We start from the raw sequence: 72,089 nt of genomic DNA, 5'->3' as shown, positions 1-72,089 counted from the left end.
CTACCTTTTTGCAAATAGTATGAACTGATAGAAGCAGTAAAAACAATGTGTACTGGAGAGCACTGAGACACGCAAATGAAATGTAGCTTTCTAATTTCTGATTGCGTTTCATTTTTGAAAATAATCTGTTTAGCAGAGGATGGTTTCGATCCATCGACCTCTGGGTTATGGGCCCAGCACGCTCCCTCTGCTCCACTCTGCTTCCATCCACTTCAGAAAAGACTAGAACTCACAATCCATGGCTTAGGAGTCCAGTGTCCTAGGCCACTGGGATACTGTGTAAACAGTATGACCTATACGAACTGTTGGAAGAGGTAAAAAAATATATATAATGGCACTGAGACATGTCCATGAAACGACACATTTTTTAAAAATGTTGTTCGCACTTAAAATAAACTGTTTAGCAGAGGATGGTTTCGATCCATCGACCTCTGGGTTATGGGCCCAGCACGCTCCCGCTGCGCCACTCTGCTTCCATCCACTTCAGAAAAGGCTAGAACTCACAATCCATGGCTTAGGAGTCCAGTGTCTTAGGCCACTGGGATACTGTGTAAACAGTATGACCTATACGATCTGTTGGAAGAGGTAAAAAAATATATATAATGGCACTGAGACATGCCCATGAAACGACACATTTTTTAAAAATGTTGTTCGCACTTAAAATAAACTGTTTAGCAGAGGATGGTTTCGATCCATCGACCTCTGGGTTATGGGCCCATCCACTCTGCTTCCAGCCACCCCAGATGGGACTTGAACCCACAATCCCTGGCTTAGGAGGCCAGTGCCTTATCCATTAGGGCACTGGGGCACTGTCTACCTTTTGCAAATAGTATGAACTGATAGAAGCAGTAAAAACAATGTGTACTGGAGAGCACTGAGACACGCAGACACGCAAATGAAATGTAGCTTTCTTATTTCTGATTGCGTTTCATTTTTGAAAATAATCTGTTTAGCAGAGGATGGTTTCGATCCATCGACCTCTGGGTTATGGGCCCAGCACGCTCCCGCTGCGCCACTCTGCTCTCAGCCACTTCAGAAAAGACTAGAACTCACAATCCATGGCTTAGGAGTCCAGTGTCTTAGGCCACTGGGATACTGTGTAAACAGTATGACCTATACGATCTGTTGGAAGAGGTAAAAAAATATATATAATGGCACTGAGACATGCCCATGAAACGACACATTTTTAAAAAATGTTGTTCGCACTTAAAATAAAGTGTTTAGCAGAGGATGGTTTCGATCCATCGACCTCTGGGTTATGGGCCCAGCACGCTCCCGCTGCTCCACTCTGCTTCCATCCACTTCAGAAAAGACTAGAACTCACAATCCATGGCTTAGGAGTCCAGTGTCTTAGGCCACTGGGATACTGTGTAAACAGTATGACCTATACGAACTGTTGGAAGAGGTAAAAAAATATATATATAATGGCACTGAGACATGCCCATGAAACGACACATTTTTTAAAAATGTTGTTCGCACTTAAAATAAACTGTTTAGCAGAGGATGGTTTCGATCCATCGACCTCTGGGTTATGGGCCCAGCACGCTCCCGCTGCTCCACTCTGCTTCCATCCACTTCAGAAAAGACTAGAACTCACAATCCATGGCTTAGGAGTCCAGTGTCTTAGGCCACTGGGATACTGTGTAAACAGTATGACCTATACGAACTGTTGGAAGAGGTAAAAAAATATATATAATGGCACTGAGACATGCCCATGAAACGACACATTTTTTAAAAATGTTGTTCGCACTTAAAATAAACTGATTAGCAGAGGATGGTTTCGATCCATCGACCGCTGGGTTATGGGCCCAGCACGCTCCCGCTGCGCCACTCTGCTTCCATCCACTTCAAAAAAGATTAGAACTCACAATCCATGGCTTAGGAGTCCAGTGTCTTAGGCCACTGGGATACTGTGTAAACAGTATGACCTATACAATCTGTTGGAAGAGGTAAAAAAATATATATAATGGCACTGAGACATGCCCATGAAACGACACATTTAAAAAAAATGTTGTTCGCACTTAAAATAAACTGTTTAGCAGAAGATGGTTTCGATCCATCGACCTCTGGGTTAAGGGTCCAGCACGCTCCCGCTGCGCCACTCTGCTTCCATCCACTGCAGAAAAGACTAGAACTCACAATCCATGGCTTAGGAGTCCAGTGTCTTAGGCCACTGGGATACTGTGTAAACAGTATGACCTATACGAACTGTTGGAAGAGGTAAAAAAATATATATAATGGCACTGAGACATGTCCATGAAACGACACATTTTTTAAAAATGTTGTTCGCACTTAAAATAAACTGTTTAGCAGAGGATGGTTTCGATCCATCGACCTCTGGGTTATGGGCCCAGCCACTCTGCTTCCATCCACTTCAGAAAAGGCTAGAACTCACAATCCATGGCTTAGGAGTCCAGTGTCTTAGGCCACTGGGATACTGTGTAAACAGTATGACCTATACGATCTGTTGGAAGAGGTAAAAAAATATATATAATGGCACTGAGACATGCCCATGAAATGACACATTTTTTAAAAATGTTGTTCGCACTTAAAATAAACTGTTTAGCAGAGGATGGTTTCGATCCATCGACCTCTGGGTTATGGGCCCAGCACGCTCCCGCTGCGCCACTCTGCTTCCATCCACTTCAGAAAAGACTAGAACTCACAATCCATGGCTTAGGAGTCCAGTGTCTTAGGCCACTGGGATACTGTGTAAACAGTATGACCTATACGAACTGTTGGAAGAGGTAAAAAAATATATATAATGGCACTGAGACATGCCCATGAAACGACACATTTAAAAAAAATGTTGTTCGCACTTAAAATAAACTGTTTAGCAGAAGATGGTTTCGATCCATCGACCTCTGGGTTATGGGCCCAGCACGCTCCCGCTGCTCCACTCTGCTTCCATCCACTTCAGAAAAGACTAGAACTCACAATCCATGACTTAGGAGTCCAGTGTCTTAGGCCACTGGGATACTGTGTAAACAGTATGACCTATACGAACTGTTGGAAGAGGTAAAAAAATATATATAATGGCACTGAGACATGCCCATGAAACGACACATTTAAAAAAAATGTTGTTCGCACTTAAAATAAACTGTTTAGCAGAGGATGGTTTCGATCCATCGACCGCTGGGTTATGGGCCCAGCACGCTCCCGCTGCGCCACTCTGCTTCCATCCACTTCAGAAAAGATTAGAACTCACAATCCATGGCTTAGGAGTCCAGTGTCTTAGGCCACTGGGATACTGTGTAAACAGTATGACCTATACGATCTGTTGGAAGAGGTAAAAAAATATATATAATGGCACTGAGACATGCCCATGAAACGACACATTTAAAAAAAATGTTGTTCGCACTTAAAATAAACTGTTTAGCAGAAGATGGTTTCGATCCATCGACCTCTGGGTTAAGGGTCCAGCACGCTCCCGCTGCGCCACTCTGCTTCCATCCACTGCAGAAAAGACTAGAACTCACAATCCATGGCTTAGGAGTCCAGTGTCTTAGGCCACTGGGATACTGTGTAAACAGTATGACCTATACGAACTGTTGGAAGAGGTAAAAAAATATATATAATGGCACTGAGACATGTCCATGAAACGACACATTTTTTTAAAATGTTGTTCGCACTTAAAATAAACTGTTTAGCAGAGGATGGCTTCGATCCATCGACCTCTGGGTTATGGGCCCAGCACGCTCCCGCTGCGCCACTCTGCTTCCATCCACTTCAGAAAAGGCTAGAACTCACAATCCATGGCTTAGGAGTCCAGTGTCTTAGGCCACTGGGATACTGTGTAAACAGTATGACCTATACGATCTGTTGGAAGAGGTAAAAAAATATATATAATGGCACTGAGACATGCCCATGAAATGACACATTTTTTAAAAATGTTGTTCGCACTTAAAATAAACTGTTTAGCAGAGGATGGTTTCGATCCATCGACCTCTGGGTTATGGGCCCAGCCACTCTGCTTCCATCCACTTCAGAAAAGGCTAGAACTCACAATCCATGGCTTAGGAGTCCAGTGTCTTAGGCCACTGGGATACTGTGTAAACAGTATGACCTATACGATCTGTTGGAAGAGGTAAAAAAATATATATAATGGCACTGAGACATGCCCATGAAATGACACATTTTTTAAAAATGTTGTTCGCACTTAAAATAAACTGTTTAGCAGAGGATGGTTTCGATCCATCGACCTCTGGGTTATGGGCCCAGCACGCTCCCGCTGCGCCACTCTGCTTCCATCCACTTCAGAAAAGACTAGAACTCACAATCCATGGCTTAGGAGTCCAGTGTCTTAGGCCACTGGGATACTGTGTAAACAGTATGACCTATACGATCTGTTGGAAGAGGTAAAAAAATATATATAATGGCACTGAGACATGCCCATGAAACGACACATTTAAAAAAAATGTTGTTCGCACTTAAAATAAACTGTTTAGCAGAAGATGGTTTCGATCCATCGACCTCTGGGTTATGGGCCCAGCACGCTCCCGCTGCTCCACTCTGCTTCCATCCACTTCAGAAAAGACTAGAACTCACAATCCATGACTTAGGAGTCCAGTGTCTTAGGCCACTGGGATACTGTGTAAACAGTATGACCTATACGAACTGTTGGAAGAGGTAAAAAAATATATATAATGGCACTGAGACATGCCCATGAAACGACACATTTAAAAAAAATGTTGTTCGCACTTAAAATAAACTGTTTAGCAGAAGATGGTTTCGATCCATCGACCTCTGGGTTATGGGCCCAGCACGCTCCCGCTGCTCCACTCTGCTTCCATCCACTTCAGAAAAGATTAGAACTCACAATCCATGGCTTAGGAGTCCAGTGTCTTAGGCCACTGGGATACTGTGTAAACAGTATGACCTATACGAACCGTTGGAAGAGGTAAAAAAATATATATAATGGCACTGAGACATGTCCATGAAACGACACATTTTTTAAAAATGTTGTTCGCACTTAAAATAAACTGTTTAGCAGAGGATGGTTTCGATCCATCGATCTCTGGGTTATGGGCCCAGCCACTCTGCTTCCAGCCACCCCAGATGGGACTTCAACCCACAATCCCTGGCTTAGGAGGCCAGTGTCTTAGGCCACTGGGATACTGTGTAAACAGTATGACCTATTCGAACTGTTGGAAGAGGTAAAAAAATAAACTGTTTAGCAGATGATGGTTTCGATCCATCGACCTCTGGGTTATGGGCCCAGCACGCTCCCGCTGCGCCACTCTGCTTCCATCCACTTCAGAAAAGACTAGAACTCACAATCCATGGCTTAGGAGTCCAGCGTCTTATGCCACTGGGATACTGTGTAAACAGTATGACCTATACGATCTGTTGGAAGAGGTAAAAAAATATATATAATGGCACTGAGACATGCCCATGAAACGACACATTTAAAAAAAATGTTGTTCGCACTTAAAATAAACTGTTTAGCAGAAGATGGTTTCGATCCATCGACCTCTGGGTTATGGGCCCAGCACGCTCCCGCTGCTCCACTCTGCTTCCATCCACTTCAGAAAAGACTAGAACTCACAATCCATGGCTTAGGAGTCCAGTGTCTTAGGCCACTGGGATACTGTGTAAACAGTATGACCTATACGATCTGTTGGAAGAGGTAAAAAAATATATATAATTGCACTGAGACATGCCCATGAAATGACACATTTTTTTAAAATGTTGTTCGCACTTAAAATAAACTGTTTAGCAGAGGATGGTTTCGATCCATCGACCTCTGGGTTATGGGCCCAGCACGCTCCCGCTGCGCCACTCTGCTTCCATCCACTTCAGAAAAGGCTAGAACTCACAATCCATGGCTTAGGAGTCCAGTGTCTTAGGCCACTGGGATACTGTGTAAACAGTATGACCTATACGAACTGTTGGAAGAGGTAAAAAAATATATATAATGGCACTGAGACATGCCCATGAAACGACACATTTTTTAAAAATGTTGTTCGCACTTAAAATAAACTGTTTAGCAGAGGATGGTTTCGATCCATCGACCTCTGGGTTATGGGCCCAGCACCCTCCCGCTGCGCCACTCTGCTTCCATCCACTTCAGAAAAGACTAGAACTCACAATCCATGGCTTAGGAGTCCAGTGTCTTAGGCCACTGGGATACTGTGTAAACAGTATGACCTATACGATCTGTTGGAAGAGGTAAAAAAAAATATATAATGGCACTGAGACATGCCCATAAAACGACACATTTAAAAAAAATGTTGTTCGCACTTAAAATAAACTGTTTAGCAGAAGATGGTTTCTATCCATCGACCTCTGGGTTATGGGCCCAGCACGCTCCCGCTGCTCCACTCTGCTTCCATCCACTTCAGAAAAGACTAGAACTCACAATCCATGGCTTAGGAGTCCAGTGTCTTAGGCCACTGGGATACTGTGTAAACAGTATGACCTATACGAACCGTTGGAAGAGGTAAAAAAATATATACAATGGCACTGAGACATGTCCATGAAACGACACATTTTTTTAAAATGTTGTTCGCACTTAAAATAAACTGTTTAGCAGAGGATGGTTTCGATCCATCGACCTCTGGGTTATGGGCCCAGCACGCTCCCGCTGCTCCACTCTGCTTCCATCCACTTCAGAAAAGACTAGAACTCACAATCCATGGCTTAGGAGTCCAGTGTCTTAGGCCACTGGGATACTGTGTAAACAGTATGACCTATACGATCTGTTGGAAGAGGTAAAAAAATATATATAATTGCACTGAGACATGCCCATGAAATGACACATTTTTTTAAAATGTTGTTCGCACTTAAAATAAACTGTTTAGCAGAGGATGGTTTCGATCCATCGACCTCTGGGTTATGGGCCCAGCACGCTCCCGCTGCGCCACTCTGCTTCCATCCACTTCAGAAAAGGCTAGAACTCACAATCCATGGCTTAGGAGTCCAGTGTCTTAGGCCACTGGGATACTGTGTAAACAGTATGACCTATACGAACTGTTGGAAGAGGTAAAAAAATATATATAATGGCACTGAGACATGCCCATGAAACGACACATTTTTTAAAAATGTTGTTCGCACTTAAAATAAACTGTTTAGCAGAGGATGGTTTCGATCCATCGACCTCTGGGTTATGGGCCCAGCACCCTCCCGCTGCGCCACTCTGCTTCCATCCACTTCAGAAAAGACTAGAACTCACAATCCATGGCTTAGGAGTCCAGTGTCTTAGGCCACTGGGATACTGTGTAAACAGTATGACCTATACGATCTGTTGGAAGAGGTAAAAAAAAATATATAATGGCACTGAGACATGCCCATAAAACGACACATTTAAAAAAAATGTTGTTCGCACTTAAAATAAACTGTTTAGCAGAAGATGGTTTCTATCCATCGACCTCTGGGTTATGGGCCCAGCACGCTCCCGCTGCTCCACTCTGCTTCCATCCACTTCAGAAAAGACTAGAACTCACAATCCATGGCTTAGGAGTCCAGTGTCTTAGGCCACTGGGATACTGTGTAAACAGTATGACCTATACGAACCGTTGGAAGAGGTAAAAAAATATATATAATGGCACTGAGACATGTCCATGAAACGACACATTTTTTAAAAATGTTGTTCGCACTTAAAATAAACTGTTTAGCAGAGGATGGTTTCGATCCATCGACCTCTGGGTTATGGGCCCAGCCACTCTGCTTCCAGCCACCCCAGATGGGACTTCAACCCACAATCCCTGGCTTAGGAGGCCAGTGTCTTAGGCCACTGGGATACTGTGTAAACAGTATGACCTATTCGAACTGTTGGAAGAGGTAAAAAAATAAACTGTTTAGCAGATGATGGTTTCGATCCATCGACCTCTGGGTTATGGGCCCAGCACGCTCCCGCTGCGCCACTCTGCTTCCATCCACTTCAGAAAAGACTAGAACTCACAATCCATGGCTTAGGAGTCCAGCGTCTTAGGCCACTGGGATACTGTGTAAACAGTATGACCTATACGATCTGTTGGAAGAGGTAAAAAAATATATATAATGGCACTGAGACATGCCCATGAAACGACACATTTAAAAAAAATGTTGTTCGCACTTAAAATAAACTGTTTAGCAGAAGATGGTTTCGATCCATCGACCTCTGGGTTATGGGCCCAGCACGCTCCCGCTGCTCCACTCTGCTTCCATCCACTTCAGAAAAGACTAGAACTCACAATCCATGGCTTAGGAGTCCAGTGTCTTAGGCCACTGGGATACTGTGTAAACAGTATGACCTATACGATCTGTTGGAAGAGGTAAAAAAATATATATAATTGCACTGAGACATGCCCATGAAATGACACATTTTTTTAAAATGTTGTTCGCACTTAAAATAAACTGTTTAGCAGAGGATGGTTTCGATCCATCGACCTCTGGGTTATGGGCCCAGCACGCTCCCGCTGCGCCACTCTGCTTCCATCCACTTCAGAAAAGGCTAGAACTCACAATCCATGGCTTAGGAGTCCAGTGTCTTAGGCCACTGGGATACTGTGTAAACAGTATGACCTATACGAACTGTTGGAAGAGGTAAAAAAATATATATAATGGCACTGAGACATGCCCATGAAACGACACATTTTTTAAAAATGTTGTTCGCACTTAAAATAAACTGTTTAGCAGAGGATGGTTTCGATCCATCGACCTCTGGGTTATGGGCCCAGCACCCTCCCGCTGCGCCACTCTGCTTCCATCCACTTCAGAAAAGACTAGAACTCACAATCCATGGCTTAGGAGTCCAGTGTCTTAGGCCACTGGGATACTGTGTAAACAGTATGACCTATACGATCTGTTGGAAGAGGTAAAAAAAAATATATAATGGCACTGAGACATGCCCATAAAACGACACATTTAAAAAAAATGTTGTTCGCACTTAAAATAAACTGTTTAGCAGAAGATGGTTTCTATCCATCGACCTCTGGGTTATGGGCCCAGCACGCTCCCGCTGCTCCACTCTGCTTCCATCCACTTCAGAAAAGACTAGAACTCACAATCCATGGCTTAGGAGTCCAGTGTCTTAGGCCACTGGGATACTGTGTAAACAGTATGACCTATACGAACCGTTGGAAGAGGTAAAAAAATATATATAATGGCACTGAGACATGTCCATGAAACGACACATTTTTTTAAAATGTTGTTCGCACTTAAAATAAACTGTTTAGCAGAGGATGGTTTCGATCCATCGACCTCTGGGTTATGGGCCCAGCACGCTCCCGCTGCGCCACTCTGCTTCCATCCACTTCAGAAAAGGCTAGAACTCACAATCCATGGCTTAGGAGTCCAGTGTCTTAGGCCACTGGGATACTGTGTAAACAGTATGACCTATACGATCTGTTGGAAGAGGTAAAAAAATATATATAATGGCACTGAGACATGCCCATGAAATGACACATTTTTTTAAAATGTTGTTCGCACTTAAAATAAACTGTTTAGCAGAGGATGGTTTCGATCCATCGACCTCTGGGTTATGGGCCCAGCCACTCTGCTTCCAGCCACCCCAGATGGGACTTGAACCCACAATCCCTGGCTTAGGAGGCCAGTGTCTTAGGCCACTGGGATACTGTGTAAACGGTATGACCTATTCGAACTGTTGGAAGAGGTAAAAAAAATAAACTGTTTAGCAGAGGATGGTTTCGATCCATCGACCTCTGGGTTATGGGCCCAGCACGCTCCCGCTGCGCCACTCTGCTTCCATCCACTTCAGAAAAGACTAGAACTCACAATCCATGGCTTAGGAGTCCAGTGTCTTAGGCCACTGGGATACTGTGTTAACAGTATGACCTATACGATCTGTTGGAAGAGGTAAAAAAATATATATAATGGCACTGAGACATGCCCATGAAACGACACATTTAAAAAAAATGTTGTTCGCACTTAAAATAAACTGTTTAGCAGAAGATGGTTTCGATCCATCGACCTCTGGGTTATGGGCCCAGCACACTCCCGCTGCTCCACTCTGCTTCCATCCACTTCAGAAAAGACTAGAACTCACAATCCATGGCTTAGGAGTCCAGTGTCTTAGGCCACTGGGATACTGTGTAAACAGTATGACCTATACGATCTGTTGGAAGAGGTAAAAAAATATATATAATTGCACTGAGACATGCCCATGAAATGACACATTTTTTTAAAATGTTGTTCGCACTTAAAATAAACTGTTTAGCAGAGGATGGTTTCGATCCATCGACCTCTGGGTTATGGGCCCAGCACGCTCCCGCTGCGCCACTCTGCTTCCATCCACTTCAGAAAAGGCTAGAACTCACAATCCATGGCTTAGGAGTCCAGTGTCTTAGGCCACTGGGATACTGTGTAAACAGTATGACCTATACGAACTGTTGGAAGAGGTAAAAAAATATATATAATGGCACTGAGACATGCCCATGAAACGACAAATTTTTTAAAAATGTTGTTCGCACTTAAAATAAACTGTTTAGCAGAGGATGGTTTCGATCCATCGACCTCTGGGTTATGGGCCCAGCACGCTCCCGCTGCGCCACTCTTCTTCCATCCACTTCAGAAAAGACTAGAACTCACAATCCATGGCTTAGGAGTCCAGTGTCTTAGGCCACTGGGATACTGTGTAAACAGTATGACCTATACGATCTGTTGGAAGAGGTAAAAAAAAATATATAATGGCACTGAGACATGCCCATGAAACGACACATTTAAAAAAAATGTTGTTCGCACTTAAAATAAACTGTTTAGCAGAAGATGGTTTCGATCCATCGACCTCTGGGTTATGGGCCCAGCACGCTCCCGCTGCTCCACTCTGCTTCCATCCACTTCAGAAAAGACTAGAACTCACAATCCATGGCTTAGGAGTCCAGTGTGTTAGGCCACTGGGATACTGTGTAAACAGTATGACCTATACGAACCGTTGGAAGAGGTAAAAAAATATATATAATGGCACTGAGACATGTCCATGAAACGACACATTTTTTAAAAATGTTGTTCGCACTTAAAATAAACTGTTTAGCAGAGGATGGTTTCGATCCATCGACCTCTGGGTTATGGGCCCAGCCACTCTGCTTCCAGCCACCCCAGATGGGACTTCAAACCACAATCCCTGGCTTAGGAGGCCAGTGTCTTAGGCCACTGGGATACTGTGTAAACAGTATGACCTATTCGAACTGTTGGAAGAGGTAAAAAAATAAACTGTTTAGCAGATGATGGTTTCGATCCATCGACCTCTGGGATATGGGCCCAGCACGCTCCCGCTGCGCCACTCTGCTTCCATCCACTTCAGAAAAGACTAGAACTCACAATCCATGGCTTAGGAGTCCAGTGTCTTAGGCCACTGGGATACTGTGTAAACAGTATGACCTATACGATCTGTTGGAAGAGGTAAAAAAATATATATAATGGCACTGAGACATGCCCATGAAACGACACATTTAAAAAAAATGTTGTTCGCACTTAAAATAAACTGTTTAGCAGAAGATGGTTTCGATCCATCGACCTCTGGGTTATGGGCCCAGCACGCTCCCGCTGCTCCACTCTGCTTCCATCCACTTCAGAAAAGACTAGAACTCACAATCCATGGCTTAGGAGTCCAGTGTCTTAGGCCACTGGGATACTGTGTAAACAGTATGACCTATACGATCTGTTGGAAGAGGTAAAAAAATATATATAATTGCACTGAGACATGCCCATGAAATGACACATTTTTTTTAAATGTTGTTCGCACTTAAAATAAACTGTTTAGCAGAGGATGGTTTCGATCCATCGACCTCTGGGTTATGGGCCCAGCACGCTCCCGCTGCACCACTCTGCTTCCATCCACTTCAGAAAAGGCTAGAACTCACAATCCATGGCTTAGGAGTCCAGTGTCTTAGGCCACTGGGATACTGTGTAAACAGTATGACCTATACGAACTGTTGGAAGAGGTAAAAAAATATATATAATGGCACTGAGACATGCCCATGAAACGACACATTTTTCAAAAATGTTGTTCGCACTTAAAATAAACTGTTTAGCAGAGGATGGTTTCGATCCATCGACCTCTGGGTTATGGGCCCAGCACCCTCCCGCTGCGCCACTCTGCTTCCATCCACTTCAGAAAAGACTAGAACTCACAATCCATGGCTTAGGAGTCCAGTGTCTTAGGCCACTGGGATACTGTGTAAACAGTATGACCTATACGATCTGTTGGAAGAGGTAAAAAAATATATATAATGGCACTGAGACATGCCCATAAAACGACACATTTAAAAAAAATGTTGTTCGCACTTAAAATAAACTGTTTAGCAGAAGATGGTTTTGATCCATCGACCTCTGGGTTATGGGCCCAGCACGCTCCCGCTGCTCCACTCTGCTTCCATCCACTTCAGAAAAGACTAGAACTCACAATCCATGGCTTAGGAGTCCAGTGTCTTAGGCCACTGGGATACTGTGTAAACAGTATGACCTATACGAACCGTTGGAAGAGGTAAAAAAATATATATAATGGCACTGAGACATGTCCATGAAACGACACATTTTTTTAAAATGTTGTTCGCACTTAAAATAAACTGTTTAGCAGAGGATGGTTTCGATCCATCGACCTCTGGGTTATGGGCCCAGCACGCTCCCGCTGCGCCACTCTGCTTCCATCCACTTCAGAAAAGGCTAGAACTCACAATCCATGGCTTAGGAGTCCAGTGTCTTAGGCCACTGGGATACTGTGTAAACAGTATGACCTATACGATCTGTTGGAAGAGGTAAAAAAATATATATAATGGCACTGAGACATGCCCATGAAATGACACATTTTTTTAAAATGTTGTTCGCACTTAAAATAAACTGTTTAGCAGAGGATGGTTTCGATCCATCGACCTCTGGGTTATGGGCCCAGCCACTCTGCTTCCAGCCACCCCAGATGGGACTTGAACCCACAATCCCTGGCTTAGGAGGCCAGTGTCTTAGGCCACTGGGATACTGTGTAAACAGTATGACCTATTCGAACTGTTGGAAGAGGTAAAAAAATAAACTGTTTAGCAGAGGATGGTTTCGATCCATCGACCTCTGGGTTATGGGCCCAGCACGCTCCCGCTGCGCCACTCTGCTTCCATCCACTTCAGAAAAGACTAGAACTCACAATCCATGGCTTAGGAGTCCAGTGTCTTAGGCCACTGGGATACTGTGTAAACAGTATGACCTATACGAACCGTTGGAAGAGGTAAAAAAATATATATAATGGCACTGAGACATGTCCATGAAACGACACATTTTTTAAAAATGTTGTTCGCACTTAAAATAAACTGTTTAGCAGAGGATGGTTTCGATCCATCGACCTCTGGGTTATGGGCCCAGCCACTCTGCTTCCAGCCACCCCAGATGGGACTTCAACCCACAATCCCTGGCTTAGGAGGCCAGTGTCTTAGGCCACTGGGATACTGTGTAAACAGTATGACCTATTCGAACTGTTGGAAGAGGTAAAAAAATAAACTGTTTAGCAGATGATGGTTTCGATCCATCGACCTCTGGGATATGGGCCCAGCACGCTCCCGCTGCGCCACTCTGCTTCCATCCACTTCAGAAAAGACTAGAACTCACAATCCATGGCTTAGGAGTCCAGTGTCTTAGGCCACTGGGATACTGTGTAAACAGTATGACCTATACGATCTGTTGGAAGAGGTAAAAAAATATATATAATGGCACTGAGACATGCCCATGAAACGACACATTTAAAAAAAATGTTGTTCGCACTTAAAATAAACTGTTTAGCAGAAGATGGTTTCGATCCATCGACCTCTGGGTTATGGGCCCAGCACGCTCCCGCTGCTCCACTCTGCTTCCATCCACTTCAGAAAAGACTAGAACTCACAATCCATGGCTTAGGAGTCCAGTGTCTTAGGCCACTGGGATACTGTGTAAACAGTATGACCTATACGATCTGTTGGAAGAGGTAAAAAAATATATATAATTGCACTGAGACATGCCCATGAAATGACACATTTTTTTTAAATGTTGTTCGCACTTAAAATAAACTGTTTAGCAGAGGATGGTTTCGATCCATCGACCTCTGGGTTATGGGCCCAGCACGCTCCCGCTGCACCACTCTGCTTCCATCCACTTCAGAAAAGGCTAGAACTCACAATCCATGGCTTAGGAGTCCAGTGTCTTAGGCCACTGGGATACTGTGTAAACAGTATGACCTATACGAACTGTTGGAAGAGGTAAAAAAATATATATAATGGCACTGAGACATGCCCATGAAACGACACATTTTTTAAAAATGTTGTTCGCACTTAAAATAAACTGTTTAGCAGAGGATGGTTTCGATCCATCGACCTCTGAGTTATGGGCCCAGCACCCTCCCGCTGCGCCACTCTGCTTCCATCCACTTCAGAAAAGACTAGAACTCACAATCCATGGCTTAGGAGTCCAGTGTCTTAGGCCACTGGGATACTGTGTAAACAGTATGACCTATACGATCTGTTGGAAGAGGTAAAAAAATATATATAATGGCACTGAGACATGCCCATAAAACGACACATTTAAAAAAAATGTTGTTCGCACTTAAAATAAACTGTTTAGCAGAAGATGGTTTTGATCCATCGACCTCTGGGTTATGGGCCCAGCACGCTCCCGCTGCTCCACTCTGGTTCCATCCACTTCAGAAAAGACTAGAACTCACAATCCATGGCTTAGGAGTCCAGTGTCTTAGGCCACTGGGATACTGTGTAAACAGTATGACCTATACGAACCGTTGGAAGAGGTAAAAAAATATATATAATGGCACTGAGACATGTCCATGAAACGACACATTTTTTTAAAATGTTGTTCGCACTTAAAATAAACTGTTTAGCAGAGGATGGTTTCGATCCATCGACCTCTGGGTTATGGGCCCAGCACGCTCCCGCTGCGCCACTCTGCTTCCATCCACTTCAGAAAAGGCTAGAACTCACAATCCATGGCTTAGGAGTCCAGTTTCTTAGGCCACTGGGATACTGTGTAAACAGTATGACCTATACGATCTGTTGGAAGAGGTAAAAAAATATATATAATGGCACTGAGACATGCCCATGAAATGACACATTTTTTTAAAATGTTGTTCGCACTTAAAATAAACTGTTTAGCAGAGGATGGTTTCGATCCATCGACCTCTGGGTTATGGGCCCAGCCACTCTGCTTCCAGCCACCCCAGATGGGACTTGAACCCACAATCCCTGGCTTAGGAGGCCAGTGTCTTAGGCCACTGGGATACTGTGTAAACAGTATGACCTATTCGAACTGTTGGAAGAGGTAAAAAAATAAACTGTTTAGCAGAGGATGGTTTCGATCCATCGACCTCTGGGTTATGGGCCCAGCACGCTCCCGCTGCGCCACTCTGCTTCCATCCACTTCAGAAAAGACTAGAACTCACAATCCATGGCTTAGTAGTCCAGTGTCTTAGGCCACTGGGATACTGTGTAAACAGTATGACCTATACGATCTGTTGGAAGAGGTAAAAAAATATATATAATGGCACTGAGACATGCCCATGAAACGACACATTTAAAAAAAATGTTGTTCGCACTTAAAATAAACTGTTTAGCAGAAGATGGTTTCGATCCATCGACCTCTGGGTTATGGGCCCAGCACGCTCCCGCTGCTCCACTCTGCTTCCATCCACTTCAGAAAAGACTAGAATTCACAATCCATGGCTTAGGAGTCCAGTGTCTTAGGCCACTGGGATACTGTGTAAACAGTATGACCTATACGAACCGTTGGAAGAGGTAAAAAAATATATATAATGGCACTGAGACATGTCCATGAAACGACACATTTTTTTAAAATGTTGTTCGCACTTAAAATAAACTGTTTAGCAGAGGATGGTTTCGATCCATCGACCTCTGGGTTATGGGCCCAGCACGCTCCCGCTGCGCCACTCTGCTTCCATCCACTTCAGAAAAGGCTAGAACTCACAATCCATGGCTTAGGAGTCCAGTGTCTTAGGCCACTGGGATACTGTGTAAACAGTATGACCTATACGATCTGTTGGAAGAGGTAAAAAAATATATATAATGGCACTGAGACATGCCCATGAAATGACACATTTTTTTAAAATGTTGTTCGCACTTAAAATAAACTGTTTAGCAGAGGATGGTTTCGATCCATCGACCTCTGGGTTATGGGCCCAGCCACTCTGCTTTCAGCCACCCCAGATGGGACTTGAACCCACAATCCCTGGCTTAGGAGGCCAGTGCCTTATCCATTAGGCCACTGGGGCACTGTCTACCTTTTGCAAATAATATGAACTGATAGAAGCAGTAAAAACAATGTGTACTGGAGAGCACTGAGACACGCAGACGAAATTTAGCTTTCTAATTTCTGATTGCGTTTCATTATTGAAAATAATCTGTTCAGCAGAGGATGGTTTCGATCCATCGACCTCTGGGTTATGGGCCCAGCACGCTCCCGCTGCGCCACTCTGCTCTCAGCCACTTCAGAAAAGACTAGAACTCACAATCCATGGCTTAGGAGTCCAGTGTCTTAGGCCACTGGGATACTGTGTAAACAGTATGACCTATACGAACTGTTGGAAGAGGTAAAAAAATATATATAATGGCACTGAGACATGCCCATGAAACGACACATTTTTTTAAAATGTTGTTCGCACTTAAAATAAGCTGTTTAGCAGAGGATGGTTTCGATCCATCGACCTCTGGGTTATGGGCCCAGCACGCTCCCGCTGCGCCACTCTGCTTCCCTCCACTTCAGAAAAGACTAGAACTCACAATCCATGGCTTAGGAGTCCAGTGTCTTAGGCCACTGGGATACTGTGTAAACAGTATGACCTATACGAACTGTTGGAAGAGGTAAAAAAATATATATAATGGCACTGAGACATGTCCATGAAACGACACATTTTTTAAAAATGTTGTTCGCACTTAAAATAAACTGTTTAGCAGAGGATGGTTTCGATCCATCGACCTCTGGGTTATGGGCCCAGCACGCTCCCGCTGCTCCACTCTGCTTCCATCCACTTCAGAAAAGACTAGAACTCACAATCCATGGCTTAGGAGTCCAGTGTCTTAGGCCACTGGGATACTGTGTAAACAGTATGACCTATACGATCTGTTGGAAGAGGTAAAAAAATATATATAATGGCACTGAGACATGCCCATGAAACGACACATTTAAAAAAAATGTTGTTCGCACTTAAAATAAACTGTTTAGCAGAAGATGGTTTCGATCCATCGACCTCTGGGTTATGGGCCCAGCACGCTCCCGCTGCTCCACTCTGCTTCCATCCACTTCAGAAAAGACTAGAACTCACAATCCATGGCTTAGGAGTCCAGTGTCTTAGGCCACTGGGATACTGTGTAAACAGTATGACCTATACGAACTGTTGGAAGAGGTAAAAAAATATATATAATGGCACTGAGACATGTCCATGAAACGACACATTTTTAAAAAATGTTGTTCGCACTTAAAATAAACTGTTTAGCAGAGGATGGTTTCGATCCATCGACCTCTGGGTTATGGGCCCAGCACGCTCCCGCTGCGCCACTCTGCTTCCATCCACTTCAGAAAAGGCTAGAACTCACAATCCATGGCTTAGGAGTCCAGTGTCTTAGGCCACTGGGATACTGTGTAAACAGTATGACCTATACGAACTGTTGGAAGAGGTAAAAAAATATATATAATGGCACTGAGACATGTCCATGAAACGACACATTTTTTAAAAATGTTGTTCGCACTTAAAATAAACTGTTTAGCAGAGGATGGTTTCGATCCATCGACCTCTGGGTTATGGGCCCAGCACGCTCCCGCTGCGCCACTCTGCTTCCATCCACTTCAGAAAAGGCTAGAACTCACAATCTATGGCTTAGGAGTCCAGTGTCTTAGGCCACTGGGATACTGTGTAAACAGTATGACCTATACGATCTGTTGGAATAGGTAAAAAAATATATATAATGGCACTGAGACATGCCCATGAAATGACACATTTTTTTTAAATGTTGTTCGCACTTAAAATAAACTGTTTAGCAGAGGATGGTTTCGATCCATCGACCTCTGGGTTATGGGCCCAGCACGCTCCCGCTGCTCCACTCTGCTTCCATCCACTTCAGAAAAGACTAGAACTCACAATCCATGGCTTAGGAGTCCAGTGTCTTAGGCCACTGGGATACTGTGTAAACAGTATGACCTATACGAACTGTTGGAAGAGGTAAAAAAATATATATAATGGCACTGAGACATGCCCATGAAACGACACATTTTTTAAAAATGTTGTTCGCACTTAAAATAAACTGTTTAGCAGAGGATGGTTTCGATCCATCGACCTCTGGGTTATTGGCCCAGCACGCTCCCGCTGCGCCACTCTGCTTCCATCCACTTCAGAAAAGACTAGAACTCACAATCCATGGCTTAGGAGTCCAGTGTCTTAGGCCACTGGGATACTGTGTAAACAGTATGACCTATACGATCTGTTGGAAGAGGTAAAAAAATATATATAATGGCACTGAGACATGCCCATGAAACGACACATTTAAAAAAAATGTTGTTCGCACTTAATATAAACTGTTTAGCAGAAGATGGTTTCGATCCATCGACCTCTGGGTTATGGGCCCAGCACGCTCCCGCTGCTCCACTCTGCTTCCATCCACTTCAAAAAAGACTAGAACTCACAATCCATGGCTTAGGAGTCCAGTGTCTTAGGCCACTGGGATACTGTGTAAACAGTATGACCTATACGAACTGTTGGAAGAGGTAAAAAAATATATATAATGGCACTGAGACATGTCCATGAAACGACACATTTTAAAAAAATGTTGTTTGCACTTAAAATAAACTGTTTAGCAGAGGATGGTTTCGATCCATCGACCTCTGGGTTATGGGCCCAGCACGCTCCCGCTGCGCCACTCTGCTTCCATCCACTTCAGAAAAGGCTAGAACTCACAATCCATGGCTTAGGAGTCCAGTGTCTTAGGCCACTGGGATACTGTGTAAACAGTATGACCTATACGATCTGTTGGAAGAGGTAAAAAAATATATATAATGGCACTGAGACATGCCCATGAAACGACACATTTAAAAAAAATGTTGTTCGCACTTAAAATAAACTGTTTAGCAGAAGATGGTTTCGATCCATCGACCTCTGGGTTATGGGCCCAGCACGCTCCCGCTGCTCCACTCTGCTTCCATCCACTTCAGAAAAGACTAGAACTCACAATCCATGGCTTAGGAGTCCAGTGTCTTAGGCCACTGGGATACTGTGTAAACAGTATGACCTATACGAACTGTTGGAAGAGGTAAAAAAATATATATAATGGCACTGAGACATGTCCATGAAACGACACATTTTTTAAAAATTTTGTTCGCACTTAAAATAAACTGTTTAGCAGAGGATGGTTTCGATCCATCGACCTCTGGGTTATGGGCCCAGCACGCTCCCGCTGCGCCACACTGCTTCCATCCACTTCAGAAAAGACTAGAACTCACAATCCATGGCTTAGGAGTCCAGTGTCTTAGGCCACTGGGATACTGTGTAAACAGTATGACCTATACGAACTGTTGGAAGAGGTAAAAAAATATATATAATGGCACTGAGACATGCCCATGAAACGACACATTTAAAAAAAATGTTGTTCGCACTTAAAATAAACTGTTTAGCAGAAGATGGTTTCGATCCATCGACCTCTGGGTTATGGGCCCAGCACGCTCCCGCTGCTCCACTCTGCTTCCATCCTCTTCAGAAAAGACTAGAACTCACAATCCATGGCTTAGGAGTCCAGTGTCTTAGGCCACTGGGATACTGTGTAAACAGTATGACCTATACGAACTGTTGGAAGAGGTAAAAAAATATATATAATGGCACTGAGACATGCCCATGAAACGACACATTTAAAAAAAATGTTGTTCGCACTTAAAATAAAGTGTTTAGCAGAGGATGGTTTCGATCCATCGACCTCTGGGTTATGGGCCCAGCACGCTCCCGCTGCTCCACTCTGCTTCCATCCACTTCAGAAAAGACTAGAACTCACAATCCATGGCTTAGGAGTCCAGTGTCTTAGGCCACTGGGATACTGTGTAAACAGTATGACCTATACGAACTGTTGGAAGAGGTAAAAAAAATATATATAATGGCACTGAGACATGCCCATGAAACGACAAATTTTTAAAAAATGTTGTTCGCACTTAAAATAAACTGTTTAGCAGAGGATGGTTTCGATCCATCGACCTCTGGGTTATGGGCCCAGCATGCTCCCGCTGCTCCACTCTGCTTCCATCCACTTCAGAAAAGACTAGAACTCACAATCCATGGCTTAGGAGTCCAGTGTCTTAGGCCACTGGGATACTGTGTAAACAGTATGACCTATACGAACTGTTGGAAGAGGTAAAAAAAATATATATAATGGCACTGAGACATGCCCATGAAACGACAAATTTTTTAAAAATGTTGTTCGCACTTAAAATAAACTGTTTAGCAGAGGATGGTTTCGATCCATCGACCTCTGGGTTATGGGCCCAGCACGCTCCCGCTGCTCCACTCTGCTTCCATCCACTTCAGAAAAGACTAGAACTCACAATCCATGGCTTAGGAGTCCAGTGTCTTAGGCCACTGGGATACTGTGTAAACAGTATGACCTATACGAACTGTTGGAAGAGGTAAAAAAATATATATAATGGCACTGAGACATGCCCATGAAACGACACATTTTTTAAAAATGTTGTTCGCACTTAAAATAAACTGTTTAGCAGAGGATGGTTTCGATCCATCGACCTCTGGGTTATGGGCCTAGCACGCTCCCGCTGCGCCACTCTGCTTCCATCCACTTCAGAAAAGACTAGAACTCACAATCCATGGCTTAGGAGTCCAGTGTCTTAGGCCACTGGGATACTGTGTAAACAGTATGACCTATACGATCTGTTGGAAGAGGTAAAAAAATATATATAATGGCACTGAGACATGCCCATGAAACGACACATTTTTTAAAAATGTTGTTCGCACTTAAAATAAACTGTTTAGCAGAGGATGGTTTCGATTCATCGACCTCTGGGTTATGGGCCCAGCACGCTCCCGCTGCGCCACTCTGCTTCCATCCACTTCAGAAAAGACTAGAACTCACAATCCATGGCTTAGGAGTCCAGTGTCTTAGGCCACTGGGATACTGTGTAAACAGTATGACCTATACGAACTGTTGGAAGAGGTAAAAAAATATATATAATGGCACTGAGACATGCCCATGAAACGACACATTTTTTAAAAATGTTGTTCGCACTTAAAATAAACTGTTTAGCAGAGGATGGTTTCGATCCATCGACCTCTGGGTTATGGGCCCAGCACGCTCCCGCTGCTCCACTCTGCTTCCATCCACTTCAGAAAAGACTAGAACTCACAATCCATGGCTTAGGAGTCCAGTGTCTTAGGCCACTGGGATACTGTGTAAACAGTATGACCTATACGAACTGTTGGAAGAGGTAAAAAAAATATATATAATGGCACTGAGACATGCCCATGAAACGACACATTTTTAAAAAATGTTGTTCGCACTTAAAATAAACTGTTTAGCAGAGGATGGTTTCGATCCATCGACCTCTGGGTTATGGGCCCAGCACGCTCCCGCTGCTCCACTCTGCTTCCATCCACTTCAGAAAAGACTAGAACTCACAATCCATGGCTTAGGAGTCCAGTGTCTTAGGCCACTGGGATACTGTGTAAACAGTATGACCTATACGAACTGTTGGAAGAGGTAAAAAAATATATATAATGGCACTGAGACATGCCCATGAAACGACACATTTAAAAAAAATGTTGTTCGCACTTAAAATAAACTGTTTAGCAGAAGATGGTTTCGATCCATCGACCTCTGGGTTATGGGCCCAGCACGCTCCCGCTGCTCCACTCTGCTTCCATCCTCTTCAGAAAAGACTAGAACTCACAATCCATGGCTTAGGAGTCCAGTGTCTTAGGCCACTGGGATACTGTGTAAACAGTATGACCTATACGAACTGTTGGAAGAGGTAAAAAAATATATATAATGGCACTGAGACATGCCCATGAAACGACACATTTTAAAAAAATGTTGTTCGCACTTAAAATAAAGTGTTTAGCAGAGGATGGTTTCGATCCATCGACCTCTGGGTTATGGGCCCAGCACGCTCCCGCTGCTCCACTCTGCTTCCATCCACTTCAGAAAAGACTAGAACTCACAATCCATGGCTTAGGAGTCCAGTGTCTTAGGCCACTGGGATACTGTGTAAACAGTATGACCTATACGAACTGTTGGAAGAGGTAAAAAAAATATATATAATGGCACTGAGACATGCCCATGAAACGACACATTTTTTAAAAATGTTGTTCGCACTTAAAATAAACTGTTTAGCAGAGGATGGTTTCGATCCATCGACCTCTGGGTTATGGGCCCAGCATGCTCCCGCTGCTCCACTCTGCTTCCATCCACTTCAGAAAAGACTAGAACTCACAATCCATGGCTTAGGAGTCCAGTGTCTTAGGCCACTGGGATACTGTGTAAACAGTATGACCTATACGAACTGTTGGAAGAGGTAAAAAAAATATATATAATGGCACTGAGACATGCCCATGAAACGACAAATTTTTTAAAAATGTTGTTCGCACTTAAAATAAACTGTTTAGCAGAGGATGGTTTCGATCCATCGACCTCTGGGTTATGGGCCCAGCACGCTCCCGCTGCTCCACTCTGCTTCCATCCACTTCAGAAAAGACTAGAACTCACAATCCATGGCTTAGGAGTCCAGTGTCTTAGGCCACTGGGATACTGTGTAAACAGTATGACCTATACGAACTGTTGGAAGAGGTAAAAAAATATATATAATGGCACTGAGACATGCCCATGAAACGACACATTTTTTTAAAATGTTGTTCGCACTTAAAATAAACTGTTTAGCAGAGGATGGTTTCGATCCATCGACCTCTGGGTTATGGGCCTAGCACGCTCCCGCTGCGCCACTCTGCTTCCATCCACTTCAGAAAAGACTAGAACTCACAATCCATGGCTTAGGAGTCCAGTGTCTTAGGTCACTGGGATACTGTGTAAACAGTATGACCTATACGATCTGTTGGAAGAGGTAAAAAAATATATATAATGGCACTGAGACATGCCCATGAAACGACACATTTTTTAAAAATGTTGTTCGCACTTAAAATAAACTGTTTAGCAGAGGATGGTTTCGATTCATCGACCTCTGGGTTATGGGCCCAGCACGCTCCCGCTGCGCCACTCTGCTTCCATCCACTTCAGAAAAGACTAGAACTCACAATCCATGGCTTAGGAGTCCAGTGTCTTAGGCCACTGGGATACTGTGTAAACAGTATGACCTATACGAACTGTTGGAAGAGGTAAAAAAATATATATAATGGCACTGAGACATGCCCATGAAACGACACATTTTTTAAAAATGTTGTTCGCACTTAAAATAAACTGTTTAGCAGAGGATGGTTTCGATCCATCGACCTCTGGGTTATGGGCCCAGCACGCTCCCGCTGCTCCACTCTGCTTCCATCCACTTCAGGAAAGACTAGAACTCACAATCCATGGCTTAGGAGTCCAGTGTCTTAGGCCACTGGGATACTGTGTAAACAGTATGACCTATACGAACTGTTGGAAGAGGTAAAAAAAATATATATAATGGCACTGAGACATGCCCATGAAACGACACATTTTTTAAAAATGTTGTTCGCACTTAAAATAAACTGTTTAGCAGAGGATGGTTTCGATCCATCGACCTCTGGGTTATGGGCCCAGCACGCTCCCGCTGCTCCACTCTGCTTCCATCCACTTCAGAAAAGACTAGAACTCACAATCCATGGCTTAGGAGTCCAGTGTCTTAGGCCACTGGGATACTGTGTAAACAGTATGACCTATACGAACTGTTGGAAGAGGTAAAAAAATATATATAATGGCACTGAGACATGCCCATGAAACGACACATTTTTTAAAAATGTTGTTCGCACTTAAAATAAACTGTTTAGCAGAGGATGGTTTCGATCCATCGACCTCTGGGTTATGGGCCCAGCACGCTCCCGCTGCTCCACTCTGCTTCCATCCACTTCAGAAAAGACTAGAACTCACAATCCATGGCTTAGGAGTCCAGTGTCTTAGGCCACTGGGATACTGTGTAAACAGTATGACCTATACGAACTGTTGGAAGAGGTAAAAAAAAAATATATAATGGCACTGAGACATGCCCATGAAACGACACATTTTTTAAAAATGTTGTTCGCACTTAAAATAAACTGTTTAGCAGAGGATGGTTTCGATCCATCGACCTCTGGGTTATGGGCCCAGCACGCTCCCGCTGCTCCACTCTGCTTCCATCCACTTCAGAAAAGACTAGAACTCACAATCCATGGCTTAGGAGTCCAGTGTCTTAGGCCACTGGGATACTGTGTAAACAGTATGACCTATACGAACTGTTGGAAGAGGTAAAAAAATATATATAATGGCACTGAGACATGCCCATGAAACGACACATTTTTTAAAAATGTTGTTCGCACTTAAAATAAACTGTTTAGCAGAGGATGGTTTCGATCCATCGACCTCTGGGTTATGGGCCCAGCACGCTCCCGCTGCGCCACTCTGCTTCCATCCACTTGAGAAAAGACTAGAACTCACAATCCATGGCTTAGGAGTCCAGTGTCTTAGGCCACTGGGATACTGTGTAAACAGTATGACCTATACGATCTGTTGGAAGAGGTAAAAAAATATATATAATGGCACTGAGACATGCCCATGAAACGACACATTTAAAAAAAATGTTGTTCGCACTTAATATAAACTGTTTAGCAGAGGATGGTTTCGATCCATCGACCTCTGGGTTATGGGCCCAGCCACTCTGCTTCCAGCCACCCCAGATGGGACTTGAACCCACAATCCATGGCTTAGGAGGCCAGTGCCTTATCCATTAGGCCACTGGCGCACTGTCTACCTTTTGCAAATAGTATGAACTCATAGAAGCAGTAAAAACAATGTGTACTGGAGAGCACTGAGACACGCAGACACGCAAATGAAATTTAGCTTTCTAATTTCTGATTGCGTTTCATTTTTGAAAATAATCTGTTTAGCAGAGGATGGTTTCGATCCATCGACCTCTGGGTTATGGGCCCAGCACACTCCCGCTGCGCCAATCTGCTCTCAGCCACTTCAGAAAAGACTAGAACTCACAATCCATGGCTTAGGAGTCCAGTGTCTTAGGCCACTGGGATACTGTGTAAACAGTATGACCTATACGAACTGTTGGAAGAGGTAAAAAAATATATATAATGGCACTGAGACATGCCCATGAAACGACACATTTTTAAAAAATGTTGTTCGCACTTAAAATAAAGTGTTTAGCAGAGGATGGTTTCGATCCATCGACCTCTGGGTTATGGGCCCAGCACGCTCCCGCTGCTCCACTCTGCTTCCATCCACTTCAGAAAAGACTAGAACTCACAATCCATGGCTTAGGAGTCCAGTGTCTTAGGCCACTGGGATACTGTGTAAACAGTATGACCTATACGAACTGTTGGAAGAGGTAAAAAAATATATATAATGGCACTGAGACATGCCCATGAAACGACACATTTTTAAAAAATGTTGTTCGCACTTAAAATAAACTGTTTAGCAGAGGATGGTTTCGATCCATCGACCTCTGGGTTATGGGCCCAGCACGCTCCCGCTGAGCCACTCTTCTTCCATCCACTTCAGAAAAGATTAGAACTCACAATCCATGGCTTAGGAGTCCAGTGTCTTAGGCCACTGGGATACTGTGTAAACAGTATGACCTATACGATCTGTTGGAAGAGGTAAAAAAATATATATAATGGCACTGAGACATGCCCATGAAACGACACATTTAAAAAAAATGTTGTTCGCACTTAAAATAAACTGTTTAACAGAAGATGGTTTCGATCCATCGACCTCTGGGTTATGGGCCCAGCACGCTCCCGCTGCTCCACTCTGCTTCCATCCACTTCAGAAAAGACTAGAACTCACAATCCATGGCTTAGGAGTCCAGTGTCTTAGGCCACTGGGATACTGTGTAAACAGTATGACCTATACGAACTGTTGGAAGAGGTAAAAAAATATATATAATGGCACTGAGACACGTCCATGAAACGACACATTTTTTAAAAATGTTGTTCGCACTTAAAATAAACTGTTTAGCAGAGGATGGTTTCGATCCATCGACCTCTGGGTTATGGGCCCAGCACGCTCCCGCTGCGCCACTCTGCTAACAATCCACTTCAGAAAAGGCTAGAACTCACAATCCATGGCTTAGGAGTCCAGTGTCTTAGGCCACTGGGATACTGTGTAAACAGTATGACCTATACGAACTGTTGGAAGAGGTAAAAAAATATATATAATGGCACTGAGACATGCCCATGAAACGACACATTTAAAAAAAATGTTGTTCGCACTTAAAATAAACTGTTTAGCAGAAGATGGTTTCGATCCATCGACCTCTGGGTTATGGGCCCAGCACGCTCCCGCTGCTCCACTCTGCTTCCATCCTCTTCAGAAAAGACTAGAACTCACAATCCATGGCTTAGGAGTCCAGTGTCTTAGGCCACTGGGATACTGTGTAAACAGTATGACCTATACGAACTGTTGGAAGAGGTAAAAAAATATATATAATGGCACTGAGACATGCCCATGAAACGACACATTTTTAAAAAATGTTGTTCGCACTTAAAATAAAGTGTTTAGCAGAGGATGGTTTCGATCCATCGACCTCTGGGTTATGGGCCCAGCACGCTCCCGCTGCTCCACTCTGCTTCCATCCACTTCAGAAAAGACTAGAACTCACAATCCATGGCTTAGGAGTCCAGTGTCTTAGGCCACTGGGATACTGTGTAAACAGTATGACCTATACGAACTGTTGGAAGAGGTAAAAAAAATATATATAATGGCACTGAGACATGCCCATGAAACGACACATTTTTTAAAAATGTTGTTCGCACTTAAAATAAACTGTTTAGCAGAGGATGGTTTCGATCCATCGACCTCTGGGTTATGGGCCCAGCACGCTCCCGCTGCTCCACTCTGCTTCCATCCACTTCAGAAAAGACTAGAACTCACAATCCATGGCTTAGGAGTCCAGTGTCTTAGGCCACTGGGATACTGTGTAAACAGTATGACCTATACGAACTGTTGGAAGAGGTAAAAAAAATATATATAATGGCACTGAGACATGCCCATGAAACGACAAATTTTTTAAAAATGTTGTTCGCACTTAAAATAAACTGTTTAGCAGAGGATGGTTTCGATCCATCGACCTCTGGGTTATGGGCCCAGCACGCTCCCGCTGCTCCACTCTGCTTCCATCCACTTCAGAAAAGACTAGAACTCACAATCCATGGCTTAGGAGTCCAGTGTCTTAGGCCACTGGGATACTGTGTAAACAGTATGACCTATACGAACTGTTGGAAGAGGTAAAAAAATATATATAATGGCACTGAGACATGCCCATGAAACGACACATTTTTTAAAAATGTTGTTCGCACTTAAAATAAACTGTTTAGCAGAGGATGGTTTCGATACATCGACCTCTGGGTTATGGGCCCAGCACGCTCCCGCTGCGCCACTCTGCTTCCATCCACTTCAGAAAAGACTAGAACTCACAATCCATGGCTTAGGAGTCCAGTGTCTTAGGCCACTGGGATACTGTGTAAACAGTATGACCTATACGATCTGTTGGAAGAGGTAAAAAAATATATATAATGGCACTGAGACATGCCCATGAAATGACACATTTTTTAAAAATGTTGTTCGCACTTAAAATAAACTGTTTAGCAGAGGATGGTTTCGATCCATCGACCTCTGGGTTATGGGCCCAGCACGCTCCCGCTGCGCCACTCTGCTTCCATCCACTTCAGAAAAGACTAGAACTCACAATCCATGGCTTAGGAGTCCAGTGTCTTAGGCCACTGGGATACTGTGTAAACAGTATGACCTATACGATCTGTTGGAAGAGGTAAAAAAATATATATAATGGCACTGAGACATGCCCATGAAACGACACATTTAAAAAAAATGTTGTTCGCACTTAAAATAAACTGTTTAGCAGAAGATGGTTTCGATCCATCGACCTCTGGGTTATGGGCCCAGCACGCTCCCACTGCTCCACTCTGCTTCCATCCACTTCAGAAAAGACTAGAACTTACAATCCATGGCTTAGGAGTCCAGTGTCTTAGGCCACTGGGATACTGTGTAAACAGTATGACCTATACGAACTGTTGGAAGAGGTAAAAAAATATATATAATGGCACTGAGACATGTCCATGAAACGACACATTTTTTAAAAATGTTGTTCGCACTTAAAATAAACTGTTTAGCAGAGGATGGTTTCGATCCATCGACCTCTGGGTTATGGGCCCAGCACGCTCCCGCTGCGCCACTCTGCTTCCATCCACTTCAGAAAAGGCTAGAACTCACAATCCATGGCTTAGGAGTCCAGTGTCTTAGGCCACTGGGATACTGTGTAAACAGTATGACCTATACGATCTGTTGGAAGAGGTAAAAAAATATATATAATGGCACTGAGACATGCCCATGAAATGACACATTTTTTTTAAATGTTGTTCGCACTTAAAATAAACTGTTTAGCAGAGGATGGTTTCGATCCATCGACCTCTGGGTTATGGGACCAGCCACTCTGCTTCCAGCCACCCCAGATGGGACTTGAACCCACAATCCCTGGCTTAGGAGGCCAGTGCCTTCTCCATTAGGCCACTGGGGCACTGTCTACCTTTTGCAAATAGTATGAACTGATAGAAGCAGTAAAAACAATGTGTACTGGATAGCACTGAGACACGCAAATGAAATTTAGCTTTCTAATTTCTGTTTGCGTTTCTTTTTTGAAAATAATCTGTTTAGCAGAGGATGGTTTCGATCCATCGACCTCTGGGTTATGGGCCCAGCACGCTCCCGCTGCGCCACTCTGCTTCCATCCACTTCAGAAAAGACTAGAACTCACAATCCATGGCTTAGGAGTCCAGTGTCTTAGGCCACTGGGATACTGTGTAAACAGTTTGACCTATACGAACTGTTGGATGAGGTAAAAAAATATATATAATGGCACTGAGACATGCCCATGAAACGACACATTTTTTAAAAATGTTGTTTGCACTTAAAATAAAATGTTTAGCAGAGGATGGTTTCGATCCATCGACCTCTGGGTTATGGGCCCAGCACGCTCCCGCTGCGCCACTCTGATTCCATCCACCACAGAAAAGACTAGAACTCACAATCCATGGCTTAGGAGTCCAGTGTCTTAGGCCACTGGGATACTGTGTAAACAGTATGACCTATACGAACTGTTGGAAGAGGTAAAAAAATATATATAATGGCACTGAGACATGCCCATGAAACGACACATTTTTTAAAAATGTTGTTCGCACTTAAAATAAACTGTTTAGCAGAGGATGGTTTCGATCCATCGACCTCTGGGTTATGGGCCCAGCACGCTCCCGCTGCTCCACTCTGCTTCCATCCACTTCAGAAAAGACTAGAACTCACAATCCATGGCTTAGGAGTCCAGTGTCTTAGGCCACTGGGATACTGTGTAAACAGTATGACCTATACGAACTGTTGGAAGAGGTAAAAATATATATATCATGGCACTGAGACATGCCCATGAAACGACACATTTTTTAAAAATGTTGTTCGCACTTAAAATAAACTGTTTAGCAGAGGATGGTTTCAATCCATCGACCTCTGGGTTATGGGCCCAGCACGCTCCCGCTGCGCCACTCTGCTTCCATCCACCCCAGATTGGACTTGAACCCACAATCCCTGGTTTAGGAGTCCAGTGTTTTAGTCCACTGGGATACTGTGTAAACAGTATGACCTATACGAACTGTTGGAAGAGGAAACAAAAAATTATAATGGCACTGAGACATGCCCATGAAACGACACATTTTTTTAATATGTTGTTCGCACTTAAAATAAACTATTTGGCAAAGAATGGTTTCGATCCATCGACCTCTGGGTTATGGGCCCAACACGCTCCCGCTGCGCCACTCTTCTTCCATCCACCCCAGATGGGACTTGAACCCACAATCCCTGGCTTAGGAGGCCAGTGCCTTCCATTAGGCCACTGGGGCACTGTCTACCTTTTGCAAATAGTATGAACTAATAGAAGCAGTATAAACAATGTGTACTGGATAGCACTGAGACACGCAAATGAAATGTGTCTTTCTAATTTCTGTTTGCGTTTCATTTTTGAAAAGAATCTGTTTAGCAGAGGATGGTTTCGATCCATCGACCTCTGGGTTATGGGCCCAGCACGCTTCCGCTGCGTCACTCTGGTCTCAGCCACTTCAGAAAAGACTAGAACTCACAATCCATGGCTTAGGAGTCCAGTGTCTTAGGCCACTGGGATACTGTGTAAACAGTATGACCTATACGAACTGTTGGAAGAGGTAAAAAAATATATATAATGGCACTGAGACATGCCCATGAAACGACACATTTAAAAAAAATGTTGTTCGCACTTAAAATAAACTGTTTAGCAGGATGGTTTAGGTCCATCGACCTCTGGGCCCAGCACGCTCCTGCTGCGCCACTCTGCTTCCATCCACCCCAGATGGGACTTGAACCCACAATCCCTGGTTTAGGAGTCCAGTGTCTTAGTCCACTGGGATACTGTGTAAACAGTATGACCTATACGAACTGTTGGAAGAGGTAAAAAAATATATATAATGGCACTGAGACATGCCCATGAAACGACACATTTAAAAAAAATGTTGTTCGCACTTAAAATAAACTGTTTAGCAGAGGATGGTTTCGATCCATCGACCTCTGGGTTATGGGCCCAGCACGCTCCCGCTGCGCCACTCTGCTTCCATCCACCCCAGATGGGACTTGAACCCACAATCCCTGGCCTTATCCATTAGGCCACTGGGGCACTGTCTACCTTTTGCAAATAGTATGAACTGATAGAAGCAGTAAAAACAATGTGTACTGGATAGCACTGAGACACGCAAATGAAATTTAGCTTTCTAATTTCTGTTTGCGTTTCTTTTTTGAAAATAATCTGTTTAGCAGAGGATGGTTTCGATCCATCGACCTCTGGGTTATGGGCCCAGCACGCTTCCGCTGCGCCACTCTGGTCTCAGCCTCTTCAGAAAAGACTAGAACTCACAATCCATGGCTTAGGAGTCCAGTGTCTTAGGCCACTGGGATACTGTGTAAACAGTATGACCTATACGAACTGTTGGATGAGGTAAAAAAATATATATAATGGCACTGAGACATGCCCATGAAACGACACATTTTTTTAAAATGTTGTTTGCACTTAAAATAAAATGTTTAGCAGAGGATGGTTTCGATCCATCGACCTCTGGGTTATGGGCCCAGCACGCTCCCGCTGCGCCACTCTGATTCCATCCAACTCAGAAAAGACTAGAACTCACAATCCATGGCTTAGGAGTCCAGTGTCTTAGGCCACTGGGATACTGTGTAAACAGTATGACCTATACGAACTGTAGGAAGAGGTAAAAAAATATATATAATGGCATTGAGACATGCCCATGAAACGACACATTTTTTAAAAATGTTGTTCGCACTTAAAATAAACTGTTTAGCAGAGGATGGTTTCGATCCATCGACCTCTGGGTTATGGGCCCAGCACGCTCCCGCTGCTCCACTCTGCTTCCATCCACTTCAGAAAAGACTAGAACTCACAATCCATGGCTTAGGAGTCCAGTGTCTTAGGCCACTGGGATACTGTGTAAACAGTATGACCTATACGAACTGTTGGAAGAGGTAAAAAAATATATATAATGGCACTGAGACATGCCCATGAAACGACACATTTTTTAAAAATGTTGTTCGCACTTAAAATAAACTGTTTAGCAGAGGATGGTTTCGATCCATCGACCTCTGGGTTATGGGCGCAGCACGCTTCCGCTGCGCCACTCTGCTCTCAGCCACTTCAGAAAAGACTAGAACTCACAATCCATGGCTTAGGAGTCCAGTGTCTTAGGCCACTGGGATACTGTGTAAACAGTATGACCTATACGAACTGTTGGAAGAGGTAAAAATATATATATAATGGCACTGAGATGCCCATGAAACGACACATTTAAAAAAAATGTTGTTCGCACTTAAAATAAACTGTTTAGCAGGATGGTTTAGATCCATCGACCTCTGGGCCCAGCACGCTCCCGCTGCGCCACTCTGCTCTCAGCCACTTCAGAAAAGACTAGAACTCACAATCTATGGCTTAGGAGTCCAGTGTCTTAGGCCACTGGGATACTGTGTAAACAGTATGACCTATACGAACTGTTGGAAGAGGTAAAAAAATATATATAATGGCACTGAGATATGCCCATGAAACGACACATTTAAAAAAAATGTTGTTCGCACTTAAAATAAACTGTTTAGCAGAGGATGGTTTCGATCCATCGACCTCTGGGTTATGGGCCCAGCACGCACCCGCTGCGCCACTCTGCTTCCATCCACTTCAGAAAAGACTAGAACTCACAATCCATGGCTTAGGAGTCCAGTGTCTTAGGCTACTGGGATACTGTGTAAACAGTATGACCTATACGAACTGTTGGAAGAGGTAAAAAAATATATATAATGGCACTGAGACATGCCCATGAAACGACACATTTTTTTAATATGTTGTTCGCACTTAAAATAAACTGTTTGGCAGAGGATGGTTTCGATCCATCGACCTCTGGGTTATGGGCCCAACACGCTCCCGCTGCGCCACTCTTCTTCCATCCACCCCAGATGGGACTTGAACCCACAATCCCTGGCTTAGGAGGCCAGTGCCTTCCATTAGGCCACTGGGGCACTGTCTACCTTTTGCAAATAGTATGAACTAATAGAAGCAGTATAAACAATGTGTACTGGATAGCACTGAGACACGCAAATGAAATGTGTCTTTCTAATTTCTGTTTGCGTTTCATTTTTGAAAAGAATCTGTTTAGCAGAGGATGGTTTCGATCCATCGACCTCTGGGTTATGGGCCCAGCACGCTTCCGCTGCGCCACTCTGGTCTCAGCCACTTCAGAAAAGACTAGAACTCACAATCCATGGCTTAGGAGTCCAGTGTCTTAGGCCACTGGGATACTGTGTAAACAGTATGACCTATACGAACTGTTGGAAGAGGTAAAAAAATATATATAATGGCACTGAGACATGCCCATGAAACGACACATTTTAAAAAAATGTTGTTCGCACTTAAAATAAACTGTTTAGCAGGATGGTTTCGATCCATCAACCTCTGGGTTATGGGCCCAGCACGCTCCCGCTGCGCCACTCTGCTTCCATCCACCCCAGATGGGACTTGAACCCACAATCCCTGGCTTAGGAGTCCAGTGTCTTAGGCCACTGGGATACTGTGTAAACAGTATGACCTATACGAACTGTTGGAAGAGGTAAAAAAATATAAATAATGGCACTGAGACATGCCCATGAAACGACACGTTTAAAAAAAATGTTGTTCGCACTTAAAATAAACTGTTTAGCAGAGGATGGTTTCGATCCATCGACCTCTGGGTTATGGGCCCAGCACGCTCCCGCTGCGCCACTCTGCTTCCATCTACCCCAGATGGGACTTGAACCCACAATCCCTGGCCTTATCCATTAGGCCACTGGGGCACTGTCTACCTTTTGCAAATAGTATGAACTGATAGAAGCAGTAAAAACAATGTGTACTGGATAGCACTGAGACACGCAAATGAAATTTAGCTTTCTAATTTCTGTTTGCGTTTCTTTTTTGAAAATAATCTGTTTAGCAGAGGATGGTTTCGATCCATCGACCTCTGGGTTATGGGCCCAGCACGCTTCCGCTGCGCCACTCTGGTCTCAGCCACTTCAGAAGAGACTAGAACTCACAATCCATGGCTTAGGAGTCCAGTGTCTTAGGCCACTGGGATACTGTGTAAACAGTTTGACCTATACGAACTGTTGGATGAGGTAAAAAAATATATATAATGGCACTGAGACATGCCCATGAAACGACACATTTTTTAAAAATGTTGTTTGCACTTAAAATAAAATGTTTAGCAGAGGATGGTTTCGATCCATCGACCTCTGGGTTATGGGCCCAGCACGCTCCCGCTGCGCCACTCTGATTCCATCCAACTCAGAAAAGACTAGAACTCACAATCCATGGCTTAGGAGTCCAGTGTCTTAGGCCACTGGGATACTGTGTAAACAGTATGACCTATACGAACTGTTGGAAGAGGTAAAAAAATATATATAATGGCACTGAGACATGCCCATGAAACGACACATTTTTTAAAAATGTTGTTCGCACTTAAAATAAACTGTTTAGCAGAGGATGGTTTCTATCCATCGACCTCTGGGTTATGGGCCCAGCACGCTCCCGCTGCTCCACTCTGCTTCCATCCACTTCAGAAAAGACTAGAACTCACAATCCATGGCTTAGGAGTCCAGTGTCTTAGGCCACTGGGATACTGTGTAAACAGTATGACCTATACGAACTGTTGGAAGAGGTAAAAAAATATATATAATGGCACTGAGACATGCCCATGAAACGACACATTTTTTAAAAATGTTGTTCGCACTTAAAATAAACTGTTTAGCAGAGGATGGTTTCAATCCATCGACCTCTGGGTTATGGGCCCAGCACGCTCCCGCTGCGCCACTCTGCTTCCATCCACCCCAGATTGGACTTGAACCCACAATCCCTGGTTTAGGAGTCCAGTGTTTTAGTCCACTGGGATACTTTGTAAACAGTATGACCTATACGAACTGTTGGAAGAGATAAACAAAAAATTATAATGGCACTGAGACATGCCCATGAAATTACACATTTAAAAAAAATGTTGTTCGCACTTAAAATAAACTGTTTAGCAGAGGATGGTTTCGATCCATCGACCTCTGGGTTATGGGCGCAGCACGCTTCCGCTGCGCCACTCTGCTCTCAGCCACTTCAGAAAAGACTAGAACTCACAATCCATGGCTTAGGAGTCCAGTGTCTTAGGCCACTGGGATACTGTGTAAACAGTATGACCTATACGAACTGTTGGAAGAGGTAAAAAAATATATATAATGGCACTGAGACATGCCCATGAAACGACACATTTTTTAAAAATGTTGTTCGCACTTAAAATAAACTGTTTAGCAGAGGATGGTTTCGATCCATCGACCTCTGGGTTATGGGCCCAGCACGCTCCCGCTGCGCCACTCTGCTTCCATCCACCCCAGATGGGACTTGAACCCACAATCCCTGGCTTAGGAGGCCAGTGCCTTGTCCATTAGGCCACTGGGGCACTGTCTACCTTTTGCAAATAGTATGAACTGATAGAAGCAGTAAAAACAACATGCACTGGATAGCACTGAGACACGCAAATGAAATTTTGCTTTCTAATTTCTGTTTGCGTTTCATTTTTGAAAATAATCTGTTTAGCAGAGGATGGTTTCGATCCATCGACCTCTGGGTTATGGGCCCAGCACGCTTCCGCTGCGCCACTCTGCTCTCAGCCACTTCAGAAAAGACTAGAACTCACAATCCATGGCTTAGGAGTCCAGTATCTTAGGCCACTGGGATACTGTGTAAACAGTATGACCTATACGAACTGTTGGAAGAGGTAAAAAAATATATACAATGGCACTGAGACATGCCCATGAAACTACAAATGTTTTAAAAATGTTGTTCGCACTTAAAATAAGCTGTTTAGCAGAGGATAGTTTCGATCCATCGACCTCTGGGTTATGGGCCCAGCACACTTCCGCTGCGCCACTCTGCTCTCAGCCACTTCAGAAAAGACTAGAACTCACAATCCATGGCTTAGGAGTCCAGTGTCTTAGGCCACTGGGATACTGTGTAAACAGTATGACCTATACGAACTGTTGGAAGAGGTAAAAAAATATATATAATGGCACTGAGACATGCCCATGAAACGACACATTTAAAAAAAATGTTGTTCGCACTTAAAATAAACTGTTTAGCAGAGAATGGTTTCGATCCATCGACCTCTGGGTTATGGGCCCAGCACGCTTCCGCTGCTCCACTCTGCTCTCAGCCACTTCAGAAAAGACTAGAACTGTATAATGGCACTGAGACATGCCCATGAAACGACACATTTTTAAAAAATGTTGTTCGCACTTAAAATAAACTGTTTAGCAGAGGATGGTTTCTTGTAGACTGCTGACTACAAGAACCGAGCACAACCCTCCACACTCAATTCATGAGACACGGTACTCTGCATTCAGCAAGTCAAAGGAAAACTCATGACTCCCTAAAATCCTAATGCCTTACAAAGTTGTGAGAATCAAAGGTTCGGTGATGACAGTGACACGTTCTGGACGTAACCAGAAACTCATCCGTCTTCAAAAAGCTCCCACCATCAATACCTGTCAACTTCGACACCGAGCTGTTGACGACCTGAACACTGGTCCACGGGACGCTGAACAACCAGATCAAAACCCTGATACACTATGAGAACTAATAGAAGACCTCCAAGTTATTCTCATTTAAGAGATGTAATTAAAAACATTAGTGTTGTATCTCAAGTGAAATTTATACTGACCAGTAGTGATAACCAAAGTATCTTCATTGTGAAATTAAGGAGGAATGTAAATTTAATTTTACTAGGCAAGTCAGTTAAGAACAAATTCTTATTTTCAATGACAGCGAGTTAACTGCCTGTTCAGGGGCAGAACAACAGATTTATACCTTGTCAGCTCGGGGATGCGAACTTGCAACCTTTCGTTTACTAGTCCAATACTCAAACCACTATGCTACCCTGCCGCCCCGTAATGTAGTGAACATTACGTCACAATCCAGTCCATGTATTCATACTGTGGGATTCCAGTTCCATGTTTTACAGTAGCCAGACTGCAGGAGTGATATGCCATGTGAACTATGGAATGCCAGCAAACTTCTGAGTAAAGTTCAACTAAACTATACGAATGCCCCGACCTCAGTTCTTATAAACATAAGCCATCTAAATAACTGGATGTTACACCAGTGACATCAATAAGGGATCATAGCTTTCACCTGGATTCACTAGGTCTGTCTATGTCATGGAAAGAACCGGTGTCCTTAAAGTTTTGTATACTCAGTGTAGAGTATATATTTATGGCTCTGGTATGGTATATGTGAGGTATCAACTGTATTCATTTCAGTAACTCTATGCCAGTGGAAGGTTAAAGAAACAGTCCATTCTCAAATCAAATTCATTTGGCTTCAAAATTGCTTAATATAAAGGCATAGTATGTGATTTGGTAAGCTGACGGTTGGTATTGGGGAAATATTATGTCACCCTTAGGTACATGTGTTGTGTGTACGTTTGAGTGTTATGGCTTCTTCTTTGCATCTCCGCATTTGAATTATAGAGTAGGCAGTAATGCAGATATCCCTACAGCACACTCTCTCTCACACACACACACAGGATATGTAGCCAGGAATCGCTGATGAAATATTTCAACTAGGGTAATCATTTGTTCTCTTCCTCTATCCTACCCCTTCTCTCCCCCTTTCTCTCCCAGTTCTCTGTCTCATTCTCTTTCTCTCTCTCTTTCTCTTTCTGTGTGAAGGTATGTTGTCGTTGCACTAGGGGAAACAGGGTGTGACATGCTGAGGTGATTTCATGGAAGACACTGGATGAAGAAAACAACAATTATATCACAGGAAAACACACATGCACACACGCCTGCATGCAGACCGCAACACCACATCCACACACACACAAACACACACTCTCTCACACACACACACACACACACACTTGATTCTCATGAATAACCACTAAGCCATTTGCTAAGATTTCCCACATTTTGACATGTGGACCTGTTGTCACTCATACCCTGACAGATAGGACCAAAAAAGTGTCTGGAGCTATCTGAGGCATTTTATAATGAATGTCAGAATGGCCATATTCTGAATACACTCTAGCACTAAATCAATGATGATTTACTACGCTTTCCCATTGAAGGTCATATTGAGGTGAACTCAATGACTGGAGTTTTTCCTTGTATTCATATTTTTTGTGTGTATTGTACCTCCTTGACTAATCAATCACATCATTCCATGTATTAGAAAAACAGTTTTGTGTTTGGTTCAATAAGTTATTTTGTACATTTGTCTCTTTTTAATGTAGAATATTACATCAAATCAAAACAAATCCAATCAAATCAAACAAAAAAAAATATCCCTGTCAGATCCATTAGCCTTTATCTTCTGTGGCTTTTAACCTTCTTTATCTTCAGATAACGTGGTGAGGTCCACATCTTGCTGAAGATCTAATCACATCTTATCGGTCCCTGCGGTCTGGTGTGCTGAGAGTCATCTGTGTGGTGGTCTCGGGAGCCCATTACTGTGAGTAAAATATGACGAAAATATTTTTGGTTGAAAAGATGTTTCAAATCGCTTAAGAATCAGCTCTTTAAAAAAAAAAATCACCTAAAATTACATACCAAAATTAAACTGCATATTCCTGATACCATTTGAAAGGAAACACTTTTAAGTTTGTGGAAATGTGAAATTAACGTAGGAGAATATAACACATTAGATCTGGTAAAAGATAATACAAAGAAAGAAAAAAACTATATTTGTTGTATTTTTTTTGTACTGTCATCTTTGAAATGCAAGAGAAAGGCCATAATGTATTATTCTTTCCCAGGCGCAATTTAGATTTTGGCCACTAGATGGCAGCAGTGTTTGTGCAAAGTTTTCGACTGATCCAATGAAACATTGCATTTCTGATATCATTTTTTTTTTTTTTATCAAGACTGCCCAAATGTGCCAAATTGGATTATTAATAACTTTTCAAGCTCATAACTGTGCACTCTCCTCAAACAATAGCATGGTATTATTTCCCTGTAATAGCTACTGTAAATTGGACAGTGCAGTTAGATTAACAAGATTTTAAGCTTTCTGGCAATATCAGATATGTCTATGTCCTGGGAAATGTTCTTGTTACTTACAACCTCATGCTAATCGCATTAGCACACATTAGCTCAACCATCCCGCAGGTGGGACACCAATCTGTAGATATCCTTAAGAGGATTAAAAATAAGTACATTTTGCTCACTGGGATCCTTCAAAATCTCGTGTCCTTGAACGTGTGCAGAGCCTGGGCGTCCAAGGCTACCTCTGTGGAGCCCGGGTCGGTGGTGATCATGATTCACATTGAGGTTGCCACAGGATGCTGGATGGTACTTCCTGAATGAGAAGATTCAGAGGGGGTTGGATAGGTTAGCAATGCAGCTGAACACATTGTCTGAATAGTGATGTACTGTATACCAAGTGCTGTACAGGACTTACAACACATTCAGATAGTACTGAAGCTTTGTGACGTGAAGATATGGCTGTTACTGCAGTGGTGTGGAGGCTGCATTGTGGGGTCTGGTGGACTGACAGAGTTGGCAGGAGAAGATGGAGGAGCCTGGAGGTCAAAACATGATGAATAAAACATCTAAATAATAAAATACCAACTGTTAAAGTCTAAGATATATGTCAGGAACCTTTTGACAGCTTGTTATGATAAAAAAATATATACATCAGGTAAAACTAGACAGTTGGATTAGACTGAAGATGTGTATGGTTGAAAACAATGCAATGTGTAAAGCACTTGTGTTCCTTGTTGGCAGTGGAATCTGGCACACAGATCACTCCAATCATAACACCCACAGAACATTCTGCTCTATATAACAAGTTCCTCTAGATTTGCATTCAGTGTAACTGAGGTACAGTACCACATTGTAGCATTGACGTCAGTGGAGAATAATCTGCACCTACCTGCTCTGTGGCCCCACCTGGCTCCTCCAGGGGGTGAAGGTGGAGCAACATGGGGAATAATGAATATGAATTTTCGCCATCCAGGGAGCAGTTGTTAGGTGTTAACTGCCTTGCTCTGTACATTTCTTAGGTTTAGATGTATTTTATATTGCTTAATTTTAACTGAACCATTCAGTTAAGAACAAATTCTTATTTACACCATCCAAACCAGGACAACGCTGGGCCAATTGTACAAAGAAAACAAAAACGTTATTTTGTATTATTTTTTGTACCATCATCTTTGAAAATGCAAGACAAAGGCCATAATGTATTATTCCAGCCCAGGCACAATTTAGATTTTGGCCACTATATGGCATCAGTATATGTGCAACGTTTTAGACTGATTCAATGAACCATTTGTATGAAGACTCCCCAAATGTGCCTAGTTTGTTAATTAATCACCATCAGTTAACGGTAAATCACTGAATTCCACATTGCTGAGAAATTCTTGGTTTCTTTTTAAAAATGTAGGACCATAGGGTTTTTGACTTTTCCAGGTTCCCCCAGCTAGAGATGGCAAGATCTGGAGGAACTCACTAAATGTATGTAATGTATTAATTTGAATTGCAATTCTGTTATTTAATATCATAATTGGATTTCTGATGACCTCTGAGACTAACACCGCCACTAAAGCAGTTGCATGAAATGGGTTATGCATGTAATGAAAAAGTTTTTCTTGATCTCCATTGATGAAGTAAATGAGAGATTCTCTGAAGTCTTGTGTCTGGGGAAACTTACTACATAATGTACCATACGATATGTTTTTTTCGAAATTATTAATGTCAGTCACTTTAATATATTTGCTGTCCTCAGTAAAGTGATTAATTCTGAACACAGGTGTAATATAGAGGTCATTTGTGTCAATTAAACAAATAAACTTTCCTGCTATAATGTATGTACGATTTTCTCCATTTCTTTGAATTGATCCATTTTTTATAATGTGCAGCAGTTGTCCATAATAAGAATATTTCCTATTGGGGTACATTGCAAAATTACAAATTTCTTCAAGAATGTATTTATTAACCGTATGCTTAATTTTTGTGTCCGTACAATAGTTGGAATTAAGATATTTGGTGAGTTCTTCGGGTGACTTAAAAAGTTTGTGTTTAATGAGTTTTGCTTTTGCTATCTCGTTAGAAATCTCAGAAATCTTAAATATAGCCATACTGAGCTTTTTAAAATTTAATTTTACAACAAAATTTGAAAAGCAAACTAATTGTTTTATTAGTAGTGTTCTGCTTATTTAGATCTGTATAATGTTGTATTTTGTCAGAAGCAAACTCTTGACAAAAAGTTACAGTTTTAAAAGTATCCGCATCTGATGGTGGTATAATGTTTTTGAGTAACTCACAGCATTTATTTGTTGAGAAGTTTTTGACAGCAGAACATTCATTCGACTCACCAGGATAACATTTATTTATTTTGCCTTGGTATACTTCTATGCCAATGTCCTCTTTTGCATATTCATTATTCTGGGGGAAATAAAGAACAGATTTAGATGAACCTTGTTTTCACATGAAACTAACATGAAGAGAAAGTCACATGTTTTTTTCATCTTCCCATACGGTCATATAATGAAAAACACAAGCAGTGTCTTTAACATCACTATTTCTAATGGGCCACACAACAGTAAAGGATATTCATAATATTTTTAACAGATGATTGTAATTAACATATACTGTACATGTAGGTTAACGTCATTTTCTTTACCTGTTTAGAAAACACTAATAAAAAATGCTAAAAGTACTAATCTTACCTCCATATTGCTCCACCTTGCACACCAAGAGAATTGGAAAAGGACTGGTGTTGGTTATTTATCAGGTGAACAAACTGGGCGTGGCTGCATGGTGAGCTTTAGTTTTCTGTGACGTTCTCGTAGTAGAGAGCACTTGCTGGAAGATCTGTATCCACTCACACACACATGAAGAAGTTGTACTCCATATTCTTAGTGTGAGTACAATGAACATTGATATGAACAATGGATATTGATTTTAAAAGAGGAGAAAAAGAAGAAGAAATGATTTGGTACTGAAATTGATTAAATTAATGATGGAATGTTAGATGTGACTGTTAATATGTGACTGAAGTAATATAGTGAAATGGTTCAAGTTAGTCTGTTTTGAGGATAATTAGGACAAGGTTTTTTAGGTTTGAAAGATAAGGCCTTTAGGGGTAAATCAATAGCCTGCACCTGTTACTATTTGAACTAACATCTGCACCTCACTTGAGTGGGTTGGGGATTATTTGCATCTCTGGTTTCTCAAGCCTGAGGCGAGAATGCATTTGTGGTTTAGAAAGCTTAGGGCGGGGATAGGCAAATTTGAGGCCCACGGACCAATTAAAAAATATACATATTAGGAACTCAGTCGGGGTCTTAATGCTGAGAGTTAGAATAATATAAGGGTTTAATATAACATTTGGTGATGCATCAGCAGTCACTCAATAAGCCCATGTCAGCAAAACATTTTTTAGATTGGTAAATTAATCTAGCGGCCAGCAATCTAAATTTGTAGTAAGCATGGTCAAATTACCGACTGGGGTGGGGCACATTGATCATCAGTTATCATATAAAAAAACCTGCAAAACATTTGCTTGCCTCCAATCTATGAAAAAATGTGTAGAATTACAGAAAATGATGTGTAAAACTGTTCATTTATTTCTCTGCCCCATGGCAAAACAAGTAGAATTGCATGAAATCAGTTAAAATAAATAAATAAATAAATAAAATAGCAAAATTATCTCTCTGCTGCATGGCAAAATGTGTATAATAGCAAGAAATGTACATTCCAACATTTGTTTTCTCTTCTCTGTCACGGTGTGGGGGGATTGATTTGGGCACGCAGACACACAAGCCACTGCAACCCCTCATGATGAGTTCCGGGGAGCATGTCAATGACTTGTTTTCTTATCGTACTGGCTTTTGTGATTTTTTTATTTATTATATTAATTGATTTAGCTGGTGATTTTGTTATGCCTGTTTCTGGAATTTGATTTATTGAGGATTTTTTGCCTCCCCTTCTCTCCAGCTCTCTCCCCCTCTCTCCTCCCACTCTCTCTCCTCCCCCTTCTCCCCCCACTCTCTCTCCTCCCCCTTCTCCCCCCACTCTCTCTCCTCCTCCTCTCCTCCTTTCTCAACATCTTGTCTTTGGCATTAGCTTAGCTTGGCACTGGCTTTGATACCACTTTAATTCAACTGCATGAATCTAGAAAGAAACTGTTCATCAGAGGATGGTTTCGATCCATCGACCTCTGGGTTATGGGCCCAGCACGCTTCCGCTGCGCCACTCTGCTTCCATCCACTTCAGAAAAGACTAGAACTCACAATGCATGGCTTAGGAGTCCAGTGTCTTAGGCCACTGGGGTACTGTGTAAACAGTATGACCAATACGAACTGTTGGAAGAGGTCAAAAAAATTTATAATGGAACTGAGACATGCCCATGAAATAACACATTTAAAAAAAATGTTGTTCGCACTTAAATCCTAAAAAGAAACTGTTTAGCAGAGGATGGTTTCGATCCATCGACCTCTGGGTTATGGGCCCAGCACGCTCCCGCTGCGCCACTCTGCTCTCAGCCACTTCAGAAAAGACTAGAACTCACAATCGATGGCTTAGGAGGCCATTGTCTTAGGCCACTGGGGTACTGTGTAAACAGTATGACCTATACGAACTGTTGGAAGAGGTAATAAAAATGTATAATGGCACTGAGACATGCCCATGAAACGACACATTTAAAAAAAAATTGCAGTGGTGTTCAGCTGCAGTTGTGTTCAGGTGTTTCAAAATGCAATACAGCAATTGCTGCAAGGCATTCCCAACGTGAGAAACATGAGCGCTGACATCCTAGTCTATGGTAGATCTCAGGATGAACACAACGCAAGTCTCAAAGCTAAATTTTAGAGATTAAGAGAGAAAAATCTCACGCTGAACAAAGAAAAATGCGAATACAGCAAAACAACACTCGAGTTTTACAGCAAAGTTTTCTCTGTAAGAAAACGGATCCAAAGAAAATCAAAGCCATACAGAATATGCCAGAACCTCAAAATGCTTAGGAAGTTATCAGTTGTTAGGAATTTTATGAATAATGACTAAACAAAATCTACATTTTAAATAGAACAATAACTAATGAAACGTATACTCTGTTTTATTATATCTGATTAACAATATTAATTCATAAGGAAGGGATTGTGAAGCATGAAACGGGGTAATTAAATAAAATAAATACCATTCCAACTATGTTGGGGAGGGCTGGATTATTAGGATCGTTAACCTATGGTTGAACTGACTCAATTTAGCTCTGGGATATTTAGATAAGGCAGTGAGTGTTTTCCTAGGTTTTCCATTATCTGGAGCTGTCTGCTGAATAGTGATAGATGAAGACTCCAGAAGTTTAATCTTGATTTAACTGTGTGTCTGGAGTGAGCGAGCGAGGGGGTGGGAATAAACTTTTGAACTGTTCTGTCCTGGTCGATAGGGGGAAGGACATTTTATAACCTATGACGTCATATTTTGTATATAAACTGTTGTTCGTAGTTTCATGGCAGCGTGCTCCAAGAATAAATACTATTGTCTAATTTTGATACGACTGGACTCTGTCTATTTTATGCAAATAGGAATCTTACAAATTCGTATAAAATAGACTGAGTGATTTAATGAATGTACAATTATAGGAATTATGAAATTCCAATGACATCAGTCTACTTGGCATGATACAATACTGCTCACAGTTCATACCAGACTTTGCAACAACCACACAGCCTCTTCTTGAGCTCACAAGAAAACAACACACCTGGTCATAGGGACTACAGCACCAGTCTGCGATAAAAAAATTAAGAACACATCTGATGCAGCACACGACGACAGACGACTTTGACCCAGCCAAGAGGTCGACACTGTTAGTTGACGCCAGACAGTTGGTTTAGGTGTCATACTAAGTCAGCAAAACACTACAAGTGACAAAGATGCCCATATCATCGCATATCTACTGCTCACAAACTGAGAGAGAAGCTCTGGCGATCATCTGAGCATTCAAAAACTTTCACTTGTATCTCTATGGAGCTCACTTCACAGACCATAAACCACTAGAGGTTATATTCAACAACCCAAAAGCCACACCCCCAGCATGACGTCCCACAAAGGCTAACTTTCTAGCCCTTGCTATCTGCTTGCTTGCTAATTCGGCCTGCTAACTGCTAGCCTGCCCCGGTCTACTAACTGCTAGCTTGTTTAGCCCCAGTCTGCTAACTGCTAGCTTGTTTAGCCCCGGCCTATTAACTGTTAGCTTGTTAGCACAGGCCTGCTAACTGTCTGAATCGCCGTGTCCCCAGCCAGCCCAACCACTCACTGGACCCATATTTATTTTCAATCTCTTTTCGATTTTTAATTTGATTATACCTTCCGGTAACCTGCCTCACCCAATGTGATACGGAATCGCTATTATTTTTAATTTTAGAACATATTCAAGAACCTCCAGAAGCTAACCAGCTAACTAGCTACAAGCTATTTAGTCATTGTTAGCCACTGCTAGCGGCTTTTACCTTCTGCACAGCCTGACAGTTTTTTTAGCCTGGATAATACTTGCCAGTCTACCAGTATCGAACTGTCTCTCCACAACAACGCCGGATTCCTGCCATTATCCCTGGACCACTACTTGCTGTAAACTCTGGACCTTGGCTAACGCCACTGCCACGAAGCTAGCACCAGTTAGCCGTGAGCCAGGCACATCTCCCTGCTAGCAGGCACATCTCCCTGCCAACCCCCCCTACCACCCCCGGGCTACTAAATTTAAACGCTGTGTCGCTAGCGTAGTGGCGACTTCCCTGTCCCATCCATTTCTCCCCCCTGGACACTGTGATCACTTGGCTACATAGCTGATGCCTGCTGGACTGTCCATTAATCACGGTACTCCATTCTGTTCGTTTATGTTTTTATCTGTCGGTCCCAGCCGCGAATTCAGGCTCTGTGTGTAATTAATCCGACCCTCTCTGCCTAGTCAACGCCATTTTACGTGCTGTTGTTGTGCTAGTTGATTAGCTGTTGTCTCACCTGTTGTTTTAGCTAGCTCTCCCAATCAACTCCTGCGATTACTGTATGCCTCTCTGTATGTCTCTCTCAAATGTCAATATGCCTATACTGTTGTTCAGGTTAGTTGTCATTGTTTTAGTTTACAATGGAGCCCCTAGTTCCACTCTTCATACCTCTGATACCTCCTTTGTCCCACCTCCCACACATGCGGTGACCTCACCCATTACAACCAGAATGTCCAGAGATACAACCTCTCTTATCATCACCCAGTGCCTGAGCTTACCTCCACTGTACCCACAACCCATCATACCCCTGTCTGCGCATTATGCCCTGAATATATTCTACCATGCCCAGAAATCTGCTCCTTTTATTCTTTGTCCCCAACGCTCTTGGTGACCAGTTTTGATAGCCTTTAGCCGCACCCTCATACTACTCCTCTGTTCCGCGGGTGATGTGGAGGTAAACCCAGGCTCTGCATGTCCCCAGGCACCCTCATTTGTTGACTTCTGTGATCAAAAAAGCCTTTGTTTCATGCATGTCAACATCAGAAGCCTACTCCCTAAGTTTGTTTTACTCACTGCTTTAGCACACTCTGCTAAAGCTGATGTCCTTGCCATGTTTGAATCCTGGCTTAGGAAGGCCACCAAAAATTCTGAGATTTCCATACCCAACTATAACATTTTCCGTCAAGATAGAACTGCCAAAGGGGGAGGAGTTGCAGTCTACTGCAGAGATAGCCTGCAAAGTAATGTTATACTTTCCAGGTCCATACCCAAACAGTTCGAACTACTAATTTTAAAAATGACTCTCTCCAGAAATAAGTCTCTCACTGTTGCCGCCTGCTACCGACCCCCCTCAGCTCCCAGCTGGGCCCTGGACACCATTTGTGAATTGATCGCCCCCCATCTAGCTTCAGAGTTTGTTCTGTTAGGTGACCTAAACTGGGATATGCTTTACACCCCGGCAGTCGTACAATCTAAGCTAGATGCCCTCAATCTCATTCAAATCATCAAGGAACCCACCAGGTACAACCCTAAATTTGTAAACAAGGGCACATAGACCTTATCCTGACCAACTGGCCCGCCAAATACACCTCCGCTGTCTTCAACCAGGATCTCAGCGATCACTGCCTCATTGCCTGTATCCGCTACGGGTCCGCAGTCAAACGACCACCCCCCATCACTGTCAAGCGCTCCCTAAAACACTTCTGTGAGCAGGCCTTTCTAATCGACCTGGCCCGGGTATGCTGGAAGCATATTGACCTCATCCCCTCAGTTGAGGATGCCTGGTCATTCTTTAAAAGTAACTTCCTCACCATTTTAGATAAGCATGCTCCGTTCAAAAATGCAGAACTAAGAACAGATATAGCCCTTGGTTCATTCCAGACCTGACTGCCCTCGACCAGCACAAAAACATCCTGTGTTGGACTGCAATAGCATCGAATAGTCCCCGCGATATGCAACTGTTCAGGGAAGTCAGGAACCAATACACGCGGTCAGTCAGGAAAGCAAAGGCCAGCTTCTTCAAGCAGAAATTTGCATCTTGTAGCTCTAACTCCCAAAAGTTCTGGGACACTGTGAAGTCCATAGAGAACAAGAGCACCTCCTCCCAGCTGCCCACTGCACTGAGGCTAGGTAACACAGTCACCACCGATACATCCATGATTATCGAAAACTTCAACAAGCATTTCTCAACGGCTGGGCATGCCTTCCTCCTGGCTACTCCAACCTCGGCCAACAGCTCCGCCCTCCCCCCCCCCCCCCGCAGCTACTCGCCCAAGCCTCTCCAGCTTCTCCTTTACCCAAATCCAGATAGCAGATGTTCTGAAAGAGCTGCAAAACCTGGACCCGTACAAATCAGCTGGGCTTGACAATCTGGACCCTCTATTTCTGAAACTATCCGCCGCCATTGTCGCAACCCCTATTACCAGCCTGTTCAACCTGTCTTTCATATCGTCTGAGATCCCCAAGGATTGGAAAGCTGCTGCAGTCATCCCCCTCTTCAAAGGGGGAGACACCCTGGACCCAAACTGTTACAGACCTATATCCATCCTGCCCTGCCTATCTAAGGTCTTCGAAAGCCAAGTCAATTAACAGATTACTGTCCATCTCGAATCCCACCGTACCTTCTCCGCTGTGCAATCTTGTTTCCGAGCCGGTCACGGGTGCACCTCAGCCACGCTCAAGGTACTAATCAATATCATAACCGCCATCGATAAAAGACAGTACTGTGCAGCCGTCTTCATCGACCTGGCCAAGGCTTTCGACAATCACCATATTCTTATCGGCAGACTCAGTAGCCTCGGTTTTTCGAATGACTACCTTGCCTGGTTCACCAACTACTTTGCAGACAGAGTTCAGTGTGTCAAATTGGAGGGCATGTTGTCCGGTCCTCTGGCAGTCTCTATGGGGGTGCCACAGGGTTCAGTTCTCGGGCCGACTCTTTTCTCTGTATATATCAATGATGTTGCTCTTGCTGCGGGCAATTCCCTGATCCACCTCTACGCAGACGACACCATTCTGTATACTTCTGGCTCTTCCTTGGACACTGTGCTATCTAACCTCCAAACGAGCTTCAATGCCATACAACACTCCTTCCGTGGCCTCCAACTGCTCTTAAACGCTAGTAAAACCAAATGCATGCTTTTCAACCGTTCGCTGCCTGCACCCGCACGCCCGACCAGCATCACCACCCTGGATAGTTCCGACCTAGAATATGTGGACATCTATAAGCACCTAGGTGTCTGGATAGACTGTAAACTCTCCTTCCAGACTCATATCAAACATCTCCAATCTAAAATCAAATCTAGAGTCGGCTTTCTATTCCGCAACAAAGCCTCATTCACTCACGCCGCCAAACTTACCCTAGTAAAACTGACTATCCTACCGATCCTCGACTTCAGCGAAGTCATTTACAAAATAGCTTCCAATACTCTACTCAGCAAACTGGATGCAGTTTATCACAGTGCCATCCGTTTTGTTACTAAAGCACCTGACACCACCCACCACTGCGACCTGTATGCTCTAGTCGGCTGGCCCTCGCTACATATTCGTCGCCAAATCCACTGGCTCCAGGTCATCTACAAGTCCATGCTAGGTAAAGCTCCGCCTTAACTCAGTTCACTGGTCACGATGGCAACACCCACCCGAAGCACGCGCTTCAGCAGGTGTATCTCACTGATCATCCCTAAAGCCAACACCTCATTTGGCCGTCTTTCGTTCCAGTTCTCTGCTGCCTGTGACTGGAACGAATTGGAACGAACGCAAAAATCGCTGAAGTTGGAGACTTTTATCTCCCTCACCAACTTCAAACATCTGCTATCTGAGCAGCTAACCGATCGCTGCAGCTGTACATAGTCCATTGGTAAATAGCCCACCCAATTTACCTACCTCATCCCCATACTGTTTATATTTATTTACTTTTCTGCTCTTTTGCACACCAATATCTCTACCTGTACATGACCATCTGATCATTTATCACTCCAGTGTTAATCTGCAAAATTGTAATTATTCGACTACCTCCTCATGCCTTTTGCACACAATGTATATAGACTTTTTTCCCTTTTTTTCTACTGTGTTATTGACTTGTTAATTGTTTACTCCATGTGTAACTCTGTGTTGTTGTCTGTTCATACTGCTATGGTTTATCTTGGTCATGTCGCAGTTGTAAATTAGAACTTGTCCTCAACTAGCCTTCCTGGTTAAATAAAGGTGAAATAAAACACATAAAAAAATAAAAAATGACCTTAGTATGGAGACTGAGACTACAACCATACAGCTACACTGTTAAGTACATAGCCGATGAAGACAACCCTGCCGACTACATGTCAAGACATCCCATCGCAGGGGAAACACCACAAAGAACCTCTCGCATGGCAGAGTAATATGTGAACTTTATCATTGACAACACAGTTCCCAAAGCGATGACTCTAGAAGAGGTGCAAGAAGTAACAAAGATACTCAGCTCAACACACACACAAACACACACACACTTGATTCTCATGAATAACCATTAAGCCATTTGCTAAGATTTCCCCCGTTTTGACATGTGGACCTGTTGTCACTCATACCCTGACAGATAGCTCCAGACACTTTTTTGGTCCTATCTGAGGCATTTTATAATGAATGTCAGAATGGCCATATTCTGAATACACTCTAGCACTAAATCAATTATGATTTACTACGCTTTCCCATTGAAGGTCATATTGAGGTGAACTCAATGACTGGAGTTTTTCCTTGTATTCATATTTTTTGTGTGTATTGTACCTCCTTGACTAATCAATCACATCATTCCATGTATTAGAAAAACAGTTTTGTGTTTGGTTCAATAAGTTATTTTGTACATTTGTCTCTTTTTAATGTAGAATATTACGTCAAATCAAAACAAATCCAATCAAATCAAACAAAAAAAATATCCCTGTCAGATCCATTAGCCTTTATCTTCTGTGGCTTTTAACCTTCTTTATCTTCAGATAACGTGGTGAGGTCCACATCCTGCTGAAGATCTAATCACATCTTATCGGTCCCTGCGGTCTGGTGTGCTGAGAGTCATCTGTGTGGTGGTCTCGGGAGCCCATTACTGTGAGTAAAATATGACGAAAATATTTTTGGTTGAAAAGATGTTTCAAATCGCTTAAGAATCAGCTCTTTAAAAAAAAAAAAAATCACCTAAAATTACATACCAAAATTAAACTGCATATTCCTGATACCATTTGAAAGGAAACACTTAAGTTTGTGGAAATGTGAAATTAACGTAGGAGAATATAACACATTAGATCTGGTAAAAGATAATACAAAGAAAGAAAAAAACAATATATGTTGTATTTTGTACTGTCATCTTTGAAATGCAAGAGAAAGGCCATAATGTATTATTCTTTCCCAGGCGCAATTTAGATTTTGGCCACTAGATGGCAGCAGTGTTTGTGCAAAGTTTTCGACTGATCCAATGAAACATTGCATTTCTGATATCATTTTTTTTAATCAAGACTGCCCAAATGTGCCAAATTGGATTATTAATAACTTTTCAAGCTCATAACTGTGCACTCTCCTCAAACAATAGCATGGTATTATTTCCCTGTAATAGCTACTGTAAATTGGACAGTGCAGTTAGATTAACACGATTTTAAGCTTTCTGCCAATATCAGATATGTCTATGTCCTGGGAAATGTTCTTGTTACTTACAACCTCATGCTAATCGCATTAGCACACATTAGCTCAACCATCCCACAGGTGGGACACCAATCTGTAGAGATCCTTAAGAGGATTAAAAATAAGTACATTTTGCTCACTGGGATCCTTAAATCTCGTGTCCTTGAACGTGTGCAGAGCCTGGGCGTCCAAGGCTACCTCTGTGGAGCCCGGGTCGGTGGTGATCATGATTCACATTGAGGTTGCCACAGGATGCTGGATGGTACTTCCTGAATGAGAAGATTCAGAGGGGGTTGGTTAGGTTAGCAATGCAGCTGAACACATTGTCTGAATAGTGATGTACTGTATACCAAGTGCTGTACAGGACTTACAACACATTCAGATAGTACTGAAGCTTTGTGACGTAAAGTTATGGCTGTTACTGCAGTGGTGTGGAGGCTGCATTGTGGGGTCTGGTGGACTGACAGAGTTGGCAGGAGAAGATGGAGGAGCCTGGAGGTCAAAACATGATGAATAAAACATCTAAATAATAAAATACCAACTGTTAAAGTCTAAGATATGTCAGGAACCTTTTGACAGCTTGTTATGATAAAAAAGATTTACAATCATAACGCCTACAGAACATTTTGCTCTATGTAAATGCTTAACAAGTTCCTCTAGAGCTGCAGAAATGCATTCAGTTTAACTGAGGTACAGTATCACATTGTAGCGTTGATGTCAGTGAAGAATAATCTGCAACTACCTGCTCTGTGGTCCCACCTGGCTCCTCAATGAAGTAGAGGTTGAGCAACATGGGGTACAATGAAGATTCATTTTGGGTACCAATATTTGTAATTCGATATCAATATAACAGTAGTTTTTTTTAGTAGTTTATGTTCTAGTTCAAATTCTAGTATATTAATTTTCTAGTTTGAGTTCTAGTAAATTCATAATCCAGTTTACATTCTAACAAGTAATTTTGGCTGCATCTCTTGGCTGCATCTCTGATCAGTCTTCTCCTTGTATGAGCTGAAAGTTTAGAGGGACGGCCAGGTCTTGGTAGATTTGCAGTGGTCTGATACTCCTTCCATTTCAATATTATCGCTTGCACAGTGCTCCTTGGGATGTTTAAAGCTTGGGAAATCTTTTGTATCCAAATCCGGCTTTAAACTTCTTCACAACAGTATCTCGGACCTGCCTGGTGTGTTCCTTGTTCTTCATGATGCTCTCTGCGCTTTTAACGGACCTCTGAGACTATCACAGTGCAGGTGCATTTATACGGAGACTTGATTACACACAGGTGGATTGTATTTATCATCATTAGTCATTTAGGTCAACATTGGATCATTCAGAGATCCTCACTGAACTTCTGGAGAGAGTTTGCTGCACTGAAAGTAAAGGGGCTGAATAATTTTACACGCCCAATGTTTCAGTTTTTGATTTGTTAAAAAAGTTTGAAATATCCAATAAATGTCGTTCCACTTCATGATTGTGTCCCACTTGTTGTTGATTCTTCACAAAAAAATACAGTTTTATATCTTTATGTTTGAAGCCTGAAATGTGGCAAAAGGTCGCAAAGTTCAAGGGGGCCAAATACTTTCGCAAGGCACTGTATCTTGATTTCCTGTGACTAAGGATATACTGAAGTCTAGTGACTTTGATACCACATTATCTAATTGATCATATGAGAGAATTTCTGTATTGCCCTTGTTATTCTTGCAAAAAGACACATTTAGACTTCCTGTTTTAATAGCAGACTCAATATCGGGATCCATAATTCTGTACACAGGTTTAATATAGAGGTTTTCCATATTAACTGAAGAAATATAAACCCCAGAAATTATGTATGTTTTGTCTATTTCATTTTTTAATCTATTGTAATGGACCAAGTAATGATAAATTACACGAATATAATCGTAAAAACTTTTGATGTAAATTATGATGTTATGGGTGGTACCTCCATTTGAATATTTACTATCTTAATTTCGTTATAAGGATTACAATATCTAAACTGAATATGTTGCTTTAACCAATCAATAATTTTACGAATAAGCTTTAAGCATTTACATTTTTGGGGAACATTTTTTCATGATCTTTTGATAAACAGACTATTGTAATTACAATATACTGTACATGTAGGTTAACATAGCTTTACCGGTTTAATTAACTGTCATCTAAATGCTCAGAATACGTTTTAAAATGATCTTACCATTGAGAAAGGACTGGTGTTGGGGAAGGACTGGCATTGGGTATTTATCAGCTTTATCAGGAGATCAAATTGGGTGTTTCTAAGTCTACAGGACACGGATGCATATTCCTTCTTATTCCAGCCTGTAATTATTATTCAACTGTAAAGATAATTATTAGATCATGGAACGGGAGAAAAAAGTCTGTCCTGAGATTTCTTGCTCGCCTTTCTGTTCAGTTTCCTAAGAAACGTCATAGATTGGACTTGATTTCAAGTGCATTTGTAAAATCACAACACACTTCACAATAAAAGACAGCAAACATTAGGCATAAAATAAGTTCAATTTCAATCTCAAGGTTCTCTCCCTTCTCTTCAAACAGGAATAACAACATATGATGACGCCAAAGAAGCGAGTGTTTGAAGTTAATACAGTTGATGTCAGAAGTTAGGCTGGAAACGTTCTTATCCCTTGCTTGCTTGCTAGCTAGCCAACTATGGCTAACTTACAGTCATGTCAAAAAGTGCAGCCAGAATAACAGCAAAGTAGCCGCATTTGCATTTGTTTAAGATGTTTTCTATTTACATTTATTTGGATACATCCATAACAATGAGCTAATGACGCGCGTGCCCTCTCGACAGGACACTGTTGTTCAGAAGAGCTAGCCAACAACACAACTAACACAATCACTTCAAACTGAAGCTGGAAAGACAGCAAACTAGCTACACTTCCTTTCATTTTTTGTATGTTTTTGATTGATAATTCTTTGTATATATCCATAGAAATTATGCTGATTCATGATTTCGACTGGTTGAGAAAAGCTGCTTGCCTGTCTGTCTCATCCCGACACCTGGAGATCAAATTTGATTATTCAAATAATGTTGCAAATGTCAGAGACAGAAAGCAGCGTTTATACAAATTCTCCAGTGTTGAGAACTAAATGTGAAATGTGAGATAATATCTAGATTTTTAAAAATAAATTGCCTGGATGGGCTGATGAGACAGTGGATTGATTGCGCAGTCATATGGAAATAGGCATTTTAACGTCATAGATTTAGCCGGAGGTAAGTTGTGGAATAGACACCGGCTGGAATGTGCTTTTAACCAATCTTATGCCTGCCCATACCAACAAGTCCAAATCCTCACACAGATACAGACACAGATACAGACTTAGTATATACTGCAAATGAGTAACCCCCATCCGCGTCAGCCCTGGTTGCATCCTAATCACATTGGCAGCCATGAGGGGTGGCTCATTCCTTGGGCAAGAAGAAAAAAGAAAAAAAAATTGACATCCAAATGCATTCAGCTGAAATGTGTCTCCTGCATTTAAACCAACCCTGGGGAATAGTAGGTTAACTGCCTTGATCAGGGGCAAAATGACAGATTTTTACCTTGTCAGCTTGGGGATTCGATCCCAACGCTCTAACCACAAGGCTATAATATGGTCACCGCAACAGCCCTATTCGTGCAGAAGGTATTCAATAAGGTGTTGGCCATTGTTTATTTTGTCACATCCATGGATACCCATAGCTCTCTCATTGTTGCTATTGTCGGATCCCACTTTAGAAATGATGTCACTGATAACCAGAAACGTGTAATGCTGGGGTTCGTTAGAAAAAGCCAGTTGTAGTTGTTTCTGCCAGTTGTCCTTGTCCTCCTTTTCAAATTTGTTGGTGGGTGCATAGCTCTGCAAGATTGTGAGTTTACAGAACCTAGCTCTCAGGGTCTTAGAGGCACGCAAACCTCTCCACCACAACAAAGTCAAAGCACAAGGAAAGGAAGCAGAGGTGGAGCAACATGGGAGATAGCCAGAATTGTTTTGACCTGAGATTCAGCAGTTAAAACATCTAAATCTTTCAGGTCAAAATGAACACCACCCATAATGTTTCCACCCCAGTGATGAGCATGAGATATGGGCCGAAAACTCATCCCAGGAGTGGAAGATGTCACTGTACTCCTAATGACATTTTCAAGCCATATCCCACGCTCATCACTGCGGTGGAAACATTACGGGTGGTGTGCATAACGACCTGAAAGGTTCAGATGGATTTCCTGCTGAATCTCAGGTCAACACAATTCCGGCTGCATGGGGGATAATGCAAATTATTTTTTAAATATTGTATTTTTATATGAATGTTTAAATGAATTCAATGAATGAATCAAATAAACGTTTTTTCATTTCTGATTTCCACACCACTGTGAAATAATTATAAACGTGTCTTTGGGGTAGTGTATTTTAACATTCTATCATAAATAGCACATGTTCAATTTACATTTTTTTTGACCTAACAGGGTTAATGATTTAACTTCAAATCAGCCATAACTCCCCTTGTGACAGGGGAAATGAGGGGGTGTTTTGTGCAACATGGGAAATTGAGGGTTGATTTGTGAAACATGGGAAATGGAGGATTGTTGTGTGTGACAGGGGAAATGGAGGGTTGTTGTGTGTGAAAGGAGAAAGGGAGGGTTGTTGTGTGTAACAGGGTAAAAGGAGGGTTGTTGTGTGTAACATGAGAAATGGAGGGTTGTTGTGTGTAACAGGGGAAATGGAGGGTTGTTGTGTGTGAAAGGAGAAATGGAGGATTGTTGTGTGTGAAACGGGAAATGAAGGGTTGTTGTGTGTAACATGGGAAATGGAGGGTTGTTTTGTGTAAAAGGGGAAATGGAGGGTTGTTGTGTGTAACAGGGGAAATGGAGGGTTGTTGTGTGTGAAAGGAGAAATGGAGGATTGTTGTGTGTAACAGGGGAAATGGAGGGTTGTTGTGTGTAACAGGGGAAATGGTGGATTGTTGTGTGTGAAACGGGAAATGGAGGGTTGTTGTGTGTAACAGGGTAAATGGAGGGTTGTTTTGTGTAACAGGGGAAACGGAGGGTTGCTGTGTGTGACAGGGGAAATGGAGGGTTGTTGTGTGTAACAGGGGAAATGGAGGGTTGTTGTGTGTAACAGGGTAAATGGAGGGTTGTTGTGTGTAACAGGGTAAATGGAGGGTTGTTTTGTGTAACAGGGGAAATGGAGGGTTGTTGTGTGTAACGGGGGAAATGGTGGATTGTTGTGTGTGAAACGAGAAATGGAAGGTTGTTGTGTGTGACAGGAGAAATGGAGGGTTATTGTGTGTAACAGGGTAAATGGAGGGTTGTTTTGTGTGACAGGGTAAATGGAGGGTTGTTGTGTGTAACAGGGTAAATGGAGGGTTGTTGTGTGTGACAGGGTAAATGGAGGGTTGTGTGTGACAGGGGAAATGGAGGGTTGTTGTGTGTAACAGGGTAAATGGAGGGTTGTTGTGTGTAACAGGGTAAATGGAAGGTTGTTTTGTGTAACAGGGGAAATGGAGGGTTGTTGTGTGTAACGGGGGAAATGGTGGATTGTTGTGTGTGAAACGAAAAATGGAAGGTTGTTGTGTGTGACAGGGGAAATGGAGGGTTATTGTGTGTAACAGGGGAAATTGAGGATTGTTTTGTGTAACGTGGGAAATGGAGGGTTGATTTGTGAAACATGGGAAATGGAGGGTTGTTGTGTGTAACAGGGTAAATGGAGGGTTGTTGTGTGTAACAGGGAAAATGGAGGGTTGTTGTGTGTGACAGGGTAAATGGAGGGTTGTTGTGTGTAACAGGAGAAATGGAGGGTTGTTGTGTGTAACAGGGGAAATGGAGGGTTGTTGTGTGTAACAGGGTAAAAGGAGGGTTGTTGTGTGTAACAGGGTAAATGGAGGGTTGTTGTGTGTAACAGGGTAAATGGAGGGTTGTTGTGTGTAACAGGGTAAACGGAGGGTTGTTGTGTGTGACAGGGGAAATGAAGGGTTGTGTGTGACAGGGGAAATGGAGGGTTGTTGTGTGTAACAGGGTAAATGGAGGGTTGTTGTGTGTAACAGGGTAAATGGAGGGTTGTTGTGTGTAACAGGGTAAATGGAGGGTTGTTTTGTGTAACAGGGGAAATGGAGGGTTGTTGTGTGTAACGGGGGAAATGGTGGATTGTTGTGTGTGAAACGAGAAATGGAAGATTGTTGTGTGTGACAGGGGAAATGGAGGGTTATTGTGTGTAACAGGGTAAATGGAGGGTTGTTGTGTGTGACAGGGTAAATGGAGGGTTGTTGTGTGTAACAGGGTAAATGGAGGGTTGTTGTTTGTGACAAGGGAAATGGAGGGTTGTGTGTGACAGGGGAAATGGAGGGTTGTTGTGTGTAACTGGGTAATTGGAGGGTTGTGTGTAACAGGGTAAATGGAGGGTTGTTGTGTGTAACAGGGTAAATGGAGGGTTGTTTTGTGTAACAGGGGAAATGGAGGGTTGTTGTGTGTAACGGGGGAAATGGTGGATTGTTGTGTGTGAAACGAGAAATGAAAGGTTGTTGTGTGTGACAGGGGAAATGGAGGGTTATTGTGTGTAACAGGGGAAATTGAGGATTGTTTTGTGTAACATGGGAAATGGAGGGTTGATTTGTGAAACATGGGAAATGGAGGATTGTTGTGTGTGACAGGGGAAATGGAGGGTTGTTGTGTGTGAAAGGAGAAATTGAGGGTTGTTGTGTGTAACAGGGTAAAAGGAGGGTTGTTGTGTGTAACATGAGAAATGGAGGGTTGTTGTGTGTAACAGGGGAAATGGAGGGTTGTTGTGTGTGAAAGGATAAATGGAGGGTTGTTGTGTGTAACAGGGGAAATGGAGGGTTGTTGTGTGTGAAAGGAGAAATGGAGGGTTGTTGTGTGTAACAGGGGAAATGGAGGGTTGTTGTGTTTAACAGGGGAAATGGTGGATTGTTGTGTGTGAAACGGGAAATGGAGGGTTGTTGTGTGTAACATGGGAAATGGAGGGTTGTTTTGTGTAACAGGGGAAATGGAGGGTTGTTGTGTGTAACAGGGGAAATGGAGTGTTGTTGTGTGTGAAAGGAGAAATGGAAGGTTGTTGTGTGTAACAGGGGAAATGGAGGGTTGTTGTGTGTAACAGGGGAAATGGTGGATTGTTGTGTGTGAAACGGGAAATGGAGGGTTGTTGTGTGTAACAGGGTAAATGGAGGGTTGTTTTGTGTGTCAGGGGAAACGGAGGGTTGCTGTGTGTAACAGGGTAAAAGGAGGGTTGTTGTGTGTAACAGGGTAAATGGAGGGTTGTTGTGTGTAACAGGGTAAATGGAGGGTTGTTGTGTGTAACAGGGTAAATGGAGGGTTGTTGTGTGTAACAGGGTAAATGGAGGGTTGTTGTGTGTGACAGGGTAAATGGAGGGTTGTTGTGTGTAACAGGGTAAAAGGAGGGTTGTTGTGTGTAACAGGGTAAAAGGAGGGTTAATGTGTGTAACAGGGTAAATGGAGGGTTGTTGTGTGTAACAGGGTAAATGGAGGGTTGTTGTGTGTGACAGGGTAAATGGAGGGTTGTTGTGTGTAACAGGGTAAATGGAGGGTTGTTGTGTGTGACAGGGTAAATGGAGGGTTGTTGTGTGTGACAGGGGAAATGGAGGGTTGTTGTGTGTGAAAGGAGAAATGGAGGGTTGTTGTGTGTAACAGGGGAAATGGAGGGTTGTTGTGTTTAACAGGGGAAATGGTGGATTGTTGTGTGTGAAACGGGAAATGGAGGGTTGTTGTGTGTAACATGGGAAATGGAGGGTTGTTTTGTGTAACAGGGGAAATGGAGGGTTGTTGTGTGTAACAGGGGAAATGGAGTGTTGTTGTGTGTGAAAGGAGAAATGGAAGGTTGTTGTGTGTAACAGGGGAAATGGAGGGTTGTTGTGTGTAACAGGGGAAATGGTGGATTGTTGTGTGTGAAACGGGAAATGGAGGGTTGTTGTGTGTAACAGGGTAAATGGAGGGTTGTTTTGTGTGTCAGGGGAAACGGAGGGTTGCTGTGTGTAACAGGGTAAAAGGAGGGTTGTTGTGTGTAACAGGGTAAATGGAGGGTTGTTGTGTGTAACAGGGTAAATGGAGGGTTGTTGTGTGTAACAGGGTAAATGGAGGGTTGTTGTGTGTAACAGGGTAAATGGAGGGTTGTTGTGTGTGACAGGGTAAATGGAGGGTTGTTGTGTGTAACAGGGTAAAAGGAGGGTTGTTGTGTGTAACAGGGTAAAAGGAGGGTTAATGTGTGTAACAGGGTAAATGGAGGGTTGTTGTGTGTAACAGGGTAAATGGAGGGTTGTTGTGTGTGACAGGGTAAATGGAGGGTTGTTGTGTGTAACAGGGTAAATGGAGGGTTGTTGTGTGTGACAGGGTAAATGGAGGGTTGTTGTGTGTGACAGGGGAAATGGAGGGTTGTTGTGTGTAACAGGGTAAATGGAGGGTTGTTTTGTGTAACAGGGGAAATGGAGGGTTGTTGTGTGTAACGGGGGAAATGGTGGATTGTTGTGTGTGAAACGAGAAATGGAAGGTTGTTGTGTGTGACAGGAGAAATGGAGGGTTATTGTGTGTAACAGGGTAAATGGAGGGTTGTTTTGTGTGACAGGGTAAATGGAGGGTTGTTGTGTGTAACAGGGTAAATGGAGGGTTGTTGTGTGTGACAGGGTAAATGGAGGGTTGTGTGTGACAGGGGAAATGGAGGGTTGTTGTGTGTAACAGGGTAAATGGAGGGTTGTTGTGTGTAACAGGGTAAATGGAAGGTTGTTTTGTGTAACAGGGGAAATGGAGGGTTGTTGTGTGTAACGGGGGAAATGGTGGATTGTTGTGTGTGAAACGAAAAATGGAAGGTTGTTGTGTGTGACAGGGGAAATGGAGGGTTATTGTGTGTAACAGGGGAAATTGAGGATTGTTTTGTGTAACATGGGAAATGGAGGGTTGATTTGTGAAACATGGGAAATGGAGGGTTGTTGTGTGTAACAGGGTAAAAGGAGGGTTGTTGTGTGTCACAGGGTAAATGGAGGGTTGTTGTGTGTAACAGGGAAAATGGAGGGTTGTTGTGTGTGACAGGGTAAATGGAGGGTTGTTGTGTGTAACAGGAGAAATGGAGGGTTGTTGTGTGTAACAGGGGAAATGGAGGGTTGTTGTGTGTAACAGGGTAAAAGGAGGGTTGTTGTGTGTAACAGGGTAAATGGAGGGTTGTTGTGTGTAACAGGGTAAATGGAGGGTTGTTGTGTGTAACAGGGTAAACGGAGGGTTGTTGTGTGTGACAGGGGAAATGAAGGGTTGTGTGTGACAGGGGAAATGGAGGGTTGTTGTGTGTAACAGGGTAAATGGAGGGTTGTTGTGTGTAACAGGGTAAATGGAGGGTTGTTGTGTGTAACAGGGTAAATGGAGGGTTGTTTTGTGTAACAGGGGAAATGGAGGGTTGTTGTGTGTAACGGGGGAAATGGTGGATTGTTGTGTGTGAAACGAGAAATGGAAGGTTGTTGTGTGTGACAGGGGAAATGGAGGGTTATTGTGTGTAACAGGGTAAATGGAGGGTTGTTGTGTGTGACAGGGTAAATGGAGGGTTGTTGTGTGTAACAGGGTAAATGGAGGGTTGTTGTTTGTGACAAGGGAAATGGAGGGTTGTGTGTGACAGGGGAAATGGAGGGTTGTTGTGTGTAACTGGGTAATTGGAGGGTTGTGTGTAACAGGGTAAATGGAGGGTTGTTGTGTGTAACAGGGTAAATGGAGGGTTGTTTTGTGTAACAGGGGAAATGGAGGGTTGTTGTGTGTAACGGGGGAAATGGTTGATTGTTGTGTGTGAAACGAGAAATGAAAGGTTGTTGTGTGTGACAGGGGAAATGGAGGGTTATTGTGTGTAACAGGGGAAATTGAGGATTGTTTTGTGTAACATGGGAAATGGAGGGTTGATTTGTGAAACATGGGAAATGGAGGATTGTTGTGTGTGACAGGGGAAATGGAGGGTTGTTGTGTGTGAAAGGAGAAATTGAGGGTTGTTGTGTGTAACAGGGTAAAAGGAGGGTTGTTGTGTGTAACATGAGAAATGGAGGGTTGTTGTGTGTAACAGGGGAAATGGAGGGTTGTTGTGTGTGAAAGGATAAATGGAGGGTTGTTGTGTGTAACAGGGGAAATGGAGGGTTGTTGTGTGTGAAAGGAGAAATGGAGGGTTGTTGTGTGTAACAGGGGAAATGGAGGGTTGTTGTGTTTAACAGGGGAAATGGTGGATTGTTGTGTGTGAAACGGGAAATGGAGGGTTGTTGTGTGTAACATGGGAAATGGAGGGTTGTTTTGTGTAACAGGGGAAATGGAGGGTTGTTGTGTGTAACAGGGGAAATGGAGTGTTGTTGTGTGTGAAAGGAGAAATGGAAGGTTGTTGTGTGTAACAGGGGAAATGGAGGGTTGTTGTGTGTAACAGGGGAAATGGTGGATTGTTGTGTGTGAAACGGGAAATGGAGGGTTGTTGTGTGTAACAGGGTAAATGGAGGGTTGTTTTGTGTGTCAGGGGAAACGGAGGGTTGCTGTGTGTAACAGGGTAAAAGGAGGGTTGTTGTGTGTAACAGGGTAAATGGAGGGTTGTTGTGTGTAACAGGGTAAATGGAGGGTTGTTGTGTGTAACAGGGTAAATGGAGGGTTGTTGTGTGTAACAGGGTAAATGGAGGGTTGTTGTGTGTGACAGGGTAAATGGAGGGTTGTTGTGTGTAACAGGGTAAAAGGAGGGTTGTTGTGTGTAACAGGGTAAAAGGAGGGTTAATGTGTGTAACAGGGTAAATGGAGGGTTGTTGTGTGTAACAGGGTAAATGGAGGGTTGTTGTGTGTGACAGGGTAAATGGAGGGTTGTTGTGTGTAACAGGGTAAATGGAGGGTTGTTGTGTGTGACAGGGTAAATGGAGGGTTGTTGTGTGTGACAGGGGAAATGGAGGGTTGTTGTGTGTAACAGGGTAAATGGAGGGTTGTTTTGTGTAACAGGGTAAATGGAGGGTTGTTGTGTGTAACGGGGGAAATGGTGGATTGTTGTGTGTGAAACGAGAAATGGAAGGTTGTTGTGTGTGACAGGGGAAATGGAGGGTTATTGTGTGTAACAGGGGAAATTGAGGATTGTTTTGTGTAACATGGGAAATGGAGAATTGTTGTGTGTGACAGGGGAAATGGAGGATTATTTTGTGTAACATGGGAAATGGAGGGTTGTTGTGTGTAACAGGGGAAATTGAGGATTGTTTTGTGTAACAGGAGAAATGGAGGGTTGTTGTGTGTAACAGGGGAAATGGAGGGTTGTTGTGTGTAACAGGGTAAAAGGAGGGTTGTTGTGTGTAACAGGGTAAATGGAGGGTAGTTGTGTGTTACAGGGTAAATGGAGGGTTGTTGTGTGTGACAGGGTAAATGGAGGGTTGTTGTGTGTAACAGGGTAAATGGAGGGTTGTTGTGTGTGACAGGGTACATGGAGGGTTGTTGTGTGACACAGAGGAAATGGAGGGTTGTTGTGTGTAACAGGGGAAATGGAGGGTTGTGTGTAACAGGGTAAACGGAGGGTTGTTTTGTGTAACAGGGGAAATGGAGGGTTGTTTTGTGTAACGGGGGAAATGGTGGATTGTTGTGTGTGAAACGAGAAATGGAAGGTTGTTGTGTGTGACAGGGGAAATGGAGGGTTATTGTGTGTAACAGGGGAAATTGAGGATTGTTTTGTGTAACATGGGAAATGGAGGATTGTTGTGTGTGACAGCGGAAATGGAGGATTATTTTGTGTAACAGGGGAAATGGAGGGTTGTGTGTGACAGGGGAAATGGAGGGTTATTGTGTGTGAAAGGAGAAATGGAGGCTTGTTGTGTGTGACAGGGTAAATTGAGGGTTGTTGTGTGAGACAGGGTAGATGGAGGGTTGTTGTGTGAGACAGGGTAAATGGAGGGATGTTGTGTGAGACAGGGTAAATGGAGGGTTATTGTGTGAGACAGGGTAAATGGAGGGTTGTTGTGTGTGACAGGGTAAATGGGGGGTTGTTGTGTGTGACAGGGTAAATGGGGGGTTGTTGTGTGTAACAGGGTAAATGGAGGGTTGTTGTGTGTGACAGGGTAAATGGAGGGTTGTTGTGTGTGACAGGGTAAATGGAGGGTTGTTGTGTGAGACAGGGTAAATGGGGGGTTGTTGTGTGTGACAGGGTAAATGGAATGTTGTTGTGTGTGACAGGGTAAATGGAGGGTTGTTGTGTGTGACAGGGTAAATGGAGGGTTGTTGTGTGAGACAGGGTAAATGGGGGGTTGTTGTGTGTGACAGGGTAAATGGAATGTTGTTGTGTGTAACAGGGTAAATGGAGGATTGTTGTGTGTGACAGGGTAAATGGAATGTTGTTGTGTGTAACAGGGTAAATGGAGGGTTGTTTTGTGTAACAGGGGACATGGAGGGTTGTTGTGTGTAACAGGGTAAATGGAGGATTGTTGTGTGTAACAGGGTAAATGGAGGGTTGTTGTGTGTAACAGGGTAAATGGAGGGTTGTTGTGTGTGACAGGGTAAATGGAGGGTTGTTGTGTGTAACAGGGTAAATGGAGGGTTGTTGTGTGTGACAGGGTAAATGGAGGGTTGTTGTGTGTGACAGGGGAAATGGAGGGTTGTTGTGTGTAACAGGGTAAATGGAGGGTTGTTTTGTGTAACAGGGTAAATGGAGGGTTGTTGTGTGTAACAGGGGAAATGGTGGATTGTTGTGTGTGAAACGAGAAATGGAAGGTTGTTGTGTGTGACAGGGGAAATGGAGGGTTATTGTGTGTAACAGGGGAAATTGAGGATTGTTTTGTGTAACATGGGAAATGGAGAATTGTTGTGTGTGACAGGGGAAATGGAGGATTATTTTGTGTAACATGGGAAATGGAGGGTTGTTGTGTGTAACAGGGGAAATTGAGGATTGTTTTGTGTAACAGGAGAAATGGAGGGTTGTTGTGTGTAACAGGGGAAATGGAGGGTTGTTGTGTGTATCAGGGTAAAAGGAGGGTTGTTGTGTGTAACAGGGTAAATGGAGGGTTGTTGTGTGTAACAGGGTAAATGGAGGGTTGTTGTGTGTGACAGGGTAAATGGAGGGTTGTTGTGTGTAACAGGGTAAATGGAGGGTTGTTGTGTGTGACAGGGTAAATGGAGGGTTGTTGTGTGTCACAGAGGAAATGGAGGGTTGTTGTGTGTAACAGGGTAAATGGAGGGTTGTTTTGTGTAACAGGGGAAATGGAGGGTTGTTGTGTGTAACGGGGGAAATGGTGGATTGTTGTGTGTGAAACGAGAAATGGAAGGTTGTTGTGTGTGCCAGGGGAAATGGAGGGTTATTGTGTGTAACAGGGGAAATTGAGGATTGTTTTGTGTAACATGGGAAATGGAGGATTGTTGTGTGTGACAGCGGAAATGGAGGATTATTTTGTGTAACAGGGGAAATGGAGGGTTGTGTGTGACAGGGGAAATGGAGGGTTATTGTGTGTGAAAGGAGAAATGGAGGCTTGTTGTGTGTGACAGGATAAATTGAGGGTTGTTGTGTGAGACAGGGTAGATGGAGGGTTGTTGTGTGAGACAGGGTAAATGGAGGGATGTTGTGTGAGACAGGGTAAATGGAGGGTTATTGTGTGAGACAGGGTAAATGGAGGGTTGTTGTGTGTGACAGGGTAAATGGGGGGTTGTTGTGTGTGACAGGGTAAATGGGGGGTTGTTGTGTGTAACAGGGTAAATGGAGGGTTGTTGTGTGTGACAGGGTAAATGGAGGGTTGTTGTGTGTGACAGGGTAAATGGAGGGTTGTTGTGTGAGACAGGGTAAACAGGGGGTTGTTGTGTGTGACAGGGTAAATGGAATGTTGTTGTGTGTGACAGGGTAAATGGAGGGTTGTTGTGTGTGACAGGGTAAATGGAGGGTTGTTGTGTGTAACAGGGTAAATGGAGGATTGTTGTGTGTGACAGGGTAAATGGAATGTTGTTGTGTGTAACAGGGTAAATGGAGGGTTGTTTTGTGTAACAGGGGACATGGAGGGTTGTTTTGTGTAACAGGGGACATGGAGGGTTGTTGTGTGTAACAGGGTAAATGGAGGATTGTTGTGTGTAACAGGGGAAATGGAATGTTGTTGTGTGTGACAGGGTAAATGGAGGGTTGTTGTGTGTAACAGGGAAAATGGAATGTTGTTGTGTGTGACAGGGTAAATGGAGGGTTGTTGTGTGTGACAGGGTAGATGGCGGGTTGTTGTGTGTGACAGGGTAGATGGAGGGTTGTTGTGTGTGACAGGGTAAATGGGGGGTTGTTGTGTGTGACAGGGTAAATGGAGTGTTGTTGTGTGTGACAGGGGAAATGGAATGTTGTTGTGTGTGACAGGGTAAATGGGGGGTTGTTGTGTGTGACAGGGTAAATGGAGGGTTGTTGTGTGTGACAGGGTAAATGGAGGGTTGTTGTGTGTGACAGGGTAAATGGGGGGTTGTTGTGTGTGACAGGGGAAATGGAATGTTGGTGTGTGTAACAGGGTAAATGGAGGGTTATTGTGTGTGACAGGTGAAATGGAATGTTGTTGTGTGTAACAGGGGAAATGGTGGATTGTTGTGTGTAACAGGGTAAATGGAGTTTTGATGTGTGAGACAGGTGAAATGGAATGTTTTTGTTTGTGACAGGGGAAAAGGAATGTTGTTGTGTGTGACAGAGCAAACTGAGGGTTGTTGGGTGTGACACACACACTTTGGCACCTTGCCAAAATAGTATAGGAGGAAACATGAGAATAAAACCAGGAGGGGAACATATCAGAGAAACTGACTCGATACCGGTATACAGCCTCGTTATTGTTATTTTATTATGTGGCTTTTTATATATTTTTTACTTTAGTTTATTTGGTAAATATTTTCTTAACTCTTCTTGAACTGCACTGTTGGTTAAGGGCTTGTAAGTAGGCATTTCACGGTAAGGTCTACACTTGTATTCAGCTCACGTGACAAATTAAGTTGGATTTGATTTGATTGAATCTCTAGACCACTGTCATTACCTTCCTTTTTACTCTCTATGGCCTTGATTCTGATTGGATGACAGAACATGTGATGAATGAATTCATTAATATCGATCAGCCCTGTTCACAAACATGGAAATACAGCTAAAATACAGTGCATGTACATGATATGAATACCAGTTCCCATGTTCCTTTAGTGCCCCTTAGTGGTGAGACGATGTATCTACACCCTGGGCTTTTTCTTTCTTTCTTTCTTTTGTTCTTCTGAGTGAAGAAAAATAAATAATATAATATTCCTATTTCTATTTTTACTGAAACACTTTCTACAGCAAGTCATTACAATGAAAAATTAAGTATGTTATAATAGACACATTTGGTGCTTTAGACCTTATGTAGTCCTTACAGATTTAGACCTCATGTAGTCCTTACAGATTTAGACCTGATGTAGTCCTTACAGATTTAGACCTCATGTAGTCCTTACAGATTTAGACCTCATGTAGTCCTTACAGATTTAGACCTCATGTAGTCCTTACAGATTTAGACCTTATGTAAGTCCTTACAGATTTAGACCTCATGTAGTCCATACAGATTTAGACCTCATGTAGTCCATACAGATTTAGACCTCATGTAGTCCTTACAGATTTAGACCTCATGTAAGTCCTTACAGATTTAGACCTCATGTAGTCCTTACAGACCTAGACCTTGTGCTGCTCCTACGGAGTCAGGATGGCCGAGAGGTGTACGGTGCCTCGTCAAGGTTGTAGTCTCTGCTCGAGTGGTGGGGTCAAATCCAACTACTGATAATATTTTGCTAAATCGATCAATGTAGTATGTGATTTGGTAAGCTGACGGTTGGTATTGGGGAAATATTATGTCACCCTTAGGTACAAAATAGTCATTTTTGTATGTAGATGTGTTTTGGCTTCTTCTTTGCATCTTCACATTTGAATGAAAGAGTAGGCATTAATTGGAGCAGATATCATGAACAGTAAGTAGCATATTTTACAGTACACACAGAGGAAATTTAGCCCAGAATCACGTATTAAATATTTAAACTGAGGTAGTAATGTGTTTTCTTACTCTTCCTGTCACGCCCTGATCTGTTTCACCCGTTCTTGTGATTGTCTCCACACCCTCCAGGTGTCGGTGATTTCCCTCAGTGTATTTATCCCTGTGTTTCCTGTCTCTCTGTGCCAGTTCGTCTTGTATGTTCCAAGTCAACCAGCGTTTTTTTCCCAAACGCCAACCATTGCTATTCTCCTTTTTCTAGTCTTCCTGGTTTTGACCCTTGCCTGTTCTGGACTCTGTACCTGGCTGCCTGACCATTCTGCCTGCCTTGACCACAAGCCTTTGTGCCACTATGTACCTCCAGGACTCTGATCTGGTTTTGACCTTTTGCCTGTCCACGACCATTCTCTAGTTTACTCCTTTTGGATTAATGAACATTGTAAGACTCCAACCATCTTTCTCCTGGGTCTCGCATGGTGTCATGGTACTTTTTCTCTCATCCCCTCTCTCTCCCCCTCTATCCCCTCTCTCTCTCAAATCAAATTGTATTTGTCACATGTGCCGAATATAACAGGTCAAATCAAAGCAAATGTATTGGTCACATACACATGTTTAGCAGATGTTATTGCGGGTGTTGCGAAATGATTGTGTTTCTTGCTCCAACAGTGCAGTAGTATCTAAGAAGTAATATCTAAAAAATGTGCAACAATACACACAATGTCTGAGCGGCATAGACTACAATAGAGTACAGTATATACATATATATATTTTTTTACCTTTATTTAACTAGGCAAATCAGTTGAGAAAAAAATCTTGTTTTCAATGAGGGCCTAGGAACATTGGGCCAACTGCCTTGTTCAGGGGCACAACGACAGATTTTTACTTCGTCAGCGCAGGTTGTTATCTCTGGGATTTGATCTTGTAACCTTTCGGTTGCAAGTCCAACTCTCTAACCAGTAGGCTACCTGCTGACCAAGGTGAGAGGAGTAATGCAAAATATGTACACATTATAAAGTGACTAGTGTTCCATTATTAAAGTGGCCAGTGATTTCAAGTCTATGTATATAGGGCAGCAGCCTCTAAGGTGCTAGTGATGGCCTTGAGATAGAAGCTGTTTTTCAGTCTCTCAGTCCCAGCTTTGATACACCTGCACTGACCTTGTCTTCTGGATAATAGCGGGGTGAACAGGGAGTGGCTCTGGTGGTTGTTGTCCTTTCTTGTTGGCCTTCCTGTGACATCGTGTGCTGTAGGAGTCCTGGAGGGCAGGTAGTTTGCCCCCGGCGATGCGTTGGGCAGACCGCACCACCCTCTGGAGAGCCCTGCGGTTGCGGGTAGTGCTGTTGTCGTACCAAACAGTGATATAGCCCGACAGGATGCTCTCCATTGTGCATCTGTGAAAGTTTGTGAGTGTTTTAGGTGCCAAGCCAAATTTATTCAGCCTCCTGAGGTTGAAGAGGTTCAGTTGTGCCTTCTTCACCACACTGTCTGTGTGAGTGGACCCTTACAGTTGGTCGGTGATCTGTACGCCGAGGAACTTGAAGCTTTCCTTCTTCTTCACTGCAGTCCTGTCTATGTGGATATGGGGGTGCTCCCTCTGCTGTTTCCTGAAGTCCACGATCAGCTCCTTTGTTTTGTTGAAGTTGAGTGAGAGGGTATTTTCCTGGCACCACACTCCCTGGGCCCTCACCTCCTCCCTGTAGGCTGTCTCGTGTAGACCTTACGGTGAAATGCTTACTTACACACCCTTAACCAACAATGCAGTTCAAGAAATAGAGTAAAGATTTTTTTCTCTAAATAAACTGAAGTAAAATATAAATAATAAATAAAACAATAAAATAAAAATAACAAGGCTATATACAGGGGGTACCAGTACTGAGTCAATGTGCCAGGGTACAGGTTAGTTGAGGTAATTTGTACAAGTAGGTTGGCGTCAATGTAAGTAGTCCAGGTGGCCATTTGATTAATTGTTCAGCAGTCTTATGGCTTGGGGGTAGAATCTGTTAAGGAACCTTTCAGATCTAGACTTGGCGCACCAGTACTGCTTGCCGTGCGGTAGCAGAGAGAACAGTCTATGACTCTCTCCCCCTTCTCTCCCTCTCTCTCCCGTGTCTCTGTCTCATCCACTTTCTCTCGCTCTTTCTCTCTCTTTCTGTGTCGTTGCACTCTAGGGGAAACAGGGCGGGACATGCTCAGGTGATTCCATGGAAGAGACTAGATGAAGAAAACAACAATTGTCTCACAGGAAAACGGACCTGCACACACGCCTGCAGACATATCGCAACACCACACCCATACACAAACTTGTTGTTGTTGGAAGGCAAGATGTGATAATAGCCGTGCCTGGCTTTGACATCAACTTGGCTGAGTTTGGTATTGGCTTTGATACCACTTTAATAACTCTACCTACATGTACATAATTACCTTGAGACCGGTTCCCCCCGCACATTGACACAGTGACACATTGACTCTGTACCGGTACCCCCTGTATAGAGCCCCTCTATTGTTATTTACTACTGCTCTTTAATCATTTGTTATTCTTATTGTTATTCTTGTTATTCTTACTTTTAGGGATTTTCTTAAACTGCATTGTTGGTTAAGGGCTCGTAAGTAAGCCTTTCATTGTAAGGTTGTATTCCTGTTGTAGTTGGCACATGTGACATTTTAAATAAAAAAAAGTGATTTGATTTAATGGCATGAATGACTAATAGCTCCTAAGAAGTTATTGGGAAAACAAGATAAACCTGTCTGTAGATTTCTCACCTGGATGACTGGAGGCTTCTCTGGATGAGTACAAGATTAGCCCATCTTCAAACCGGCCACAATTCCTGGGGTTTCCATTCTGGGGTTTTCTTATCTGTGTAATCCTTTGGGGGATTTGAATCATGACAGTTTAACAGACAGTTCCGAGAGTATTTGACTGTAATCATTATAATGTAATAACTTAATTTATATATAATATAATATAAATGTTTGATTTTGTAAATGTTCAATTAACATGTCTTATTTTGGTATAGTGATACCGAAAGAGCCCAATTCCTTAGTTTCTCTGCATGTGTTGTTTTGGCTTAATCCTTATAATCCTGATCTCCGACCAAAACAGTTCCAGAGTATTTCTCTGTTATAGTGACAGGTCACGACAACACACCTCTACCCTGTTCTATTCTCAGGTAACATTTATACTCTGTTCTATTCTCAGGAATCATCTATGTTTTGTTCTATTCTTAGGAATCATTTCTACTCTGTTCTATTCTCAGGAATCATTTCTACTCCGTTCTATTCTCAGGAATCATCTTTGTTTTGTTCTATTCTTAAGGAATCATTTCTACTCTGTTCTATTCTCAGGAATCAACTATGTTTTGTTCTATTCTTAGAAATAATTTCTACTCTGTTCTATTCTCAGGAATAATTTCTACTCTGTTCTATTTAATACTTTCTACTCTATTGAATCATTTATATTCTGTTCTGTTGAAACATACCCATTCTGTTATATTCTAATGACAACATCTCTACTCTGTTCTATTCTCAGGAATAATCTATATTATATTGCCTTGAGCTCTCTGTTATAAAACACATTCTCAATGGGATAAAGGACAAATAAAACCAAACAAAAAGAACTAAATGGGCCGCATTGAATGAAACTTCTCTATTCTGAACGTCTGATTAGTTCCTGTACACAGCACTATGTTCATAATACAAACATACCTTCTAAAACATTTCAATATGAAAGAGTTGTGACCAAGTGTATGACGTCTACATGGATGTTATGTACGTACAACAAAGTCGATTGGCCCTTTTTCTACTCAAGTAGTTTGATACATTGCTATGTTTTTATTTAGAAATCCCTTTTACAAAAAGTCCCACTTTACATAACATCATTACTAAACTTTAGACAAACCAGTTACCACACCCCGGTGTCAGGGATGGCTTACTCTGGAAACTCCTTTGGTCTCTACCGAGTTCAAATAATTCAATTGGGCAATCCTCTGGAGTGGGCGTGGTTTACAGATTTGCCCCGCCCGCGGTGTCTTTGATTGACATTGCTCAAGAGCATCTGCAGCCAGCAAACCGTGAGTTCTCGCTCTGTCGGTTGAAGAGACATGGATTCGGTGCTGCTGCTGATCATGTTCATGTCCCATTATAGTCACACACCAGCATCTCTGCTCTAGCAGGCTTTTTTAACGTCGGTCACCTCTAAACCTACTGACAAACGGGGATATATTATATGCTCTCTTTTTTTATTTTCTCTCTCTTTCGGTCTCAGTCGCAATCTCTCGATCGCTTATCGGTGAGAAAGAGGTAGGCAGGCTTGTTTCCCCGTGGAAGAGGGCAGCCTATAGCGGGGGCCAAGGGCATTTACTCCGTGGTCTCGTTGTCTGGATGGTTTCTGATTCTGGTGATTTGTATAATATTTAATTTGAATCATGGCGACTGATTCCCCTGCCCGGAGTCTGGATGAGATCGACCTGTCTGCTCTACGGGTAAGATAAACCCGGGTCTACATCATGTATCTGTGTCAGTATCAGAGATGGCTACTACTCTCACTCTGTGTCTCTCTCTGTGTGTGTGATTGTGAGAGAGAGAGATACAACGCTTCTAAAATGGGTCAAATTCCCCATCCCTCCCTACAGCCACCAACATGGCAGACTGGCCTACCGATGTTTGTGCATGAGCGAAACATATCCGAATGTCGAATTGTGCAGGCCTATATAGCACTGTTCATAGCCTAATGGCAGGTGGTTATACAATGTAACACAACATATAAACATACTCAGTGGAAGAACGTCAACCAAGTGTTTCTCTTTCTGCTGATTTACTAAAGATTTAGCAAGGTAAACAATGATAGGTATGGCATGGCATGACAGCATAGCAGTGTAATCTGATGTCATGGGGGGAGGGGGGGGAGGGGGGGGGGGGTGCTTCGGTGGTCTCGGTTTTTAGGTCTGAATAGGTCGCTTTCATTGAGCCAGTCCGCGGTGGAATGTAGCCTAAACACACACGCACACACACACACAGAATGTTAATATGGGTCTACCAAAACAGCCTGATAGTTTTCATGGGCATTTACTGTATGTATACATTATACATTAAGGCATTCATGCATACTGTGTGTGTGTGTGTGTGTGTGTGTGCGTGTGTGCGTGCGTGAACAACAAATGTCACTCACTGTTAAACATTGGTAGAGAGAGTCCTCTACAAAGGATACTATTAAATAATCACTAAGTATCTATTTACATGTCATACTGTATATTGTCTATTTTACATTACCTTGATATATTGCATATGCCAATATGG

General features: G+C 42.9%; 1 protein-coding gene, 1 long non-coding RNA gene and 3 other non-coding genes across 6 annotated transcripts in view; 1 reads left to right on the top strand and 4 right to left on the bottom strand.

Moving 5' to 3' along the window:
* Positions 1–16,116: 16,116 nt before the first annotated feature.
* trnar-ccu (transfer RNA arginine (anticodon CCU)) lies at positions 16,117–16,189 on the bottom strand. The gene has a single exon. It is a non-coding gene; the product is annotated as a tRNA-Arg (tRNA).
* Positions 16,190–28,598: 12,409 nt separating this feature from the next.
* Positions 28,599–28,671, bottom strand: trnar-ccu (transfer RNA arginine (anticodon CCU)). Its single transcript has one exon. It is a non-coding gene; the product is annotated as a tRNA-Arg (tRNA).
* A 6,444-nt stretch (positions 28,672–35,115) lies between these two features.
* Positions 35,116–35,188, bottom strand: trnar-ccu (transfer RNA arginine (anticodon CCU)). Its single transcript has one exon. It is a non-coding gene; the product is annotated as a tRNA-Arg (tRNA).
* Positions 35,189–37,991: 2,803 nt separating this feature from the next.
* LOC149982232 (uncharacterized) lies at positions 37,992–41,591 on the bottom strand. 2 transcript variants are annotated; one of them, XR_016497477.1, is made up of 5 exons: positions 41,456–41,591; positions 39,661–41,171; positions 39,187–39,307; positions 38,943–39,084; positions 37,992–38,236 (listed from the first exon to the last, which is right to left on the bottom strand). It is a non-coding gene; the product is annotated as an uncharacterized LOC149982232 (long non-coding RNA). The 2 variants fall into 2 exon arrangements; XR_016497478.1 differs by having other exon boundaries at positions 38,954–39,084.
* A 29,235-nt stretch (positions 41,592–70,826) lies between these two features.
* Positions 70,827–72,089, top strand: part of LOC110527385 (TRAF2 and NCK-interacting protein kinase) — a 54,838-nt gene continuing 53,575 nt past the window's right edge. Inside the window, 1 exon segment of the mRNA XM_036982688.2 lies at positions 70,827–71,275. Coding sequence (XP_036838583.2) covers positions 71,219–71,275 — 57 coding nt within the window. The 5' untranslated portion in view covers positions 70,827–71,218.

Source organism: Oncorhynchus mykiss, chromosome 7 (assembly GCF_057628025.1).
Source record: "Oncorhynchus mykiss isolate SJ-2025 chromosome 7, ASM5762802v1, whole genome shotgun sequence".
NCBI lineage: Eukaryota > Metazoa > Chordata > Actinopteri > Salmoniformes > Salmonidae > Oncorhynchus > Oncorhynchus mykiss.
Note: the sequence above shows the minus strand (reverse complement) of the source record. Positions and strands in the feature narration are given on the sequence as shown.